The sequence below is a fragment of the Cupressus sempervirens genome, chromosome 4 (genome assembly GCF_028749045.1).
Source record: "Cupressus sempervirens isolate cs-2001-9-10 chromosome 4, ASM2874904v1, whole genome shotgun sequence".
Classification (NCBI taxonomy): Eukaryota; Viridiplantae; Streptophyta; class Pinopsida; order Cupressales; family Cupressaceae; genus Cupressus; species Cupressus sempervirens.
The window spans coordinates 135,930,478-136,002,566 of NC_143121.1; the positions used below are offsets into that span (position 1 = coordinate 135,930,478).

At 34.2% G+C, this 72,089-nt stretch overlaps 1 protein-coding gene across 2 annotated transcripts; it reads left to right on the top strand.

Moving 5' to 3' along the window:
• Positions 1–26,543: 26,543 nt before the first annotated feature.
• Positions 26,544–45,288, top strand: RD2 (Adenine nucleotide alpha hydrolases-like superfamily protein). Of its 2 annotated transcripts, none has more exons than XM_089824601.1 (5): positions 26,544–26,823; positions 44,064–44,185; positions 44,292–44,410; positions 44,542–44,615; positions 44,833–45,288. In XM_089824601.1, the coding sequence occupies exons 1-5, from the start codon at positions 26,610–26,612 to the stop codon at positions 44,856–44,858; spliced, it is 555 nt and encodes a 184-aa protein (XP_089680727.1). In that variant the 5' UTR covers positions 26,544–26,609; the 3' UTR covers positions 44,859–45,288. The 2 variants fall into 2 exon arrangements, with proteins under 2 accessions (XP_089680727.1, XP_089680728.1); XM_089824602.1 differs by having other exon boundaries at positions 44,106–44,185.
• Positions 45,289–72,089: the final 26,801 nt, after the last annotated feature.

The following is a 72,089-nucleotide window of genomic DNA, read 5'->3' on the forward strand; positions in this document are numbered from 1 at the left end:
TTAGCTACAACACATTTGTATACTGTGTTTGAGAATGGGTGAATGCAATTTTGAGAGAATTACAATAGAAGACTCATAATTCCCATCAAGAATTACCACGACTACTGGTGTAATCTACAGTCTTGAAGTAGCATCAAAAGGTATTGTTTCTTTTTCTTTTGTTTTCCAATTTTCCTTCTACATTTTCTCTGCTTTTTCATTGGGTTCACTATATTTTCATTGTAAGGGTTTCTCCTCAAAATAATTATCTATTTGTTTATCAAATTTTGATCTTTCTTAATCTTTAACTCGCTCTTTACTTTTTTTCCCTTTTATCTAATGAATTTCCCTTAGAAACTTTGATGTACTACCCAATCTATCTTATTGATTTAACCTTCTACTTGTTCCTTTGTATTAGTGTGTGGGTGGGATTTGGGGAAGGAATCCCCTCTTTCCAATTCTTCCAATTCTAACTCATTATTGTATGCCTCGAAAATATAGATATGTAGGGCACAAATACAAATAAGCCCTAGTAGCTAGTATGTGTTCCTTGTTTAGCTGGTATATGTTCCTTGTTTAGTTGTTTTGAAGTAAATTTCACTGATTTGATAGCCTTGGTTGCCTTGGTGTTAAGTATATATCCCAAGGTTTGAATAGAGTAGGCAATGATTTTATTTATTTGGATTCTATTCCTTTTAGTGTTAATTGTATTCTAATGCATATATTTATGAGATGAACAAAATTTTGGTGCAAAACATACAATTATCATGATGATCTTGGACTAGCCACAATGAATTCGAGCACTATTCAGGATACAACAACAAAATTTCTTGAATATTTTAGATTTAAAGTTTGAAATATGTAAAATTGTCTAGCCACTACCTTTTTGCAAATCCTGAAGTTATACTATATTTTTAGTTGTATGCAATATATATTAAAGATTAAGACAGTTTCATAGTTTTTCATAGTTTTTCATTATCTAAATGGGTATAGGTATTAGTATTGATTAACATATAGCCTTTGTCATAATTGAGCTTAGCTAAAGGCTTCAATATGTTCCATTTTCTAGCTTTTGGTCTACCGTACAAATGAAGGGTACATTATAGTTTCATTGGTTCTTGGTTTCTCATTTTATTGCACCAATTACTTTTCAGATCTTTTCACCATAATAGCCAAATGAATTATGTCTCTCTAAGAACATTGCTTCACCTCTCTTTGATGTTGCTTGAATTTGCTTTAATTTTCTCCTTTCTCCAAATTGTTGTTTCTATTCCATAATGTATTTCTTCTTCAAATTGTTGTTTCTATTCCATAATGTATTTCTTCTTGTCCTCAAACTAAATTTGCTTTAATTGTTCTCATGGGCGTTAGAAAACTCAAAATCAATAATTTTCTAGGTTTCTTTTTCTTTCAGTAAAGTTTCTATTCCATAATGTATTTCTTCTTGTCCTCAAACTAAATTTGCTTTAATTGTTCTCATGGGCGTTAGAAAACTCAAAATCAATAATTTTCTAGGTTTCTTTTTCTTTCAGTAAACTCACTACAATTAATATTGAAGCGGAATCAATGTCATATACATCTCATACTCTACTTTCATATAGAACATTTTATTTGAGCCCACACAAACCCAAAATCAAGGTTTTGCTTCTTCATTCACTAAAGTCTAATGCAATTACTAATAAAAAGAATTCAATCTCAAATAAATAGCTTTCCTTAATTTATCTATCTATAGTATGTAGTTGTTTTTTATTCAAAAATTAAACACCCCAGAATTAGTGCTCTGTATATAATGAAGAATGAACTTAATGGATGCTATTGTGTGCACAATATGCTTATACATTAATTATAAATTTTTCAGAGTAGATAATGAATAAAACTTTATTATATATTTATTTTCAAAAACAAAAATACTATTAGGACAATCACAGTCATGTTCGTCCTGAATGAAACATTTATTTTTTATTTATCTAGAAATATCGGTATATTATTACAATCATAGTAGATTAAAATATGTCATACTTCTACATCATAGGAGCTCGTAGAAAATAAATTTTAATCACAAAAAAATATCCTCTCTCTTTAAGATGTAAGAAGATATACCAAACTAATTTGTTCATAGAACTTAGTTGCTAGTTTCATTAGAATTGTCAGTAGACAACGCAGTCTAACAAAATACATAATTTGATTAAACCACCAATTTAATGCATGTGATTGCTGCCTCATTCTTAGCCACTCAAACTGAATGGCATCATACACTACCAGTAAAAATAGATGTCCACCAAGTCAATTTTTTTGGGTCTGCTCCATCCATGAAATTTCTCATGGAACTATCACGTTTTGTGATGAAAATGCCTCATGTTTCATTCATTTTGTACGAGGTAAGGTTAAAAAAGAAAAAAAGTTATTTATTGTTTGCAGAAACTCGAAGACAGTGGACATGCCAACCTCTCTAATGCCTCCTCTGGCCCTATCTTATGGAATCTCTTCTGGTATGTAGTTTGGTAGAACAATAAACACTTGCAAAAATCTCTACGGAGCTTCATAATCTTAGTAATGATTTCACATCTTGATTTTTCTCCCAGGTTTTTTGTTATGTTGTTGATCATTTGGTATTAAGTGGACAATGTGGAATGGGATACAAATATGTAAATATAGGTGGACATTCTTTGATAGCCCTAATTTTTTTCCCAACATAATGTCATAGAGCCCAATGGTGATAGCAATGTAAACCAGTTACTTATCACATTTCAATTTTTTTAAATCTTTTTGTGACTTAATTGATACATGCTTGTTTTTGTTTTTCTTTTTTTAATCTCTGATCATTAATCTTACCTATTTATCTTCCTATAAATAGGGAAGATTAGTTGCCAATAATTCAATATTCCCATATGAAATTAGGGTTCTAGCTGATTATGTGCATAGTAAAGCATTAAAGCTTAGAATTTATTCTGACATAAGGTTAGAATTTATTCTGTACATGATATTGTCTCTATAGTTTGATTACAAAAGAATTTAGAAAAGAAACTTTTTTGATAATGGTTTAATTTCAGCTCTTTTCTCCATGGTTGGTATTACTATTATCTATCCAAAAGATGAGATGCACGTCTTTGCATTGATCCTTCTCCTAAGAAGAAATCTCTCCTCATCATGTCATTCTTTTACTCAAGAGTAGTGTGTATAAAGGATTGGACAATTTTTTTTTAGCTAGCATTTATGATGGTTCAAGCACATGTAGCTCATCTTCTCAATCCTCGAGGCATGATTAGTCAAAGTTTTTAAATTTACAAAGCACTTCTGATGGTTTAAACCACTTGAGCTCATCTTCTCAACCCCAATGTATGATTAGTCATTGTACACCATTTGTCAAGAACATTTTTTTCAATTTTAGACTCCATCTTCTCAACCCCAATCTACAATTAGTCATTGTAGACAATTTGTCAAGAACACTTTGCAATTTTAGAAAAATTGCAAATATGATAAAATTTAAGATACAAAAGCTTTGGATTTAAGTTGTGTATGTAGAGGTCTACAATTATGACTGAGGGAAAATTCATACAATCTATAATGAGAGAAAAAAAAAAAGATAACTTGGTACATAAAACCCTAGTTTATACTTTGTATTTTTCCTTAGGAAGAGGTCCATCATCACTGAGGAAAAATATGCAGTCTCTTACATCTTAAGATTGAAGAATTTAAATTTTATATAAACTAAATATACATTGTTGTTGGACATGTATCTCTATTCAAAGAATTTTAACATTTTCTCGATTCCTATCATTTCCACATATGAATATTAATACTTGAAATACATTTTAAACAGAAAATTGAAGACTACTTAATATTGTAAAACTAGAATCTTTTATATCTTAAGATGGGAGAATTTAAATTTTATATAAAGTAATGATACATTTGAATATTAATACTTGAAATACATTTTAAACAGAAAATTGAAGACTACTTAATATTGTAAAACTAGAATCTTTTATATCTTAAGATGGGAGAATTTAAATTTTATATAAAGTAATGATACATTGTTGTTGGCACTTGTATCTTTACTCAAATAATTTTAATTTTAACTTTTTGTCAACTTTTGTCAAAATGACATGTTGAAATACATTTTAAACATAAATATTATTTTATTCAATTGTTATCACATTACTTTACCAAAAGATATAGCCTCGTATTTTGATCTTCATTACAAATGTTTATAGGAAACTCTACAAATGTTTATAGAAAACTATTGCAATTGTATAGTCTAGTCTGAGCCTTATGCAAACTATCTAGTTTATTCAAAATTGAAGCCTTCTACAATCTTGAGAGACATTGTAGCCAACATTATTATGACACATCTATCCCACCTAAGGTAAGGACTTTGAGTTGTGTGCAACCCTTCTTTCTTAAGGGTTTGAGTATGAGTCATCACGGGCTATAAAAGATGAATTTCTCAGATGAGTTTTGACAAATCTGGTTGTTTCAGGTTTGGCTCCTTCGGCTCACTTTTTTTTTTCCCCTTTAGTTCCACTATTTAAAGTTGTAATCCTCTTCTTTATCATTAATAAATATATAGGCTATTTTTTATTAATAATAATAATAATAATATTTTATTAAGATCAAGTAGACTCGAACCTAAGAGACCTCCATAGTGAGAGACTCATAATTTACGGTTGTGTTGTAGGCTCATGCCTTATATTACTTATTTTTGGGACAACCTAATCTTGCACTAAAAACAAAACAAAGTCATACATTTTTTTTCCCACATTCATGAAACCATAGTCATTTTTTTTCCAAATTTTTTGTTTCAAACTATGCAGATCATAATGATCAAATGCTGAAATATTTAGAAAAATCCATGATGTTTTTGAGTTTTTAAAAATTGGTCAATTGTACAGTTTGTAGGGAGGATAGTCACATCCACAATTTTCTGTGATATAGAATTATTTAAATTAAAGTTACAATTTGTAGATTCTTATTCTTACTTTAATCAACACCTATTTAATGTATTAGAATATATATATATATATTCTAATTTCTAATTACTAAACTATAATAACAAGTACACACCACTATGTGGAACTTGTTTTATATTACAATACTCCATTGTATAAATTTACATTTTAACCATGATCTATATAAAGAGTTATAAAATATCCTTTCCATATATACTTCTTAGTGTTTGTCAGCGATGTGGGGTCTCTCATGTCGAGTCATGGGCTTATATACGCCCATTTCACCCATTACAAAGGGTGTGATGTATGAGGTACCTCACAGTGTTGAACCCATGTTTAGTGATTATTTTAGCAAATCTATAATAATGGATTATTTTCATGAACTTTCTTGTTATTGCATCCTTTATTTATTTTTGTAGTTTATATATTCAATTTATAATCTAATATTTTTATTCAATGTATAATATTTATTTATTAATAAATATTTAATAGTAATTTAATTATTAGATAATATTGTTTTAACTATATAATTCACAACTTAATTGATACATATTAGTTTACACATACTCATTTAGTCATCTTATTATATATATATATATATATATATATATATATATATATATATATATATATATATATATATATATATATTTATAAATATACTTTTACGTTCTTAATAATATATTATTATCATAATAGTAATATATTATATTTTTAGACTAATGATAGATCATATTGGTTTATATTATATAGTCATTATCTATTATCTATCATTATCAAAGTTTGTGATAGTCACCATCATTGTACATATTCTTGCATTTGGCCATCATGTGTTCATAGTCATAACAAAATCTCAAAACTAAATTTGCATATACTAAAATTTCATAATGGTTTTTTTTTTAAATGGCTAAATCCCACATCATTTCATCAAATCGGGGGAAATTTTAAAACTAAGCAAGTTCATTAAGCATACAATGCATCAAACCAAAATAATTAACTTTTGAAACATTTGATTGATATCAATTTCCAATCCAAATTTAAACCCCAACTAGTAGGCTTTGATCCTTGAATAAAAAATTGACTTGTCTTAAATCAAGATTTAAAAATATATAAATAAAAATCATAGTGGATGAAATTCTAGTTACAATATGAATCCAAAAAATAAAAGAAATAACTTTCTATGTTTTACATAGTTTTTAGAAGTCTAACTCTTTTTAGAAAACTGATGATGTCTTTGACTAGAGGAGCATTGATAAAAGCATAAAATTTTCTTGATTTTTGCATGAATCTTTGGAGGTTGATTCTTTGACATATGTAAACTTTTCTAATAATGTAATCATCAAAAAATCATTGAGGACACTTGCATATGGAGGGATCATATCTTTCTCTTTTTACACAAAAAAACACCTTATCCATTTTAGATATTTCATATGTTTAATGCAAAAATTCACTTGCAACATTGAATTTGAGGAAAGCAGTATTCAACCATCATGGTTATGCAATCTAATTGATGAGGGTCGTATGAACTTCATTAGAACTTCATTAGAAATAATCTGGAGAGAAAATGATGAAAATATAACATAATACTCAATGATGAAAATATAACATAACAAAAAATGGCAATTACTTGCTTCTTGCATTCACATAGATTGAAGTTGCTAATTAGTCATTTTTTAGATTTTTCAAATCATGGGGAATAGTATTAATCAAGGGTTTTATCATCACATTTCTTGTTAAAGGAGTATGTTGGACTTCATAAAAAAATGTTACATGTTGTGTTACATTTAGTTAGGCTCATTAATCATTATGTTGTATTGCATGAAGCATATGTCATTAAGGTCATTTCATTAATCATTTAGCATTGAGAAAATATTTAAGGTTAACTTAAGTTGCATAATTCATTCCATTTATCATTTAGATCACATTAAGTTGCATAAATCATTTAGTTGTATTTTGTTCATAAATCATTTATATTGCATTAAGTTGCATAAATCATTTAAGGTTCATTTAAGTTTCATTTCATTAATTTTTCATTTAGTTGCATAAATCATTTAGGTTTCATTTAAGTTTTGTTATGAAGTTCATCAATTCCTTTCATTGGATGCATTTCACTAAATCATTTCAATATCAAATTGCATTTAGAATCATTAAGTCATTCATCATGTATTGCATCAAAATAATTAGGTTTATTGTATTGCATTACATCATGTAGTTCATAGACATATCATATTAGTATTATTAAAACCATTTAGCATGCATATAAAATTAAAAAACATCTACATTATACATACAAGTCATATAGTTGCATTTTCAAATCATATGAGATCGTAGCATATCATTCATCCATCATGTAGAAACATTCATGAATCATTGCATAATAAATGACAAGAAACATTTTAACAATATAAAAATCATCGTATGATCATACATATACATATATCATCATAAAAATCTGCATTTCATATGAGTAAACATACATTCATCATAAGCATATACATAAAGCATTCATCATACATATAAGAATCTAAGTCAAGTAAATCCATTCACCACATTTTGCATCAAAAAACATGAAAGAAACATTAAGTTAGGAGTCACTCATGTATAGTTGCATATCATCGAAATACAAAGTCCAACATATCATGATATCATGAGGGAAATAATCAATCGTATGAACAAATTCTATCATGAATCAAATCTACAACAAAAATGTACATCAATAACAAAGTCATCAAAGAATCTTGATCAAATATATAGATATGTCATGGTATGGTAAATCACAAGGTGCAATAAATCAATGATATTAACTTATAGAACTAAAACTTTACCATCTATCCCATCTATTCTAGTAGAACTCCCATGAGCTAGTGGAGGTTCCTGACTTATGGTAGCTACATTAGCACTAGTCAAAGTCTCTATCAAGGTTGAAGTTCTCAGGGAAATTGTATAGAAAACTGATCAAATTAGCTATCAATCTGTGTGACCTTATCCTCTAAGGCCTAAATATATGCCTTGAGATCCCCCTACAGAAGGTATCTATTATAATGCTTCCACCTAAGGAATATGAATTTCTTGTACTTGTGGTGCTTGCACCTATGGAATATGGAATTGTGGTACCCATTGTGGTTTATGTACCTAAGGAACCTATGTGAGAACTTAAGGATCTTGTGTTGGTTGCATAAGTCTCTCTCATCTAACTCCCCACATAGGTAGTGCCACTCCAACCATTAGCCTTCATGATCTTGATGCTACCACTCCACATCTGTACACCTCTACTACTACTTCCACTTGACACATCTTTGTTATATCCAACCACACTAGATATTTGTCCTCCTTTAGGTGGCATAATCAAATATCCACCTCTACCTCATGCACCTCCTAATATAGCCTCCCAACCCAACAAAGCATCTTTTCCCAAAGCTCCAAGTTTCTAAGGAGACCTACCAATAAGATTCATCTTCCCACCAACCTATATCCCACCATTCCTACTAGAAACCACTCCATCTCTCTCATGTGCTCTCCTCCTCTATATGTTAGCTTGTAGTGATTTATTAGGTAAGTACAATACACTCTCCATGTATCCTCATTAGTGGCTAACATGTTGTAATTATTCTAGCTTTAATTTTTTCAATGTCAAAATGATTGTATAAAATGACTTGGGGTTAGGAATTTTTTGTGATGATGAAAATAGTAGCTTCTTGCAGTGGTATTGAGCTATAAGGGATTGCATATTGTAATTAGGTTGTAATCAATGGATAATTGTTAGAGTAATAAAGTATTTAGTTATTGATTAAATCATATTGATTTAATTATTAAAATTAGGTTGTAATCAATGGATAATTGTTAGAGTAATAAATTATTTAGTTATTGATTAAATCATATTGATTTAATTATTAAGTCATTTATTATCTCTAGTTTACTTAAGCTAAACTTTGGGCATATAATAATTAATTATTTTATTAATTATTATCATGCAACCTAGGTTAGATTCTTGTTAGGGTTTTGATATACTTTTATAAGGATTGATCTCTTTGTAATTTATTCATTCACTTTTGATAATAACAATCTCTCTTTTTTCTCATCAAGAATGTCTCATCAGTGGTTTTGGGAATTCCAACCTCCATAGCTTTTGCTTCTCTCTTTCTCTAACAAGTGTTTGCATTCAGGTGATTCTTGGGAGTTGTGGGGTTGATCTTTCATCAACTTCAACATGGTATTAAGAGCTCTAGATCTTCATGCTCCTATTCTATTTCTGAGAGGTTTGGCTTGGCTTTCAGATATGTGTTTTTTCATTCAAAGGGTTTCATTTTTTAGAGGATTTTTGTATTGGATCTGGGGGTCACAAATTTTTGGTGCACTTTGAGCAAAAAAAAATATCACCATTGAGCTCAAAGTGCCCAAAAACCCCTATTTTCATTTAAAATTTGTCTAATTTGGACATAGTTGGAATTCAGGGGAAAAAATATTGCTTCCAAATTGGGCATATTTGTCGAGGTGGAAATTTTATGTTTTGGAAAATGAGATTTTTTGGTGCACAAATTGAGATTTTTGGTATGTATTTTGAGAATTTTGTGCCGAAATTAAGATTTTTATATGCAAATCGAGACAATTTGGTGTGTAATTAAAGTGGTTTGGCATGAATCTTGAGGTAATTTCTGGTACTATTTCCAAGCATGCTTCATGAATTATTTTGGCATGAATCCCAAGGTGGTGATTATTTTTGGTTGCCTTTCCAACTCTTTTTTGACCTACATGTGGTTTTTTGGTCGTAACTTTCTCATCCGACCTCCATTTTTCACAAACAACATAGCATCAGAAAGTTGGTTTTGAGCCCATTTTAGTGGTGTAGGCTATTTTCAATTTTGGTGCTATTTTTATGGCTATTTTGTCTATCAAATATAGGATTTCTATTTTGCACTCTAGGAGACATATCTTGAGACATTCTATTTTCTAGATTCTGCTCCAAGCACATCCCATTCCATTTTTTTTTTTTCTTTTTTACATTTGGTGGATATCCTATTGTTTCAAGTTTGGGATAGATTATGTTTCTTCAGATGATTTTTCATGGGTTTTAGTATCTCTTGTATCATCCTTATGTCTCTTTTGATCTTTGTTAACATCCTATTGTAGTATTTCTGCAAACGCACTAAGATAAAGTGCCACTTTATTGCATTTCAGGATTTTGTACATCTTTGTGTTTTGTTTTACTCACAGTATATTATAAAGTTCCTTAGGGGGTTTCATGTTGGCCATATTCACCATCTTCCTTTATCAAGTGAGTGTTCCTTCCATTAAATTAGCCTCATGATATGTCAATGACATGTGCTAATATAGGTGTTTGTACTTCTTTTGCACTATTGATGTTCCTTGTTCTTCTTTCTCTAGAAGATATTGCATTCAATTTCAGTGTTCATGTCTTACCTCTTAGCATTATAGGGGGGTTATTTTGGTTATATTGCTTTCTTGGTTTGATGGAGTGGGCTATGTATTTAGTATTTCATCTTATGTACTAGGCAATTGTAGTGTTGGATACCTATGCATTTTGGTGAGATGGATCATTTACCATACAAACATTCTTTAATTCCTATTTTTGGAGGCCATGAAGATACCTTTCATCTTTGATTGATCATCTCTTCAGACTTAGTCTTCTCTACCTGGTCATGTTCCATATAGTGGAGGTTCTTCAGATTAGCAGTTTGATAGTATTTGTAGCTTCATGCTTCAATGGTGTTCTTCAAGATCATCTTTTGTTCTTATCTTCTAGTACATTCCCTAGTTTGGAGGCTTCTTCAGTTCTTCACTAGTTCTTTTCAACATTATTTCCATCTCTTTTTGGAGTAGCATTTTTCCCATTTGGTTTTCTCTATTTCTCCTCATTACAAAGATTTGGTACCTCATCAAGCCTTGTTGGTGGGACCCAAATTTACTTTCAGTAGCAGTTTCTAGGTTTTTAGATACTCCCTAAGTTTATCTTAATGGGGGTGTTATAATAATAAAGTATTTACTTATTAATTAAATCAAATTGATTTAATTATTTAGTCACTTATTAACTCTAGTTTACTTAAGCTAAACTTTGGGCATATAATAATTAATTCTTTTATTATTATTATCATGCAACTCGGTTAGATCGTGTTAGGGTTTTTATCTCCTTTTATAAGGATTGATCTCTTTCTAATTTATTCATTCACTTTTGGATAATAGAAATCTCTCTTTTTGCTCATCAATAATGTATCATTTGTGGATCTAGGAATTCTAGCCTCTATAGCTTTTGCTTCTCTCTTTTTGTGACAGGTGTTTGCATATAGGTGATTCTTGGGAGTTGCGGGGTTGATCTTTCATCAACTTCAACAATAATAACAATATTAGACTCATTGTTGGTGGACATAGCCCAGGGGTTGAGTGAAACACATTAAATCTGTGTGCCTTGTGTTCTCTTCTGTGTGCTTTATTCTTTATTGGTATTGGTTATATTTGCATGTAATTATTATTTCTATCTCTTTGCTTCTAACGATGTCATTTTCCTTTGTCTTAACCATAGCCTTGGTCAGGTCCTCTATACCCATCATCATCATCTCTACCAAGGATAGGATTAGAAGGATGAAGGATCTATACAATGTGGAGATTGGTACTCCAAGAATCATCATTTCAACTTGACAATCATGCCAACATCTAAAACATATTCTCTTTAATCCCACTAAAGAGAATGCAATAACATCTCCAAAAATGCATCTTGAGAAATACTGGATTCTATTTGAGGACCTCATATATATATCTCTTCTTGAATGTGAGAATATTGAGAAAGTCCTTGTGGCATGTCTCAACATCTACCATATTATCATAGGAATCTCATAAAAAAAGCTACTTAATGACCTATGGAGTCTAACCTAGTAGCCATCTAGGTATAAACATACAGATCATATTGCTATCTGTGGGAAATGTAGGAGTAATTAAGAGGGGAGCCTGGGTGAATCAGTTACCACAAAAACAAATCCTAGATCCCTTAAGATGTTAGTACAAAACAAAATCAAACTCTACTAAATATACTACTATAACTCGATTAGCACTAAAACACTTAGCTAACATAGTAATTTGGTTTACACTAAGAAACACTATCACTCGATAAACACTAGGTTAATACTGAATATATGCATTGTTACTATCTAACACTGAATATGCAGATCTTATGATATTAAGTATGATTAACCTCAATTAACTTAGTTGCAAAATCATAAAGCAAATAACATGAACACAAGAGACACCGAGATTTAACATGGAAACCTAATTTGGAAAAAACCACCAATTGCAACTTATTATTTTTCACTCTTATGAAGTGAGACATGTTAGGAGCCAACCCTATTAAAGGTTACAAAACAAACTATTAGGTGTGACCCTATTAAAGGATTTAGATCACCTGGTTAGGAGTGGCCTTGTTAGAGGTCTTTAAACACTTCAATCTAGAAATGCCACCTTGCTAGAGGATTTGGAAAATTGTTGTTAAGCTAATTCTATTAGGAGTTTTGATTCTCTGCTACAATTTTTAGAGAGTAGCAATGATATGACTTGATTGTTGATGAAAACCATGTTTGTTGATTTCAAATCTCTATTCTAGCTTGAATACTTGATCCTTCTTGATTAGAATGTTCTTTGTAGCTCAGTCAACTTGCTTCCTTAATTTATCTTTCTAATCCCATGCTTGTTCCACTTATTCAATCCTCAACTTGACCTTATATGTTTTACCTTGTCAAGTTGGCTTGAATACAATTTCAAATAAATGAAATTCATCCCATGAGTTGGCTAGGACTAACCAATATAATTGATACAGGAAAATCCTTCGTTAGTTGATCCAACTCGATCAACACTAACTCTAAAACAATTTTCGTTTAGACTTCCTTTAGTAACCAAGTGAGCTCGGTTAACACTTATTCCATACCAACTTTTCTTTGGCTAACAAGTGAACTCAGTAGACATTTTCTTCCTATAAAATCCCTTTGGTAGCCAAGTGAGCTTAGTTACCACTTACTCTAAACTTGGTTAACACTGAGATGCTCATCATACACTGTAACTTCCTTTGACTCTCAAGTGAGCTTGACATACATTGATTGTTTAGTATATACTTGACATTTGTGTAACATCAAAGACAATATATAATTAAATGATTGTATCCAAAAATCTCCCTCTTTGGCATTGATGGCAACACAACATGTCATGATACATAGAAATTTCAAAGAAAAATAGAAGTAAGGATAATATCCTTAGTTTCATTCTAATTCTCATCCATGAGAACTCCCTCTATTAGTGTGAACTCCCTCTATCATCAATCTTTGATTGCACTGACTGTAATATCAAACTCTTCCTCTTTGATATCAACCAAATTTATTCTCCCTCTTTGACATCTCTGATATATATAAAAATTTCTCTAACATATAATAGAAAACTCTCCATATCAGACATAAAATTTCTCTGATGTATGACAAAAAAAATCTCCCTCTTTGACATCTTATGCCAAAGAAAAAGATCAATGTAGTCTCCATGTACCTTGATGTATAGATTCATGTGCAATCTACTATGACAATATTGCATCAACTTGTCTAATCTTCAACATGCTTGGTTGATGCATCGCTAAAATCTAATTAGTGAGCTTCAGATAGGGGAATAACCCCTAGCTTACCTCTTAGATACAAAAATGCATCCATAGGAAATGGTTTGGTGAATATGTCTACAAGTTGTTCTTTTGTATTCATATATTCCAATCTCACCTCTTATCTTGTACCAATTCTCTCAAGAAATGATATTTTATTACAATATGCTTGTTCTTGGTATGCATAACTAGATTATTGGATATGTTGATTGCACTAGTGTTATCACATAAGATAACAACTAGGTCCTTGATCTCCTCCTTCATACCTGACAATAGTTGGTTGAACTACATAATTTTGGAACAATTGACTACTATAGCAACATATTTTGCTTCTGTTGTAGATTGAGAGATATATTTCTACTTCCTACTTGTCCAAAATACTAGCCTCTTTCCAAGAAAAAGTGCTCCTCCACTAGTGCTCTTCCTATCATCAACATTTCCTCCCAATTTGCATCAGTGAATGCCTTCAAATGAAAGTTTCCTCATTTCTTATACCACAAGCCATAGTCTTTAGTACCTTTCATATACCTCAAGATTCTTTTGACTTCCATCATATGTTTTTCTTTAGGATTAGTAGAGAATCTAACCATCATACCAACTGATAATGCTATGTCTAGTCTTGTGTGTACCACATACTGAAGTTTTTCAATCATTAATCTATATGTAGTTTGATCTACGTCCTTAGAATCATCATCTTTGGAAAGCTTATGTCTAGTAGACATAGGTGTTCCAACTAGTCTAGAATCCTCCATTCCAAATTTCTTTAATATCTCCTTGATGTATTTTGATTGAGAAATATAAATACCATCCTTCATCTATTGAATTTGCAAGCCAACAAAGAATTTGATCTCTCCAAACATTGACATTTCAAATTCCTTACTCATTTCCACATAAAAATATTTACACAAATTTTATCATTTCTAGTCAATAATGTATCATCCGCAAAGATTTTTGCCAACACAATCTTCTTATAACGTCCTTCTTTGATGTATAGTTTATTGTTATCATTATTTCTTTGAAAACCAATCTTTATGAGATAATTATGTAGCCCTTCATACCATGCTTTAGGGGCTTGTTTGAGACCATATATAGCTTTGTGTAGTCTGCAAACCATGCTCCTTTTGCTAGGATCAATCAAACCTTCTGGTTGCTCTATGTAGACTTCCTCTTCTAAGATTCCATTCAAGAATGTTGATTTCATATCCATCTGATACAATTTGAAGCCTTTGTGTGTTGCATATGCAAGGAGTGTTTTAACACCTTCTAGTCCAACAATAGGAGAAAAAGTTTCTCCATAGTCAATAGCTTCCTCTTGAGCATAACCCTTGCAGACTAATCTTGCCTTGTTTCTTGAAACATCTCTATTATCATTCAACTTATTTTTTATACACATTTTGTGCCATTTACATTCTTGTCCTTGGTTCTAGGAATAAAATTCCAAGTTTTATTCCTTTCGATCTGATCAATCTCTTCATTCATTGCTTCTATCTAGCTTTCATTCTCTAATGCTTCTTTGATAGATCTAGGTTCAAATTCAATAAGCAAACATGTACCTTTTAATTTGTTCCTTGTCATTGTACCAATTGAATGATCTCCAATTATTTTCTTAGGTGCATGATGTCTTCTGACATATCTAGTAAGTTTGGTATCATTCTTTCTGAATTCACTAGGTTCACCATGATCTTATGAATCATGCTTGGGTCCTACTATTTGTGACTCAGGTTCATCAAATGACTCAGTTTGCACTTGCTGAAACTTGGGTCCTTCTAACTATGACTCAAGTCCTTTAGACTGTGACTCGAGTTACATTGGCTACAACTTAGGTTCAACTGGGGATTTCAGGGACTCAGGTGGTGAAGACTGTTGATTGCCACTTGCTTGAACTTCAGGCCCTATATTAGGCTCATAGTAAACAAAGTTTATGTAGTCTTCAAGTTCTTTCCTACTTTGTTCTTCAAACTCTTCTGCAACTCATCAATCTTCACATGTGCACTTTCTACAAATTTGTGAGTAGATAGATTCAAACATTTGCATGCTTTACTCTTATTGGAATATCCCAAGAATATGCCTTCATTACTTTTCACATCAAATTTTTATTTTCTTGACTCCTTCATAATATAACATTTATTGCCAAATAATTTGAAATAACACACATTAGGTTTATAAACATACCATAACTCAAACTGTGTTTGATTTAAATCCTTTATCAACTAAATTCGATTCAACATATGAATTGTAGTGTTGATTGCTTCTTTCTAGTATTTGATAGCAATGTTCTTCTCTATCATCAAAGTCCTTGCAAAATCCATGATTGATCTATTCCTTCTCTCATCAATGTCATTCTGCTGAGGTATACCAAGTGTGGATACCTATTTTTTAATTCCTCTTTCATTGCAAAATTCATTGAATTCATGAGAGATGACTTCACCTCCTCTATCTGATCTTAAACATTCCAGTTTCTTTCCTATTTCCTTCTCAACTCTAGCTAGATACCATTTGAACTTTTGAAAAGCTTATGATTTATCCATTAAATACATAACTATCATAATCCTAGAATAATCATCAATAAACAAAATAAAGTACTTATCTCCAGTATAGCTTTGTATGCCAATAGGTCCACAAAGGTCTATATAAACTAGCTCCAGTAGTTCTTTAGAATGGTAGTTCTTGCTTTTAAAACTTTTCTTTTCCATCTTTCCAATTTGACAGTTCTTGCACATGCTCATACCAAATTTCTTCAGGTTTGGAATGCCTTTAACCCTTTTGTTCTTGCTTATGTTGACCAAGTTATCAAAGTTCACATGACATAACCTCTTATGCCATAACCAAATTTCTTCTACTTGAGCTATGAAACATGAATTTATAGTTAGATCTAGGTAGAATATATTACCTCTTGTTTGATTACCAATCCCAACTATATTTCCATTTCCATCCAACAGCTTGGCTTTTCTATTTATGAATTCTAACTTGAATCTAATGTTATTCAATTATGCCACACTAAGAAAATTGTGCTTCATTCCTTCAACCCAATAAGCATTGTCACATCTGAGATCATGGGTTAGTGCAATTTAACCTTTTCCCTTCACATAACATGGTTCATCATTACCAAATATGACACTTCCACCATCATAGTGTTCCAAGTGCTCAAATTTAGATTTTCCACTAGTCATGTGGTGATAACAACCACTATTACTTATTCATGTATCATTCTGACTAACATTTGAGATAAGGGCCATCTTATCATTCTCATCATTCGATTCATCTTTAACAGCAATGTAAATCATTTCATCTTCTTCACTACCATCAAAATCTTTAGCAATGTAACAATATTTCTTACTTTTGTCCTTGTATCTTTTGAAATCCTTCTTGCCTTTGAACTTGTCATGTTTCTTTTCTTCTTTTCTTTCTCTGTTTGGACACCTTGCAACAATGTGACCAACTTCTTCACAAGAAAAGAAAATCAAAGGGATTTTTCCTTTGTACTTTCCTTTTCCCTTGGGAAATCTTCTTGCAAGAAATGCTTCAATGACTTCAAGATCATCATCAGAACCTTCTTCATCTTCACTACCATACTTCTTGCTTCTAGACTTTGCATCATTTTTCTTCTTGAGTGATAGCTTGGTTTGGAATGCAGACTCAAGGTTATTGGAGTTAGGAACATAATTATCAAAATTATCTAATGCAAATGTAGTCAACCTTCCCACTAACGCATCCAAGATTATATCATTCTTAGGATCACATCTCATTTCTTGAATATAAGACACTCTAATTGCATAAATTAGAAAAAGGGCTCTGAGTACCTTGCTTACCACTATTACATCATCAATTTTCCCACCTTAGAATCTGATTGCACACACATTGGACTTGATTCTTCCATTGTATTGTGCAATGTTCTCATCTTCTCTCATCTTCATTTGATCAAATTGACCTCTGAGACTTTCTTCTTTAGCTAGATCCTTAAAATTATCAACACTTCCATAGATAGCTTTTAGTTTGATACACATTTCATAAGTAGTACCACAGTCTTTGACTTCATCAAACTCAACATTGTTAAGAGTTGAAGCAATATCGATCATCATAATGTTACAATTCTTCTTTTTTGTAATCTCTTCAACAGTCATAGTTCCAGTAGGTTCCATATTCTTGGTGTCTAGGTACTTTAGGCCTGAATCTCCAATGGTTGCCAAATGTAGTCTCATGAGTTCCTTCCATGCCTTAAAGTTATCTCTATTCATCTTAGGGATATCACTTTTGTAAGAAATCTTGATCTTTAGCTTAGGTCCTTAAAACCTTCTCTACAAGCACTACAAGCTCCGATACCAATTGTTGGAAATATAAGAGGAGTAACTGAGAGGTGAGAGGTGAATCAGTTACCACAAAAACAAACCCCAGATCCCTTTAGATGTTAGTACAAAAAAAAAAATCAAACTCTACTAAATATACTATTGTAACTTAGTTAATAATGAAACACTCAGTTAACACAGTAACTCAATTTACACTAACAATCATTATCACTTGGTAAAAACTTGGTTAATACTTAATATATGCACTATTACTGTTTAACACTGAATATGCAGATCTTATGATATTAAGTGTAATTAACCTTAATTAACTTAGTTGTAGAATCATAAAGAAAATAATATGAATACAAGAGACACCGAGATTTAACGTGGAAATCCAATTTGGGAAAAACCACAAATTGTAGTTCTAGTTACTATTTCTCACTCTTTTGAAGTGAACCCTTATAAAGGTTACACAACACACTATTAGGTGTGACCCTGTTAAAGGATTTAGATCAACGATTTAGATCACCCTACTAGGAGTGGCCTTGTTAGAGATTTTTAGACACTTCAATCTAAAAATGCCACCTTGTAAGAGGATTCAAAAAATAACCGTTAAGCTAACTCTATTAGGAGATTTGATTCACTACTACAATTATTAGAGAGTAACAATGATATGACTTGATCGTTGATGCAAGCTATATTTGTTGATTTTAGATCTCTGTTCTAGCTTGAATATTTGATCCTTCTTCATCAGAATGTTTTTTATAGCTCATTAAAATTGCTTCCTTGATTTATCTTTCCAATCCCATGCTTTTTCCACTTATTCAATCCTCAACTTGACCATATACTTATATGTTTTACCTTGTCAAGTCGACTTGAATACAATTTAAAATAATGAAGTTCATCCTGTATATGCTACTTTAGTATGTTAGAAAAACTAAATTAAAAAAATCAAAAGCATTTGCATACTAATTTAACATAACTTCATGAGAGACAAAGTGAAGTCTTCAAATGAGAATATGAGCCATGGAGAGGCTCTCTCAATGAGGATGATCACTTGATGTAGAGGTGTTTCTAATAGCTAAGATGACTTGATTATGTATGTATGCTCAAATGCTCAAATGGGCTTCAATGGAGGATTTTTGATAGATTTTGGTGAATGGATTTGATGTAAAAATAGCTTCTCAAAATTGCATTATGGCTTTACTTTCTAGATTGTGTTAAAATGGCTTGGGAGAGGATTCCTTAAATAGGCAAAGGGCTTGAGGAATCAAGGGCTAGGATGCAAGGATGGGAGAAAGCTTATGGAAGGTTTAGATTGAATGAGAGGAGAGCACATGGATTGTGCTTCCTTACAGCTAATCAGAGAGTGACACATGTCACAGGGTCATTGGTTAGAGCAAGAGGGGTTGAGGGGTCAACAAAGGAGGCTCAAAGCTCATAAAGACCCTCATGATGGCTTGTAAGAGCAATGAATGGGCTTGTAAGAGTCATTTATGACTTTGTGAGCTTCATAAAGTTTTATGGTTGGGATATTTGTGAGAGAGTTGAGATATTTGACTTGGGTTGGATTAAGAAAGTCTTAAGCTTGACTTAGGAATGTGCAAATGATTAAGGCTTGGATTAGGCTTGGGTTAAGATTAGATTAGGTTTGTTAGAGATGGGCAAGTGGATGGCATTTAATGAGGGTGGGTGAAGGAGGAGATATTTGTTGGCTTTGGCTTGGGTTAGCAAGTCTTAACCCATGTTTAGGGAATGTGACAAGGTTAGGGGGGGATTAGGATTAAGGTCAAAGATAAGGATTGCCATCTTCTAGAAGAGTCTAGGCTTTGGATGAGGATGAAGACTTTCTAGAAGAGTCTAGAACTTCCTAGGATGAGGATAAAAAAGGTTTTTAGGAAATAAATAAAGTTTTATTTATTTCAAGGGTTTGGGTTGAGGAGATATTTATTAAAATATTTTTAATAAACATGAGGATTAATATTTAATCTTAATTAAATATTTTGAGTTGGGATTAGGGGTAAGAAATGATGGGATTAGCCTTTAATCGAAATTAAAGAAGGATTAGAAGATTTTGGAAGAGGTTAGTGGTCCTAAGGAAATTGGCCAAGTTTTGGGCAAAAAATAAATAAATAATTTATTTTGGGATTTTTGGTCAATTTATTAATTAAATAATTAATAAATAAGAAAATAATGTTTAAATAAGATTTAAACATTTTTGGGAGGGATTCCTTAATTAAATATTTTTAATTAAGATAAAGGGATTTAATGGCATAAAAATAAATAAATTAATTAAATAGTTGATTAATTAATAAATGATGATGTCATCAGGGACTTTTTCAGAATATAAAAATACTTTATTTTCTAAAAGATTTTTAGGTGTCTACATTTTGCCCCTCTTTGATGTGATGCCGCAAGTGGCATGGCATCAAAGATAAGAAAATAAGATGCCCAAGGCTAGAGCAGAGAATGGACTGCGAGATGCCCCCTCAAGAAGGTGGCGGGGAGAGAAAGCGAGGCTCGACGACTTCTTGAAAAGTACAAGAATCTTGGCGGGTGGGAGGATGAAGAGTGGCTTAAGAGAAGAGGTTTAGTTAGCTCAAACTCTCACTATGGGAGAATGATAAAGGGGAAAATCAGAGGCAGAAGAGTAAATAAGCTTAAGACTTTAGGGAAGGTGGAGGATGAAGGAGCGGAGCGCTATAAAAAGGAATCTAGGATAGGAAGAAGGATGAGGGGATTATAAAGCTAATGCAATAGGATTTCAAAGAGTTAGATTGGTGGAAGATGGGTTTCGGAGATCCCTAGGACTAAGATTGTGGATCTCGAAAGATGAGGCTTGGTGGATTGATTTGATGGGTGGATCCCTAAGACTAGGATTGTGGATCCGTAAAGCTAAGAGTGATGATTGATTCTGAGAGATACGGTTGCACAAGCTAGGGTAGGAGAGATGGATGCTGGATATGGATGGGGGATAATGGAGATGAAGGGAATCCATTGAAGCTTTTTGAGCAGGGGGATACTTCAAAGAGAAGTACGACCATGTAGTTGAGCACTAGATTTGCTATAGGACTATTGGTTAATTGCCAAGGTTACCAAGAACATCAAGGTCGTGTCACCAACCGTCCAGAGGACTGATGGACTAACTCAAAACAAAAACACAAGGATTGCCCCAACATCACACATGAAACCTAGAGGAAACAGCATGGAACTGACACTGGGTAACCCACAAGCAAAAAAGAAACAAACGAAAGACTTGATCAAAACCGTATGCTCAGATTGCCCCATTCGCAACATACCATGATATGGAAGATCATGGAAACCTTGAGGAGGGAACAAAAAGATTGCTTGGAAAAGATACTTCAAGACCCAAAAGAGAAGATTCCAAATCAAAAGAAAACGAAAATCCAAAAGAGAACCGTTTGCCAATGAGATGGGTAGGACGAGGTACTAACAGACCAAGATCAGACATAAGGAAAGCTATATCCTGCAAGGATCTATCGGAGAGTACCTAAGCTGGTGGATTTGGATGAGTGATGCAGTTGGCAAGATGAGTTGAGAAGGATAACACTTTCATGACAGGAGATCTAGCTAAAGGATGCATTGGAATAACTAACCAAGATTTGTGTGATGTGTGCAAGATGTTGATCAAGGATGAACTGACAAGAAAGCTAGATAGGTACAATGGTACTAAGCTAAAGAGGATGTACAAGCTGAAGGACCAATATATACAAATGTACAAGTTGTTCTGGACAAGATTGGATATACAAGCTATGATACAAGCATTGGATACAAGATTATTTACAAGCTGTACAGGAGCTCTGGATGATAAGATAGCAGGATGGCTCAAGTTGGTGCAAGATGCAGAAGCTAAGGATGAGATGATAGCGGAAGATATGGATTTGCCAGGATGCATCCAATGATGATGATAGATGTGCGACCAAGGATGGGGACAATGCTAAGGTTGGTGGTAGCTGAGCTGATAGATGGCGCCAGAGTGAATGGCTAATGAGAGGATGACATTGGATTTGCGTGAGGATAGCCTAGAGCGAGATACCAATGACAAGGGAGGATGGACAAGACAAGATCTCCAAGGAATACACTGCCCCTAGTCAGAAGATGACATGGGAAAGGAGGTCTTACGATGGATGTGATAGGATTGAAGCTAGGATGGAAAAGCTGAAGGCGCTAGGGAGATGGATGATAGCTAGGATGATGGGGTAAGGTTGCAGAAGATAATTGGATAGTGATAGATAAAAGCTGGAGGATGAAAGATAGGTGGATAAATTGGAAGATGGAGCTAGATGGCAATATGTGATCAAAAGCATGTGGATGATAGGCTAAGCTGGGGATGGCTAGATTACGCATGACGCTTGTTTGCCAAGTTTTCATCATGGTACTTGTCCAAGGCACTTGAATTGCCAAGTTTTCACCAATGGATGCTTTATTTTTCTTTTATTTTTTGAGTTTTTGACTTTGGACTTAGCGGGAATGATTTTGGTTTTCTTCAGCTGTTTTTGGCTTTTTTGGGATTTTTCACTGGCTGTTGGAATGTTCAATTTTGTTGCTAGTTGTTGGTACACCGGATGTGTGATTTATGCAATAGATCAGATTAGATGGGATTGATGGTAGGAGATGGAGGGATGAAAAGGCTAGAAAGGAGCATGAGATGGGGATGCTTGCAGGATCAACATTGGCACATGTTGGGACGGGAGTGAAAAGAGTATATCGGGGATAGATGGTAGATGCGGGCTTGATGGAGGATTTGTGGAAGCGCGCTTGGGGATATAGGCACCCAAGATGGAGTTAGGAGATGGGTGACACGAGTCACTGGATGGGGGATTAGCAATGGTGGATGCCATTATGCATTGGGTTTCAATTTTTTTCTTTGGGATCCACATGGTTTTGGATTTTCTTTTCATAGGCTTTTGCATTATTTTGTATTCTTTGATATGATTTTGCCTGTTTGGAGTATGTCTTTTAGAATAGACATATGATTGCCTAGGATGTGGATTTTTAGCTTTATGCATTTTGAAGTTGGCATTCACATTGTTGTGGTAAGCTTTGGGAAGATGGTTAGGAGAAGCTTTGTGAGATGGAGAGGATATGGAAGAGCATGTAAGGGGATGATGATGGATGATGTGCCCTGATATGTGCCTTTTTTGATCTTGCGTAGGAATGGAGGGAATAGGATTTTTATGATGGCTGATAGGAGGATGGAGGATGGTAGATTTTGGTACATAGGGACCCAAAATGGATTTAGCGGATGAAGGGGGGATATGGTAGGTTGTTTTGGGTTGCAAAGATGGTGGAGGGGGGATGACATAAGATTTCTTGAACGAGTGATGGGAGGCTGGGATGGTGGGTCTGGAGATAGGCTTGGTTTGGGGGTGGCGTGTACCAACACTTTTAGATGGTGAGCCTTTGGATACATATCCAAGACCATGAAATCCTAGATTCTTTTGTGCAATAATAGGCTTTCTGATTCCTTGCTCTTGTGGTCCTAAACCTTGACCTTGATAATGCCATCGATTGAGCATTTGAATGAGCTGAGGAAACTTTTTGCTTGTAGAAAATAGTAGAAGTGCTTTATTAGATGTACTGCAACGAGGAGATATTGTTCTTAATTCTTCTGCTGAGAGGGGGCCACCATGGATGAATGTAAGTGAACCAAGAGGGTAGATTATAGATGGTGGATTAGCTTGGATAGGTGGTAAGATGGAAGCATGGAGCAGAGGAGATGGTAGGATAGGATCTTGATTTAGCTGATGGGATGAAAAGATATCCTGCAGTAGAGGAGGTATGGCTTGAGGTTTTGGAGATGGAGGGGATGGTGACTGCACTATGGATGGAAGACATGATACGATGATATCTTCGTTTATGCTTTGGGGGATGTCAACATGCTTTTGGACAGGATCTTGATAGGATTGGATTGGAGTGGATGGTGCGATAGGAGGTGAAGGGATGGATTCTTCAAAGGCAGCGGATGGATAGATGGGAGATTCGGTAGTGGAGATGGGTGAGTAGAAGATGGATGCATAAGGGTCATTATGGGAGATTTGGGAAATGCTTGGAGGTGATGTCGATAGGATTTGGAGGGATTTGACAGGTGGTGGGATTTTGATGCTTGCGGGAAGTGGAAGGATTTTAAGCAATTTGATGGATGGTATGGGGATGATAGCTATGGGAGATGGAGGTGATATTATAGATGGGGAAGCTTCATTACTGACTACTTCACATGGTTGGATTAGATGACATGTCTTATAAATTGTTGGAGGCGTCTTTTCTTGTATTTCCTCTAGGAGATTCCTAAGAGACTCGTGTGTTGAAGGTGGAGGTGGTGGATTGATGGGAATAGCTGGTGTGATGGGGGTGGAAGATTGGAAGCTTGGTTGATTGGGTGATGGAGGAGAAGTTGGGATATGAGATGGCATGACTAGATAGTTTGGATGAATGCTTGGATTTTGGGGGATGGTTGGCGGAAGGCATCTAAGGCTCTCAAGATACCCGTCATAGTCAACAAGATTTTCATCATCATTGGAATAGGATGTAGCGGGAGAAAGGACAATGCGACCAAACTCATCATGATAGGGTTGGGATTTCATGTTTTGATGATGAGTTGGATGGAGATGGGGTCTTGCATATGGATGAACACGAAAGCTCATGGTTGGATTTGGATTAAGCGTAGATTTTGGATTGGCTGATGAAAGATTTCCTAGGGAGAGTCAAAGCTGCATGACAGACCTAAGGAGGATTGGTTGGAGATTTTTGTCTTTCCTATGTGCAGGATTGGTGGCTTTTGGTGTCAACTTGAGGATAGACAAATGATCCTATGGGCATGACATGAGATTGACCACTTGTGGATCCTAACCTTTAGCTTAAGGTGATGAGGGATGACAAATGACAAGGCTAGATTACCCTAGAAAAAGCTCTGTCAAAGGGATAACCTTGGGGAGATTGAGGGATTTGGATAGATTGATTGGATAGCAAACTTTGGCAAAGTAACAACAATTCCTTAAAGGCTTGGGTGATTTTGGATTGGGTTGCTAACTGGCTGGGGGGATGATTTGGATGGACTTTGGATTTGGGATTGTTCTAAAGCAAAGAACTAGATAGATTTGGTTGTGGTAGGGGAGCTTGGATGATTTTCTGATGAGGCAGTGACTATGCTAAGTATGTCTTGAGCTGGGAGATTTCTGCTTTTCTAAGATTTTGACCAAAGTTGGCAAACATTCATTCAAAAGCTATGAACAAACAAGCAGACAAAAGTTTGGAGCAAGCACGTCAAACACACCAACATCCTAGGAAGCTTTCTACAAGGATGAAATTTGGTTTAGCTAGGGAGTCCTCAATATACGCAAGGTACGTGAGGCCCAAATCCGTAGATGAAACCAAAACAATGTCACACAGCCGAGAGGAGTGGTAACCCACTTCTCCTCTTTCACTTCTCAAGGGTATAAAGTTCCTTGAGGCTTAGCCCGAGTGACAGAATTTTGATCCCAAGAGAGGTGTCTTTGGATTCACCTCTCGATCTTTATACTCCGCTAGAATGCTAGAGTTGAGGTCATCCCAAGGGGTGATGAAATCCCCAAGCAGGCCTCCTAAAAGCTAAGACAAGATTTTGGATCCTAATCTTATGCACCCAAGATGGCCTCGAAAGACGAGAAGGGGAGAGAAGACTTGGATGATCTTGGGCTAAAAGACAGAGTTCTTTTCCAACTGACGCTTTAAGTTTTCTGATCTAGACCTTTTGCAAACACACATGATTTAAGATGCAAAGGTTCAATTTCAATTTGAAATGCGCCAACGAAAGAGAAGTGATTGAAGAATGAATACACCAAGAAGATTTAGGGTCAACAAAAAGTAAACTCGCGCGCCCGGAGGCCCTCCACATCAAGTATCGATTGATTTTCTTATATTAAATTTGTTTTTTTGATAAACTAATTCTATAAAGATATTATACATGCACACCTAAAATTAATTACAATAAATAATAATAAAATAGAATTAAATAAGATTATTATTAATTTTGTAGGATAATTTTTTTGAAGGAATAGAAGAAAATTTGAATTCAACATCTAAGATACCAAGTTTCCTCTTCAATAAAATAAATTAATAATAATAATAGCAATATCCTACAAAATTCAAAATTCGTCATGCCCTTATTTATTTTATTATTTATTTTATTAGGAATTATTTTACATAGAAAAACATCATCATCATCATTTGCACTTTGAATAATCTCTACTGGCCGCCGTCAAAAATATCTGTTTTACACTTTTTTAAGTTTCAAAACAGGTGGGCGCAAGACGTCATTTTATGCGGACGCCATATTTGACCAACGCTACAATCATGAAAGCGTGGTTATCATTCTGTATTCAAAGGTCGACAGGCACAGAGGTTTCAGGAAACAAGTAACTAGATATAGGCTCTCACCATTTCTAAAGTGGACAAAATCACACGTTGTAGAAAACAAGAAATCAGGTGGGTCCTCGTGACAAGGAATCAGTCACTCATAAAAATTATCGGTGGGAACACCGTGAAGCTCTTTTGAAGAGTCAAAAGCAGGGAACAGCTGGCAGGAGAAAATATCAGCAATGATCTGGATTCTGATCGCAGGTTCATAGAGTTCGAGAAAATTTGCTGTTGTCAAATAGAACAAAGATCCTCTTTAAGTAAAGCAGAATACCATTTTGGTTTGTGCATATGTTTATTGAAGTCTTGACTGTGTAAAGAGTTGCAATTGAATTACGGAGTACTGGAATTATGGAGGCTCATACGTGGAAGGACATAACTCTGCCAACACAATTAGGGAAGAAGCATGAACCAGAGCTTGAGAGGGAAACAGGGGAAAGAAGAAGAGGAAGGGACATTCTGGTGGCCGTCGATCATGGACCCAAAAGCAAGCATGCATTTGATTGGGCCATTGTGCAGTTCTGTAGGATGGCTGATACTCTACATCTCGTGCATGTTGTTTCCAGTTAAGCAGTCCCATTCTACCCATTTCTCTTGTTTCACATACTTATGTTCTGATCCATGCAGGTTAAAGCAATTCTCATGTTGTTTTTTGTTTCAATTTTACTTTTGTTAGATGTTCTGTATGTTTCATTAATAAAAGTAATTGCACACAGAGACTTCTTCTTCTCTCTTTTTCAGATATTACATCTGAGTAGCTGCAATATGCAGTGCGAATCTATTCCCCAAAGTTGCCATGTCTTCACTGCTTCCACATTCCCTATCGATCTAGAAGAATCTCACACGGTATTGAGATGCATCAGTAACTTCAATTCAATGATTCTGGGATGCCCTACCGCGATTTGCTGGCCTCTTTTGTTGTTTAGGGTATAGTTTGAACAATTTCAATGCATCGCTGAATATAATTGTTTAGGGCAGATGCTATGAGTTCTCACCACCCTTAGATTTAGTCATCAAGATATGTTCTGCATGCAATACTTCATTCAAAGCTCAATTTGATTGGGCGAGTCAGCTCTTGATCTTTCAAAGGATCTTTACTCCTTTCCAAGAAGAGCGGAGCGCTTGATTGCCACCAATTAAGTGACTTGTGATCTGTTCCACGCTATGGCATTGTAAACATAGGTGAGACCATCTGGATTTTAGAAGAAGAACATGATAATCTACGCGTTATCAAAATTTTCTGCCTATTCGACCAGTGCAATCCAACAACTTTTAGTAATATGCGTTCATGCTTCAAACAGCTTCTCGATGTTTGGGCCTTTAGGCACTCTCCCTTCTTACAAAGAAATAAGAAAAAAAAGCTTTTGAGCTGGTTTTTGCATGCAGTCATTCTGCTTCTGCCAATATATGGGTTTTATCTTCCATATAGGCATATGACAATATGCGCCGAGCATTAGATCGAGCTGTTGATTCTCATAATGGTCCCAAACAGTAGTAGAGATTAAGAAAATAGGTGATTCTTCCTACAATTCAGGCAAAGTTTGTCTTTGCTTTCTTAGATGCTTGTAGAAGCAAGGGAGTGCCTACAGGTCCCAGTTTCAAGAAGCTGCCCTGTTGAAAAATTGGTTATGATTGAAAATAACATACTACTGATTTTTATCCCAAACCTTTGTTTTGGCTGCAGGGGTTGTTAATTTTGTCGCTCAGCTTCACCAAATTTACAAATTTAGGATGCAGTCTCTTTAAATTCGGCTATGATTGAGAATATCATACTACTGGTTTTCATCCCAAACCTTTGTTTTGGCTGCAGGGGGTATTAATTTTGTTGCTCAGCTTCACCAAATTTACAAATTTACGATGCAGTCTCTTTAGCTTAATATCATGAATCTAGTTTGGTTTTGACTAGGAAGGACAATAGGGTTTATCAATATCTATAAATGACCAAAGCAGACCAAGCCAGTTCAGAAGAGTATATTGAATGACAAGGTAAAGTTAGCAAATTGGGATGTGATAAGGGGACTTCAACAGTATGAAGAAGCATCTAGAACTACTCTTAGGTTTTAACCTTAGACAAATTGGTATATTAAGACATTCAATTAAAACAAATATTTAAGATAAATTGCCTGGACTAATAGGCTCAGTTAGAATTGGGGAGCTCCAAACATAGCTTCTTGTATTAGGCCAGTAATTCTCAAAGCATAACAGTAGTTCAGGAATTGAATATGCCAATTTTGTCTAGACTCTAGAAGTAGAAAGGGAGTAGAGGCAGGTCAATGGAATTGTAAAGCTTGATACATTCCTGGATAGAGGTTTTAATCAAAGGCATTCTATATGAAGCCAAAATACAGAAATTGAAAATGTGATGCAAGAGTACACAGCAGAAGATTAATTCTAAGAGAAGAATGAACGACAAGATTGTGCAAAATAGCAGATTATATATATATACATCATTGTCAGAATTAAGAACAAATCCATGCACGATTTGATTTGATCAAAACAAGTACATGCCAAGATTCAGTGTTTTCTGATGTTTGATATTCAATTTTCAGTGTCTCCCTGTTTTCACTTCTTTCTTCAAACGACTGCTTCCTTTTCATAGGGATACTTGACATAGTAGGGTGGCACTGACCAAAGCATATTAATAGGAACCTCCATAGGACCTGTAGTTTTCAGTAACCTTATAATTAGGTGAAGTTCAAATACATTGGTGCAAGTTTAAATGAATCTTATCTTGTTTTTAATACAAAAGGAAGATCTCACAGCTTAATACGTACCACTCAGAATGATGACTAGTTGTAGCTTCGAGTAAACAGCCAGAGGTCCATGGCTAGAAAATTAGATGTGTTATGATGTTGAAGGCCATCTTAAGCTATCCTGATTAGATTTTCGATGTTTTAACAGTAATATGCAATACTTCTCACCATGTTGATTGACTATAGCTATACATGAATAACCAAAGGACTGCAAGTAGAAAATTTAATTTGGAGTGAAACAAAACATTTGTGACAAGAAGGAAAAACCTACAAATAACAAACACATTAATGGAGCTAGTTTGGTTGATGCAAGAATACATGACCTCTAAGATGCTCTCGCTTTAGAAACCTCAGGTAACAGAATTTTGAGTTGAGTGCATAAATTTAAGGTTGCAAGGAAGAACACTCTGGCCACCCAAGTTGGCTTAATTTTTCTTCAAATATCCATATCATATTCTGGTCCCTTACCTTTCCATTTAATGAGATATTCTTTGTACTACGTTCTCCTTGTTCTCTTGGTTACATGTGTATCTAAAATATGCCAAATAGGTTAGCTACCATTAACAAGCATTGAATACTATCCAATGGGAAAGTTACATTGCTTTTGAAAGCATACCCTTTTGAAGATTAACCATTGAGAAAATTACATTGCTTTTGTGTAACAAACATTTTACTTATAACAAGAGAAATGGCAAATTTTAAGATTTACTGAAGTTTTGAAATTAAATAAACAGGAAAAGAACAGTTCTAACATGCTATTTAATTGTTTTTAAAATTTAATGAACTAAGCTGCATTAATACAGAGGATACTTACAATTGGAAATTAAATCTGAAACTAATGTAATTCTCCTATACATCTTAATCAAAGTACACAAATGGAATGAACTTACTTAGCATCTAGAAAGTCACTGTCTCTGGAGCATCTTTATTCTCTTCTGCATTAGGGGGAAAGATATCATCAGGGCATTTATCCACCCAACCATGGATAGTAACTCAATCCTCCCTTGCTCACTTCACACTGAAGTGGTCCCACCCTCTGCAAGGGAAAGGGACATGGTTAGGTCAAGTCATCTGGAACTAGTGTATGACCCTACACCCTTAGTCGATTATACCTTATAGCTATTGCTAACTTGGTATATTTCTTGACTTAAACTGTATCCGGGAGCTTAGGAGCAGACAAGCACTACACTAGAATAGTGCACATTGGCCAAGGTTTCATTGTACATGAGTGAAATGTTGTCATGTTCACACCCTATCCAACTTGTACCTACAAGACACAATAAGCTAAAAAAAGTTAAATCAGCACCAACTGCACCTGGGTTAGAAGTCTAACACTCTTGGTAAGGTGTTCAGCAGATTAGATTAATTTAGTCATTCACTTTAACCTTGTCATACTAGGCATTTAATCCACAACAACACAACTAATTAAATTCTCAGTGATATGGCTAAGTTGTTTACTGGCTGACTCTTCCAAGGTAGTTAACATTTGATGTTTATAATGTTGTATATCTTCCTTCTAATGCCCGTAAGCTCATAAGGAAGTTAATCTATTAATTAAAAACGTAGAAACCTAAAATTGATACTCAAGCAACTAATCGAGTGGTAACTTAATCCACACAACAAAGCAAATTAAGTTCTCAGTGATATGGCTAAGTTGTTTACTGGCTGACTCTTCCAAGGTAGTTAACACTTGATGTTTATAATGTTGTATATCTTCCTTCTAATGCCCATAAGCTCATAAGGAAGTTAATCTATTAATTACAAACATAGAAGCCTAAAATTGACACTCTGAAGCAACCAACCGAATGCTAACTTAATTCAGAAGCACAACCCCCTGACCATCTCTGTTAGTCTTCACTTATTGTTGTGACGCGACCACAATCTTTGGAACAAGGTTTTCAATGTGTTATCTGTGATTCAGTCATGCTTGTATATTTTGGACTACTTAAACAGATTTGGCCCATTCTTGTCGCATCAAGAAAAGGGTGAATTAAATTTATCATATTAACTGATAAAACAGATCCTCTGCCTCATATTAACTGTGATGAAAGTTTAGTAACAATGGCATCTTTCTTATCAACCAGAACTTGTTGAAGTTATTACCTTTGGTGATAAAGGGAATAATTTCTTAAGTACGTATAAACTCAGACTTGCCTATTCTGCAGATAGTTTATATAATTTGTGAAGAAGGGATGCATTACCAGTATGCAGACTTATTTCTTTCTACAAACAAGTATTTCTTTTAATTTCTCAACTCAGAGATAATTAAAGAATGCTTGTGAGGAAGAGGTTCTTTATTAATTCTATACAGAGTTCTTACTAAGATCACATCCTTTCCTTTAACAGGTCTGGTAACTATTACTTCTCTCTGCTAATAAAAATAACCAAACAAGAATGAAGTAAAACATACTTCTATCTCCTATAATCTTCTGCTAAAATTTCCCATCTGAGAAAGAAGCTTAACCAATGGCGTTTCACAATCCTTACGAACAAATGTATCCCTTAACTTTCAGCACAAATATGGTTATTTCAAACAATGACATGTGCTATCTAAATATTGTAAAGCAATCAACTTTTCGATAAAAAACGTGGATGTCATAACTTCAATGTGAAAAAGCACATGATTAGGTCTCAGATTTTAGACTGAAATTTCAAGAAAAATCATCCTAATTTGATCAAGAGGGAGTTTTGAAGTGTTTGCAAGAAAATAAATGCTTGAATGCGCTTGTACTTGGAGAGGCCAGAATCCGACTTTGCCATGTACAGCCTTGTACTTGGAGAGGTCAAAATCTGACCTCCCCAAGTACCACATGGTACTTGGTCTTCTGAATCTCTGCCAGCCTATAAACAAGCAAGGAGTGGCTAGAGTCTCACCTCACCATCAATAGACTCTTAGATGGTTAGAGTTAGATTAGATTCCTAAACCCTTTATCATATTTGCAATTTTTTCAATTAGGAATTTAGGAGTAAATGAAGAGCCATCATTGCCAAAACATTTGCATTTGCAAAGTTGATTTCATTGAATGAATAGCATTAAGTCCCCGAGTGATTACCAACAGATCACATCATATAACTGAGTTAAGTGCACAACAAGACAAAACCTTGGGGTTGTCTTAGTTGATCACACAATCACATGCATTGTTTAGCATCTAAGCTTCCTTATTCACATCATATGATCTTCCTTAGAGTCCTGTGCATTATCACTAAATTGTACAGTCTCTTCCTACCTATACACTTTTTCTTTGTTTTCCCTTTGCCTTCTAGGCTTTGTTTCTTTTAGGACAATTTGTCCTTTGCCCATAGTATGAGTTGATAGGCATTTTCCATGGAATGAAACATATCTCATCCTGATTTGCAACCCACAAACCATTCAAATTCATAGATAACTTTATGCATCATCTTGAACATGATCTTTATATATTCTATGGTGATAAAACTACCCAATATACTTCTTCATAAACACTCTCAAGTCTCTACCACAAGATATGAAGCTTCTTAGACAATTTTGAATTATAATTGATAGAAAAGAATTTATCCTTCAAGTTTGTTGCTATCTGGTCCCATTTAGGGACCTACAAATTCTTCTTCTTAAACCAAGCTTTTTTGATGTACTTTCACCATAAGGCAACATATACTTCTTCTCAAACACTTTCCACCACAAGATATGGAGCCTCTTAGACAATTCCAAATTGTAAGTGGTAAAAAATAACTTATGCTTTAAGTTTGTTCCTATCTGATCCCATTTAGAGACATACAAATTATTTGTCTTAAACCAACCCTTTTGCACATACTTGCACCATAAATGCTCCTCCAACTTAGTCATTGACTCTCTTAGTGTCTTCCATAGAGTTGTATTCAGAATGTTTCTCTAGATCATCTGTCCAGTGTAGTAGATCGTTAAGATTCAAATTTCACAAGTAACAAGTTAGATCAACTCTTGGCTCACATCTTTCTCTTACCATGCTACAAAATTTAGAACACTCATCTTTGACTTAATTCATTATGAAAACTTTATGCATCTTTAGAGCATGCTTCATGATTTGGTCTTACATTTTCATTGATATCTTCAACTATGGCTATTCCTATCCTTTGTGTGGTATTAAGTGTTAGAAATAGGAAATACTGAGAGAAGGGGGTGAATCAGTATTTCACAAACTTTTGGCCAAAACTGGATATCTTTAATAACTTTATAACTTGTATAAGAAAGTAAACTAATTATGTTAAACAATAAACACAACCATAAAATAAAGTAACTCATAACACCATATTTTGTTTTACTAGGGAAATCCTGGCCAAGTGAAAACCTCGGTGGGGATAGTACCCACAAAATGATCTACTAATCAAAAGTATTTGGTTAAAGATATTGACCCTATTAGGAGTTTGTTACATTTGTATGGTGTCTCAGTTCTTGTTAGAGGACTTGGGCCTTGTTAGAAGCCTCAACCCTGTTGGGAGTTGTTATTACAATTTACAAATGTATGCAAGATGAGCCCCCTGCCGAAACATGCAATATACAATGAAACTCCTCTATGCAAAAGATAGATACAAAAACCTCTGCTGATATCTTCAATATCTAATATGTGCTTTTGATGCTCTTCACAAAACTTGATATTTGCACTGCTTTAATCTCCAATCAGAATTCACATCACAAAATATAGCATTACTTGCTTACAATTTTGCATACCAGTTCGTACTACTTAATATCCAAAATGTTTTCCTTTATACCATATTTCTTTAACTGCAGGCCTTCATCTCTTTGCACGCTTGCCAAAATACAAAATTAGATCTTTTTCCCACTTAGGGTTAACATCTAGGATGTCGTCCCTAATTAATTAAGTAATTATTTTGATAAACAAAATAATTCCTTAATACAAAATACTTCATTACATATCCTTTTCCCTGTTCTATCTGCTCAACACTACCACTGTAAAACCAAAATATATATGTTCATACTGTCCGTACAGAGCTGTGCTCTTGCACATGTCATCCTCATAGTCTCTTCTAGCTGTACCTCACTACGCACGTGTCAATATTGCTTCTGTGAACTGTGCTGACCAAAAATGTTCTTGTATTGATAGATGTATTTTGTTACACTTAGACAATTTTCTAAGTTTATATCCCAAAACATCATCTCCAAGATCTACTGACTTGATCTGAGCTATATGTTGCCATAATTGACAACATCATATCTTGTTATTCTAGCCAAATTGCCAACATTAAGGGCCTTGGGCTTTTTTGTGGGACACTTCCCATGTCATCTAGTTCATTATCACACTACCTCTTTTGATTCTTGCCACTTCTTCGATGATCCATTTGTATTATGGATCATGTGCAATGCAAAGCACACAATTTTTTTTTTCTCCAAGGTCATCTCTCATCCTTCAATAGCTTCGAAACTAGGCATTGATCTCATTTAATGCACTCATGGAAATGGAATCTAATTAAGATAATCTATACATGTAGTTGAGATATAGAAATTGAAACTCCAATATGAGAGGACATAACAGAAGCTTGATTTTTGGTGAAGAAAGATGAAAGAGATGGCACAAATTAACATATGATGTATATATTTTTATGATAGAATGATCCATTCACAATCTGGTTGGATTTAAACATGGCAAAATTCGCAGCCTTTTGTGATGTTTGATCTTCAATTTACATCTCCCCACTTTTGTGTGTTTTTTTCAAATGATTTCCATGAGCCATATTCTTATAGAGTTACTTGATTTAGTAGGGTGGTGCCAACCAGAGCATGGCAATATGAAGCTGTTCAAGACCAATATTCCATCAGGTGACCTCATAACTGTGCATAAACATTGAGAGGACTGCAGCTAGAAAATTGTAAATGTGTACTTGTTCAGGTCTCTTGTGATTATTTTAATTACATTTTGAGGCTTCAACGATAATGTGGTACTTCCTATTAGAGTAAATAATTATTATTTACGCTTTACTTAAGTTTACTTAGGTTAATTGCATTTGTCACCTAGGAGTTAGCATACCTTTACGTGTTGACTTGTTGACAACATAGAAGTTTGTGTACGTGTTGTCAACACCTTGTCATACTTATCCTCTCACCTACTTGGAGGGTAATCCACTTTTCGTGGACATATGCTTAGTTGTCATACTTATCTCCTAGCGCTTTCTAGCTCATTCTAGAAGCTTCCTAGAGGCCTCTATAAATAGGCTCTCCCATTGTATTTTTGTACAACAATTTACATTTTATTTAAGAATACAATTTTCTTATTTTCAGACCAAACCCTTGCCTCTTCTTGTCTTTTTCTTCTTTGTGACAGGTTTTCTACGTGCAGGTGATTCGAGGGCTTGTGGATTTGATTTGCGTATTTGCTCAAATCCTACATAGCATTAGAGCCAAATCTGTTGTAGCTTGTTTAGTATTTGGAGAAAAATGGAAAAAGGGTTTGACATAACAAATCTGACATTTTTTGGGCTTTTTTCTTTATTTTTTGGATGTGTGACGGTGGCGATTTAGAAAAAATAACTACAAAGGTGATTTTCAAATAGCGATATCTCCCTCATACGGAATCCTTTTTCCGAGCAATTTTTTTTTATTTTGGGGTAGGATTTTGGGATCTACACATTGGTGTAGGTGGTTTGAGATCTCTATTCTTGAATTTTTTTGCAACTCACAAATCTCGATTTTTGCCACTTTAAATGCTTAGTATGGGCTCATTTGGACACATAATCAAGTTCCGTTTTTTTGAAAGTGCATATTATTTTGTCTACTTTCCAGATCTACAATCAGATTATAGGTTCTGTGGATAGAAATATTGTTTTCAAAAATAGGCCCTAAATTGAATATTGTAATCATACTAAGTATAGAGTGCCCAAATCATACGTTGTGGGGGGAGCATTTTCTTTTCTGTAATTTACTTCAGCATCGACCCTTCTTCCGTCTTCTCTCATTGTCGGATCCTTCTGTGACCTGGCTCACACCACACAACTATCACCCCTGGAAAGCACAAATGACAAGGCTTCTCATGTCACAAGGCTTATGGTCATGTCTGGATGAGAACCAACCTATTTTGCAATGCCCTTTTGAGGTTCTTCAGCACAGAAACAAAATGGATGAAGCCATGGGATTTATTGCACTAAACATCTCTAATAGTCTACTGTTTCACTTGGATGGTTTGACCACTCCTCGGGCTATTTGGACCGAGTTCTACAACTTGTTTGGCACAGTGAATGAATTCTGGGCATTACAGCTTGATGCAGAGTTGACTTCTTTGTCACCAGCCAGCTTCCCCACCATTGAAAACTTCTTGATGAAGTTCAAATCTCCGCGTACAGTTTTGCAGGGATGTGGCAAAAGAAAAACAAATGATGAGTGTATCTTTTTGATACTCTCAAAGTTGCGAGTACAATATCAAATCTTTTCTTCCACTTTCTACTCCACTATGGATGCCTTGGGTAACTGACATTAGATGCCCTCTTTTGAGATATTCTGTGATAGGTTAACTTGTGAACAGTCCAAGATCACTTAGGTGGATTCACTTTCAGGTTCACAATCACAAGCATTGCTTGCCAAGGATACACAGGAGCAAAAGTCGAAGCAGATATCTGATTCCTCCTCTCAGCACTCTACTGGTCCATCCTCTTCTTCTAAGAAGAAGAAGAAAAAGAAGACTGAGACTCCTACCTATTCCTATTGTCAGAAGGGACCTCATGATGAGTCACATTGTTTTCAGAAGAGATTTGATAGCTATGAGAAACAAATTTCAGATTTGCAAGCTCTTCTTCAGAAGAGCACTGTTTCCTCTCCATCCTCTTCTACCTCACAGGGGTCTGCCTTTCAGTCTTCTTCCATAGCTTCGACATCTACACCAGATCTTGGAAAGAGAGATGCATTACGAGCATCCATTACATCCCCTTCACAGATCCCTTGGATATCGAATTTAGGTGCTTCTCACCATATGACATCTTCTCAAGGTGTCTTGTCTACTCTTGAGGCTTCTCCCATTCCTCATATTCTCATGGGGAATAACATTGCCCTACCAGTCTGTGGGAAAGGTTTAGTTGGCATTCAGGATGGCACATTCAATGATGTCCTGTATGTTCCATCTCTGTCTGCTAACCTTCTCTTGATTTCTCAAATTACATGCAGTGGATTAGGGAAGACAATTGAGTTCACTGCAGATTCAATCTTCATTGGGGATCGTGCCATAGGAGGCCTTATTGCAACAAGGACACTTGATTCTTCCACCCATCTCTACACCTTCTCGCACTTTTTCCCACCATCTCCCTTATTAGAGCACGACTCTTCTCTTTCATAGGAGCATCATGTGGTACAGTCAAGATACTTGAACCTATGTATTGTTTCTGAGATCCCTGTTTTGACTTCCACACCACATCCAGTTGAGGTTTTTTCTCTTCAGTAGGATTCCTCTTCCGCTCTGCCTGATCCTCTAGCTCCATTCATCGAGCCTCTAGGTACACCTGTTGCGGATTCTACAATGGACATTCATGATATTGTCATCACACTTGCCTTGGGGATTCCCTTTCAAGATCCTCATATTTTCTCCTTTGAGCATCAGCTAGGCCTTCCAGTTTCCCCTCTCATTCAAGGGTTCCCTTGTTCTATTCCCTTGTTTCTTCCGCATTGGAGTTTCATTGGTTCGATCCTTTCTTTAGGGGCTCCATTATTCTGGGGCGGCTTTGGTGTCTTTCCTATCTCTCATGGGGGCACTGGTTGTACTTTTGGTTTTGAGAAAGTCTCTTGAGCCATTTCAAGTGGAAGCTGTCCTTGGGGAGTCTTGTTGAGGTCTTCCTTCCTTCTTGTTTTATTTGCATGTTTGTTCTTACCTCTTTTTGGGGGAAGGTTTTTCCCATGTGGTTTTCCTCCTTTTCCCATTTTCAGAGGTTACATTTGTACATGGGTACCTAACATGGCCTCATTGCCACAACCCATTATGCATTTCATCATAGCTATTGTGAGCTTAAGTGCATTCCTCTAAGTTGCACTTAAGGGGGGGTATTAGAGTAAATAATTATTATTTACACTTTACTTAAGTTTACTTAGGTTAATTGCATTTGTCACCTAGGAGTTAGCATACCTTTATGTGTTGACTTGTTGACAACACAGAAGTTTGTGTACGTGTGGTCAACACCTTGTCATACTTATCCTCTCACCTACTTTGAGGGTAATCCATTTTTTGTGGACGTATGCTAAGTTGTCATACTTATCTCCTAGTGCTTTCTAGCTCACTCTAGAAGCTTCCTAGAGGCCTTTATAAATAGGCTCTCCCATTGTATTTTTGTACAACAATTTACATTTTATCTGAGAATACAATTTTCTTATTTTAAGACCAAACCCTTGCCTCTTGTCTTTTTCTTCTCTGTGACAGGTTTTCTACATGTAGGTGATTTGAGGGCTTGTGGATTTGATTTGCGTATTTGCTCAAATCCTACACTTCCCAGAATGTTAATTAGCTGTAGGAACAGCCAGAGGACTGTGGGTAGAAAGATGAATTTTTAGGAACATAGGCACACAATCTACATGAGTTTCACAAAAAGCACATGCCATAGCTCACAATGAGAAACAAAATATGAATTTGCATGTGTCAACATGTTCAAGACCCACTTTAATATTTTGATTTCATTTTTGGAGCCTTCAACAATAATATGCTGTACTGCTCAAAATTTTGATTGATTATTACTTTGCATAAACATCTAGATGACTGCAGCTAGAAACAAAATATGAATTTGGATGTGTCAACATGTTCAAGACACACTTATATATTTTGATCATATTTTGTAGCCTTCAACAATAATATGCTGTACTGCTCAAAATGTTGATTGATTATTACTTTGCATAAACATCTAGAGAACTGCAGCTAGAATTTTGATCCCGAGTACATGTTTCAGGGTCCCTTGAGATATTTTTTATTACAATTTGGAGGCTTCAACAATAATGTGGTACGTCTCAGAATGTTGATTGGCTATAGGAACAGCCACAGGACTGTGGGTAGAAAAATGAATCTGCAGTAAAATAATATAGCCGCAGAGGGAAAGAAAAGCTTGGAAAAGACAAGTGTCAAAGAAAATATTCTTGGTGATTTGAAGGTTTCACTACCCCTAAGATGCTCTCACATAAAAGCTATACTAGCCTAGAGTAAACAAAGAGGACATGTCTTTGATGAACATACTGCCATATTTAGATTTCTTTACATAAACCATTGCATTCAAAATTGAATCATTATACATCTGCAAATTTGTGATCATGACATCATCCTTCCAGAATCCAAACCATCTTCAAAGTAATTGATCTTATGAACAGAGTTCACATGGGCCAAATGTGGATCAGCTCCCCTCAATTGAGGATTGAGACAGATCACCACATTCCAAGAGAGCTAGAAATGTGCTTTGCCTTAAGGAGATAGCGTAATGGAACTTTTGCTCTGTATTCTTTGCTATGTAGACACACTAATTTGAGCCATCTGCCCAATCAGCAGGCTCTAGATGAGCAGGTGTCGACTTGTCATGTTGGAGAGTGGCCTGAGTTATTTGATAAGGCAGTTTTGGAGAAATGTCATAGGTTCCGTATTGGGCTTTTGTTGGAGTGCTTCTGGGAACATCAGTGACAAGACACAAACAAAAAGGCCGGCAAAAAATCTTGCAACCGTAAATCTGTGATGCTCGTCTGGCTGCTTAATTATGACCATAAGCCTTGTTCTCCTTTATCTCTCGGAAGCCCTTCTCCTTATCATCATCAGTCTCCTAGCAGATCCATTTCGCGCCTGGATAAACAAATAAAAATGGGAAGAAAGCTCTCGAGAGAATTTCTGTATAAGAATTTCATCCCGACCAGACTTCTGTGATTAAATCTACTTGCACGAAAATTACGAAAGTTTAGCCTGGTTTGTGCATTTGCAATGACATCCAATGAGATTACAGAAAATTAATATTCTCTATTTTGTTAAAGAAATTGTATCTTCATTCATGTAAGATTAATATTTTTCATATATGAAAAAAATAGTGGCATATATTACTATTGAAGGAAAGCTCCATGAATGTTGATAACCGCAAAATGGCTTTTCTTGTGAATAATATGTATTAATGAGAACAAGTTTAATTATTATTATTAAATAGTTGTTGTTTTTTGTTTTCTTTAAATACGGGAGTCTTTTTTTCTATGATATTTTGGGCCGCTATAGTATTAATTCAGTTATTATCCATTCTGTTTTGCTCTGGGAAATAATGTAGGCTATACATTTTATGTTGTATGAAGTTTTACATATTAAAATTTATTCATTGAAAATTTAATGTTCCTTATTCTTAAAATAGTTATCAATTAGAAAAAAGAAAAATAGGAGAAGAAAGTGGTGGAGGAGGAGACCAAGATGGAGGAGGAGAAGGGGAAGATGGAGTAGAAGGTGGAGGAGGAGGGGGAAAAGGAGAAGATGAAAGAATAAGACAAAAAAAGAAGCGAAGCAAGGAGGAGGAGAAGTTGAAGAAGAAAAAGATGAAGGGAAAGAGAAGGTGGAAGAAGAAGAAAATGAACAAGGAGAAGAAGGTGGAAAAAATAGATAAAAAAGGAGGAGAATAAAAAGAAGAGAAAATATAATAAACGACACAAAACAAGAAGAAAAAATAGTAGCAATGGAATGCGAGTTCTATATATTTCTATCGGCGTAACTATTGCACTTCCTTCAGGTGCAAATGCTAGTATCTTTTTTTGGGATTGCCCTAGCTTTTGCCCTAGAATCACAAAATTCATTAGAAGTAAGAATCGTAAGACGGATATAACTTCAAGAATTGTAAGACTGTTGAAAATATAACTTTACCATCTAAGATGCCTTTTTGCAAATTCCTGATTTAGGTCCAAAATAAAATAAGAGCACAATTATATATTCAGAGATTAAATCTATTGCTAGGATACAATAATCTATCTTATACATTTGTAAAGTGGGTTCCAAACCATAGCATGTAATGCGTGGTATTTTGCTTTCTAAAAGGTGGACGGAAATATTACAAAAGGGTATCCTAGCCCAATATTAGGTCCAAGGGTTGAGCCCTGTACCCCTTGGTCCCATTTGTCTTGAGATGCAGCAAGGATACATATAATACTCTACCTGTGTCATTTCATATGATTAATCATTACGGATTGTAACATATACTTCAATAGAGTTTACAGAACCCAATTCTTCTTATATGGCATATAAAATCATTTGCAGAAAGTTGAGATGATAGCATGTAATGCAGAGTATATATATTTCAACTATATATATATATATATATAAAATGAGATAATTATCTGGTATTAATGTTAATAATCTGCAGATATATATGTGTGTATGAGAGAATCTCTCTCTCTATAGATATATAGTAACTTACCTCTGATATATGTTAATGAAATTTGTCCTTATAAACACTGCTGTGCTGATTCCTATAATTAGATCATGCTTACAATTCCAATATATAAAATCATTTAGTTATATGTTATAGATCCTCCAGATATATGTACGAGATCATTCAGATGTACAAATTAATTATATACTTTAAACATATAGCTCATATATATATAGACTGTATAATGATTCTTAATCTCTAATCAGATTCAGATATAATATTCTATGATCTGCATTGACTCAAAATTGAAGTCAGCAATGTACATTTTATTCTCTTCTCTTTTTAACTCTTCCTGTAATGAGTATCACATATATTTTGTATTCGCTTCCATCTGAAGTGTATCCAATATATTTCATATGTCCGTATTATTCCTGTGATCAGTACTATCAATACCATCTCCTATTTGACAGTCTTGAGGATGGATTCGATGTTCCTCATCATATATCTTACAATAATGAAATGAAGAGATGCATCCTTTTGACATTGGAGAAATATATATGTTCTTGAATGCATCTCTTCATCGCCTAGACAATATCGTAACCGTCCTGGAATACTGTTTTTTGTTTACCTATATGCACCCAATTATGAGATCATTTCCCTTATTCATTCATTGTCTCTCCATGTTGATTATTGGAGATGCTATTATTACCGATATTAATCTCAATAGTTTCTGCCTTATAAAACAAGATGGATCAGATCCGGATTGGTTGAATATATCAAAGCTTGATCGTTGCCTTAGATAATTCTATATTAGGAGCCTTCTATATATTATTTTAGAAGCCCACAAAGATCATATTAATAAGCACATCTGTAATGTTTATTTAATATTTATTTAGTTTTTTAATAATATTATTTATAACATATTATTATTATAGATGGTTAACAATATATTATTATATATTGCTAATTATATTATATATTATTGATAAATAATAAATTATATAATCTATTAATTATATATTTTTTATTATGTATCATTTATTTTATATTTCGTATTTTGATTAATATCTATTGTCAAATCTTCTCACATTAAAGCCTTAATTGAACCTTCTTATTTGCTATTTGCTAGCCATTAGTATTGTTTTGTCTTTTAGAGATTCCACAAAATTGGTCTGAGAGAATATGGATATCGTGAAAACAGTTTCAAGTGAGGGGACATGACAGATAGAGACAGGACTATCCTATTTTCATATCTACTATTTTTTGTAAGATACCCGAAAGGATTGTGCTGTCACAGTAGGGGGCAGGGCAGTCTTTGAAATTTGGAATTTTTCTCAGAATCAAGAGCAATGGAGTTTGCATGTTTCCATGCCGTCACTTGAGGGGAAACAAAGTGATTCTTTTGCTAACTTTCAAACTATAATCTTCTTAATTTCAACCCTTAGGTGGCTTGAATCATGGATTCAATGGTAAGATACTAGACCCAGTTAGAACAATGCTTCAAGGCAATGGTGACAGGAAACATAAGGTGTCAAAACCAGGGGAGCTTCAAATGTTTCCACTTTGCCTTCTAGAGAAAGGGTCAATCAGTTCATTTACAGATCCACTATTTTTTATAAGATACCCAAAAGATTTGGTGTCACATTAGGGGTTCAGGGAAGTCTTTGAAAATTTTCTTTCAGTATCAAGACCATTTGCGCTTGTTATACATGAAAGAAGATTGGTTTTATACATCTTCATTTTCACCCCTCTTAGGCTGAGGTCCCTTCAAAATACAGCTGGTGGCCGCTGAGATTTCTTAGGACTATTTAATGGTTAGCCTGTTCCATGACTTTTTTTTTAGTTTGTTTCACCTTGAAAATTTTAGCTCCTAAATTTAAGGAAGCTGCTGGTTCCATGAATTTTAGATTGAAGATCAGCCTAAGATTTTAAATTTATTAACTGGTTTTGATGGAAAAATAACGTGCTAAAAGAATGCATTTAATAATAACATGCTAGACCCAGTGAAAACCAGGCGTTTGGGACATGGTGATAGGAAACATAAGGTGTCAAACCGAGAAGACACAAGGTGCAACTCGTATGCCTTGATAGAATCACTTGTAGTACAGGTTTTTTTTTTCACCTCATAGTCTTGAGTTTATTGTTGGCTTTGGTTGCTTAGTCATTGTACATATTTTTATTGACTTATTTTGTAACTTGTTTAGAGGCGATTTTAGGGCACTCTCTTGTGACTAATTGTGCTTGACTTTATCTTCTGTTTCCTTGTTCTTTGTAGATATTTGAGGACATAAAATTCAATTTCAATTTCAATAAAACCATAAAAGGAAAAGTAGAAAACATAAAAATCCTCTATGCAGAAAAAAAAAGGTAGCACTATGTCTGCTTTATCCTGATTCAAGTTTCATGCATTAATCCTTTTCTTTGCAGTGCTCTTCTGGGTATTTTTCTGAATGACGTTAGTAGGCTGATGAAATTAAAAAATATGGAAAATATTAATATGTAATATGATCTAATCTAATCACTGAACAATGCATTCCCTGAACCTGACCTGATATGCTGTATAATTCACTTGAATGTTATTTAAGAGCAAGCATGGGAGCTTTTCTACATAGAATTTGTTTAGTGCTCGTGGTCTGTATTGGATACTCCTTAGTCATTAAAAGAATTACACTCAGTATGCTGGTTTTATTTGGATTGACATAGAAACTATGCTATTTTCTAACAGTAAGTAAACTTAAACTGATAGAGTCCAATTTCGATGTGTTATGCGGTTTTCTTCAAAACCCAGATTCAAATGATGAGGTCTTGTTCGATGCTACACAAAGTCTAATGGAAAAGTTGGCAATAGAAGCTTATGATGTGGCTATGGTAAGGCTTGTACTCACCTTTTGTAAAATTTGTGTTATCAAGAGTCATCAAGGCCCCTTGGCCCTCAGTTCTAATCCCATTCTTTCATCCATTTGGTAACAAAAAGGTGCAAACAGAGGCCAGGATTTTGGAAGGCGATGTAGGTAAAGCTATTTGCAATGAAGCTGCAAGGATCAAGCCTGCTGCAGTTATATTGGGAACAAGAGGTCGCGGGATAATCAAGAGGTAGCAACCTTTTATTTTTTAAATTTTATTCTTTGAGAAAGGAAGATGAAATAATGTCTCTCCGGATATCTGCATTTCAGTTGTTTAGTTCAGAATTTTTTTCTAAGTGCTCATTGTTCTTTATTTGGAAGTGTTCTGCAAGGAAGCGTAAGTGAGTACTGCTTCCACCACTGTAGTTGCCCTGTAGTGATTGTTCCTCCAAAAGGTGAAGTGTTTCTGTACATTTTCTTATTGTCCTTTTACTAGCTAATAGTGGTGTTTACATAGAAGGCCTCTTCCTTAATTAGGAATCTGTTGTCCTCTTTAGAGAGCTTGTACCTCATTGTGTCTAGTTAGAATAATCTATTCTATGCATTTTAATGCAAATATGTCAAATTGGTATAGTGCATCAATTCTTATTTACCTAATTTTGTTTTTAACAGAGTCTGGAGGCCAAGCAGTCCTGTAGTATTTGGAATTTTACTCCTTTCAGGACACAATGGGTGTTGGTATGCTTTATACCAGATTTGAGCTAATGGTTACTGTTCTATCTGCATGCTTTAAATTGACTGTGTGTATATTGATGTATATTAAGGGGATAATGGCTTTTTTCCATTCTGGCCTAGGCAGCAGACCAATTTTCCATTTGGAACCCCTTGTGGGTACAAGCATTTCAAGCATACAGAAATTTAATTTTGTTTCTCCATATGAGTGGATCTGTGTTTGAATTCTTCATGATCCTTAGTACTTGTACAGTGCATTGAGATACATGCACGGATGAACATAGTTTGTTATTTTATTTTAAAAACTCTAGCATTTGGACAGAAGTTTGTAGCTCATCTTCTGTGATTTAGTTAATTACTTTTTTACATAAATAGATTGATATTAAGCTTGCAATACTTCTGTGGTCTATGATATTAGAAAGTATGTGCTTGTATTATATAGCTTTTATGTGGACAGCAAAATTCTGGATAGTGGGGTACTCCTAGTTTTTCTTTGAAGATTTATGTTGTTCTAAATCATAAAAAGTGTCATCAATTGTTTGATTTATATAGGTTCTGAAGAAATACTTTAATCTGTTTGGAGTAATCTCTATGAAGAAATACTTATTAAAGCTCTTGAAAGAAAACATGTTCATATTTTCAATCATCATCTGTAACTTTTCTGCCTCTGTTTCGGCCATACATTGATAATTGCTATAGGAAGAAAGTGGAATTCTTCCATTTGTGAAGATGAGCTAATTTTTTAAGTATTGCAAATATCTCAATAGGAATTGGCTATGCAAAGATGCCTTCACTGGTGGATTAATGAGCTCATGGTATTTTTATTCAGAATTCTTCGATCGCAGAGGACAAATTTTTACATTTAAGATTCCAGGTTGAATCTGATGCATGGACATGTTTGATTTTATAATGGGGACTTTAATTTCTAATACACTTCTTTCTATTGTATCAAAAAAAGACTAGCTATAACGAAAGGTTGGTTTTTATTGTGGACATTGTTTTATTCTGATGGTAAGGGGAAATTGAAAAAATGAAAAATGTGTCTGACATATGGTACAGTTTTGGTCAAGCAGTAGCTGCATAATTCCAGCACCTTTAATCCACATTGAATGTCTGATTTCTCAATTGTAGCTGCTTCATTTTAAGTTAAAAAAAACTTTCACATTGTACATTTAGCTTTAAGAACTCCACATTATCACCTGTTCCTCTATATGAAATAAGCAGTGAGCAGCTGCATGACACCACGAGTCTAGCCAATTTTTACCCAACTAAACTCTAATTTCTTCATCATTTCAAAATTTCAAGTTGTTAGATGATTTTCAGTTTCAGCTACTCAAATGATCCAATCAAATTGATACCAAAATACATGATTCTAAAAACCAAGCATTCTCGCTCAACATTTCATGAATTTGAAAGCTTAAACTGTGTATGTTTTTCTTTTGACGTGTTGAATCAGTTATTGATTCATCCTCAGAAAGAAATATCAAACTTAAAGACATGTTCATTCTGATTCGTAATTCTTATTATGAAACTTAACAAGCACAACTGGGCAATCACTGGTCTTTATTCCATTGGAGTATCTCTCCGTGAGTCCTTGCCGCTTCGTGATCATACTTTGCAGCTTTCATTTCTCAGGAGTCAGGGCCAGACACAATTTATTACGACCGCCTTTTCGCCCTTAACTCCGGTTCAGGGTGTGAAGCTTCCATACTGTCTCCCTAATACGAGCCATGTGAGACCCCGTAGGGGACCTCTTCACCAGCGACACTCCTCTCGTAGCACTCAGCTTCATCATAGGGCCTCTGGTAGCTGCATTGATAAGACGTTGTTGGACTTTTTCTCTGCGAGGATGAATACCTAATATTTCTTGTGATGTCTCTTGCTTTCTTCTTCTTCTTCGTTTATTGTTCTTGTTCTTTTGTGGTCATCGTTTGGTGCTTCGTTTGTCTGCAATTTTCTTGATGTAAGCTTCCAGTCTCATAGACCCTCGTTGTGGTCTTTTGTTGGACATTAATAATATTATCTTATCTTATCTACAAACAAATTGAGCAAATAAATATAGGTATAGCTTGATTCATCAATAATTATCACTCTACTACCGGTTACCAAATTATTTGTCAAGTGCATGCTTGACCCTCATTGGGCTTAAACTAATAAGTACACTTCAAACTCAATCAGTGATGGCAGTAAAGAGTTGCAGGCATCTTAATTTGAACCTGGAGAAAATGACAAATTGTTTCCCTGCGAACCCTAAACCTAGCATTATGCAATTTGAAGATTGGAATCTAATTTGGTTGCCTTGGAACCCTTCCAAGATAATGCTTTTGCCCATTCGGTGAATTTTGTTTCCTTGGCAAGAAAAAGACGAGAGAAAGACGATGGAACAAATTTCTCACACCCACTTCGGTACTTGGTATAGAAAATGTGAATGCTTTGCCTTTTCCTTTTGGGTTCTGCAATCTACTATATACTTCCCTTTGCTCTCTTGCATCATATTGATAAAACCATTTTTGCGTCTACAATTTACTATATTCTTCCCTTTACTCTCTTGCATCTTAATGATGGACCATGTGATATGAAATGTGACCACAATTGTTACACAACCAATTCCATAAAAAAGAAAAACACATTGATATGGACTGTGAAAATTTGATGAATAGACCTTTTCCATTATATAAAAACTTTAAAGATACATATTCACAAAAAACGGGCCAAGGGATACAGGATCACCTCATGAGTTCAAACGGCCCTAGGTCAGAAATCAACTAATCATCAAAAAAACATATATAAACTGAAATTAAAAACTTTAGGCTGCAAGAGCAGTGCTAGCCGAAGGAGGGTCTTTGTCATCAGAACCCTAGAAGTCCTTGGGGTCAGTGGTTGACTCAGGGGGAGCCCAACCATCAACAACAACATCATCTTTATCTTTATCTTTATCTTCCTTGGCCTTGGGAGGAGAAATGGCTAAATCCAATCGGGGGAATGCCCACTTAGGGTCATGGTGAGTAGCTGACCAACCCACAGTAGCAGCACTAGGGGGAGCCACCGGGGACCAACTTGAGCCTACCCTCTGAGGAGGCAAGGTCGAGTAGCGATGACCACCAGAGCCACCATTGGGAGAGCGGCGACGTGGCTGCAACCTGGGGTTCTACGAGTGGTGAGCAGAATTGCTCTAGCGGTCGCGAGGAGGAGTGCGGTCACCGGAAAAAGCTTTTGGAGGTACTCGAGCAATTGTACAAGGGGCCTTACCCCAATGAGAAAATAGCTCCTGTAGGTGAGCCACTTCCAGTGCAACTTTGTCAGTTTGTACTTGAATCTGCATCATGACATTATTACATATACATGCTTTAGAGTACATAACAACATAAATATTTAGAAAGTTGTGAGAGAAAATAACAACATTGCGATCCTTTCAAAGTGTGAATAATATCTCCATTCTAAAGGCATGCCAAATATAGGCATATCTAAAAGAGAGTCTCTGAGCATCACCCAGAAACATCATATGCCAAGTGAAGGCCTCTAAATGAAAAGGCCTGAATAAATAAAAAATCCAGAGCCAATAATTCTGAGCTCTTCTACAAAACCAAAAAATATGTAGAAAGCCCTCAGTTTGGCCACAAAAAGGGCATCGAGGGTCAAGATTCCCCAAATGTTGGAGTCGAGGACCCAAAGGCAAGCCTTGGAAAAGAAGACACCAAGTGAAGTGAGCAATCTTTGGCTTAGTGATGGATTGTGAAAATTTGAAAATGATAGCGTATGATATTGCTATCTCAATCGTTCTAGCATCAAACCTAAGAATTGCAAAATCCTAGGAAGGTAAAGTGGTTTCTTTAATCTTGGTGATGTAATAGCGATCAAGTTTCTTTAATCTTGATAATGCAATAGAGATCATTTCTGATTGCAAAGAAAAAAGCATTATTCTATTTTTTCTTTGAGGCGCTCCTTCAAAACAAGACTTTTTCAAATGGGCACAAAAAAATAGGGAGTTGAAAAGTTGTGTTATCAAATCATTTAGGGGTCTAGGTAGAGGGTATGTGGCTTGCGCTTTCACTAACCTTGACTAGCATATGTTGTGCTCCAATTTGGATCTTTGATTTGTTGGGAATGCATGTTTGGTTGACACTTCAATATGCTAGTTATGTGTTATATCAATGATAGGTTTTGTCATTGATGATGATAGATGTTTTAGAATTCATGACAAACAAAGATTTTGTATATTACAGAGGATTATTCGAACATTCAAGTTGGCACATAATAGGTTAAGCTATGTGAGCTTAGGAATATGTTCACAGATGAGTGTAGATACTAAACCTATGTTCGCTAATGTTTATGATGAATATTTGCTGAGATACAGTTCAATTGGTGAAGGCTGGTAGCAAACTAGTGTGCAAGAAATATTGCTAGATATAGATGTTGGGAAATTGGTTGTATCTTATGAATGAAGTAGAATTAAGGTTAACAAGCTTGGATAATGGTTGAAGACATATTCATGAAGCTATGTTCATGTTAGCAAGTCTTAGAGATCATTTTGGAAAGATCGTTGAAGTGAAAAGTTTGATATTTTTTGTTGGCAATTGGTTGTGATGGTGTAACATGTTTGTCTTCATTGTATAAAGTGTTATTGTGTTGTAACGTGTGGGAATATTGATCTAATAATTATAACAAAGGCATATATGCCTTAGTGAGGTCCTATGTAATTGATTGTACATCAAGAAAGCTTCAACATGTCGACCTAATTGGATATGTTATCCTAAAAAACAAATCTTCACAGTGGATGGAGCAATTTGGATAGTGAGCTAGTTGTTTCCCTATGAACTTTTAATAGGGTTAGAACCTTCGAGCAAGGGTTCAAGGTCTCCTAGCAATGGTTTGTCCTTTAACAAATTGTTTTACTAATTGCATTATAATTTTCTCCTAATAGGGTTGCATCCTTTCTTAAGCAACTTATATATGGGTAAGCGCACAAAGACGTACCAAAAGTGGTGCATAAGATGCCATTGTTTTTTTTCTTTATGAAATCAACAATTTCTGAACTTTGATGAGAATTTGAAGATAGACTCAAAATTTCAAGATATGACAAAAACAAAAGTCGTAGTCCTCTAAATCTAGTTTCTAATTTTTAAATTTTTTTTTTAAAATGGTGGAATTTAAGGCCCTAAAAAATGGGGGCCACACGAAGTGGTACATTTTTTTTTCAGTAAAAACATAACATAATGTTAGGTGTGTCTCCCCAAAAATGCTAACTTTTTTTAAAAATTCTTTAATCGCTTTGGTAAGAAGTTACCCAACACAATGTAATTTATCCCATATTTTCAGGTAACTTATATATATATATATATATATATATATATATATATATACAAATTTTGTAAGTGGACACATCTCGAAAACATGAAATATCTGTATGCACACCTTATAAATCATTGAAAACTAATAAAAAAACTTTTTTTTTTGAAAGTGTGTAGAATGGAGTCTAGTTTCTAAAAAAATGACATATTGCAAAATTCAATGAACAAACCAAAATCCAATCCCAAGACACTACATGTTAGTTTTTGACAAAAAGTGGACATACATTCAAAAGAAATTATAGCTAAAAGACTTAAAATAATCTGAATTCAAAATAAAATATATGGTTAGATAACTAATACAAAGATCTACAATATCATGTAACCTAATTTTATCGACATTCAACTATAGGAAAACCTCATGGAGAGCACACACAAAAAGTGATGCATTTTTTATATGCTTGTTGGTAAATGTGTTTCGTACCTATTTGAGTCCACCAAGCCTTTTGGTTGAATCTCCAAGGTAGATTTAATTCTTAGACGTGATGAATTCTAAAGCATTAAAATGTGTGCTTGTCTTAAAGCATGAGAGCACTATAGCCTGAGCACACTGTCAAAATGTAGTGGATAAAATAATGCGTCCATGCTATAGTGTGCATGCCCTATGGGGCAATAAAAAAAAGACCAGAAAACCATTTTAAATAGGGCACACTCATGCCATTTTCAACATTGGGCCATATACATAAAATATAACATTTAAGCATAAGTTCCATACTCTTGCAACTTATACTTAAGTTACATTTTATGTATATACTTTTAGGATGTTTGAGAGTGGTCTCAACTTCGTAGGAGTTAAGATAAAGATTCTAGATTTTGAGGGTTTTTAAAACATAAAAACTTAGCCAAATTTTAGGAATCAACACATTATCTTCAACATGATTTCTAGTGGACTATTTGTTACAACCTTGAGCCCTTGACTTATGTATGATCATTTTACAATTATTTATCATCTCTCTCTCTCTCTCTCTCTCTCTCTCTCTCTCTCTCTCTCTCTCTCTCTCTCTCTCACACACACACACACACACACACACACACACACACACACACACAGTCTCTTTGTCTCATCCCCCTCTCTCAGTAACTACCTACCTTAGGACACCTTACTATATATCTTATGGTTCCTAAAGGGTCCATAAGGGTCAGAAGGGATCTTAGGATCCCATAGACTAATATATAGTAAGGGATCATAAGTGTTCCTAGAACACATTAACGCGTCCTACAACCCCTTAAGACCTCTTAGGACCTCTTAAGGTCAATGTAAGGTAAATGGTCTTCAAGCTTACTAGGACATATTGATGTGTCATAGGACCTCTTATGACCCCTTATCATTCATTAGTGTATCACAATGGATTATAAGGGATCTTAAGGTGTCTTATAACACAATAATGTGTCTTAAAATCCCTTAAGACTCTTATGACACCTTAGGACCCATTTCCATACATTAGTGTATAGTAAGGGGTCCTAAGGGTTATAAGGGGTCCTCTAACTCCTTAACAACTCATAACAACTCTATGATTTAGAACAAATGGTGCTAATAGGTCATAAGGGGTCATAGGAGACATTAATTTTTCTTAGATCCCCTTATGTCACAATAGGACCCCTTACCATAAATTAGTAAATGGTAAGGGGTCTAAGGAGTCCTATGATACATTAATGTATCCTAAGTACACTTAGGACCTGTTAACATGCATGGTAACGGATTTTAAGGTGTCCTAGAACACATTAATAATATCTACAACCTCTTAAAAACCCTTACAACTCTTTAAGACCCTTTATGTAGTGCCTACCCTAGTTTGCAGTTTGCTATAATATATTTCCGTATTTTACTTTGTGAGTCCTTGGTGTATTTTCTATTAATTAAGTCTAACTAAAAGATTTAATTAATGACTTAATTAAATGGAAAATTAAGATGATATTTTAATATTTTATTTTATTTAATTAATTGAGAAATTAATTAAATAAAAAGAATTAAATAAAAGATGAAAATTATAAGTTCAAAGTTGGAACGTGATAATATTTAAACTTAATAATAATATGTTTAGTGTTCATTTTAAAATAAATGTTAAATAATATTATTATTTAAGTTAATAAATATTTTATTAATTAAAGTTTCAAAAAATAAATTTTAAAGTGGAAAATAAATTAATTTATTAAAACTATCATGAATTGCATTATAAGTGCATAAGATTTAAAAAATAAAAATTAATAAAATTAATTTTTTTTTAAAAAAGGGTCAAGTAAATATTAAATAAAGTAATGTGAATTATTTTAATAATTATTCACCTAGGAGTATGCACACCTCTTTTATGCATGAGTTGTCTATGACACTAGAGTTAGTGCACTAAATTAAGCACATGGTGTCTACAACCTTGTTATTCTTATTCCGTTACCTAGACGGTGGGATAAGGCTTGCGCTTAGTTGTCAATGCTTATCTCTTAGTTCTTTCTAGACACATTCTAGATGCATCTTAGAGGCCTTTATATAGAGGCTCTCTTAGTGTATATGGACATAATCATATGCTTCTACAAGCACTACTAGTCACTCGAGAGGGTGGTTGGAGGGACTACGAATTAGCACCTGTGTTTAGCAATTTAGTGATAACCTTCGATGCATCGAATCGGGTGGCTGAGCTAATTAGAACTTTCATTTCTTCATGACTGTAGCCATGTTTTCCCATGGATGGAGTCGACGGGATTCTTTCATAGCACTAATTTGAAGAGCAGTATTTAGGAGTCTAATTATGGTTGGGGAATAAGTTGATTGGAACACAACACTCCCTCTTTTACTTGGACTTCTTGTCGAGGAATATGGAATATTAAGTTGCAGGAGAAGAGAATAGGGTAGCGGATGGATATTTGGAATTGAGTATCTTCTATTGAGGCTCAGAATAACCATCTGCATACATATATCAGGTATGCTTTTTCCTGCTTAGCAATGTATTATGTAATTTTCTCATAGATGAATGAGACTAAGTAGAGTTTTGGGGGTTGGTATTCTTCCATTTGCCTTGAGTTATGCTACCATTAGTTCAACCCAGCATTGAGCTTTAGGAAATATTAAATTCTGCTCATGATATTTGAAAAGGAAATTGCTCTTTCAATCTCGTTCAGCTTTGAAAAATTCTTTATAGATTTAAAAGATCTTTCCATTGTGATGTGCTTTCTTTATCTTGCCAAAACATAATATCATCAGAGGCTGAAAAGTGTAGTTAATCAAAGTCATCACTTGTTTCTCTCTCCTAAGTAGAGATTTTATTAATAGATTTCTGTTTTAATTGACAAAGCATGTAAAACAATTTATTATTAATTAATGAAATTCGTAATAATTTTATTAGTTATTGATAATGATGACTACTGTGAGTTTAATTTAGACATTATATAATTGTTAATTAATTTAATTAATTATATAAAAAAAAAAAAAAATTTAATTAACTTATACGAGTTTGATTTGATTTTTATGAAATTGTAAATTATTGATTTGAGAATTGAAAAGTGGTATTCTATTATTTTGAATAAACAATTACCTTTGAATACTACTCAAATTGGTTTCGGATAATAGCGCCCATTATTTAAAATAAGAATGAGATTGACTTGTAGCATGAACGGGGGATCTCTTTTACCTGGAATGTTCTTTAAATTGGAAATGAGAGTTATGAATGATTAATAGGTAACCTGAAATTTATTTCCTAGTTGGAATTACATGAAAACGTAAACTTGAAACTCTTAGAAAAGTTCAAGTAAGATTAATTAATGTACGAGAGTTCTTAATGGAATTTAGAATTCACCTTAATAATGATGATATTGACTTTGATAAAATCAAAGTCATTTTTATTGGAAGAATAATCATTATTGTTGTAATAACTATCCAATTGAATTATTACACTGGAGTGATTCGTACCTTTGACTTGAATAACTGGGTTGACTGGGAGATTAAACGAAGAATCTTTTACACTTGAAATATACTTAATACAAAAACTAAAACCTCATACTTGGCTTAACCATGTGATTTAAAAAGCAAACTAAAACATGTGTTTGTACCTTGCTTTGCTATGCTATCTGTGTTTTGGAGTCTTTGATCGGTATTATTTTGAGATGCTTACCAATTATCATTTAATGCCTTTTAGTTGCTCGTAAAGAACTGTTGCGGATATTATGATGGCCTTCTTGGTGCTTTCCAGTGACTTGTGGCAAATTGATGTGAATATAGTGGACTATCTTTTGATGCTTTCCAGTCATTTGTTTAAGACTGAGGTGATTTATATGATTCTTGATTTGTGATTTCATAAGCATACACTAGAGGTTTTGTGGGATTTCTTTTATAGTGTTTATGTGGATGGATGACATGATATGTCCTATGATTCAAATTGAAAATTAGATTTATGAGGTTTACTTTGTGGAGCATTTATGCGCATTTGGGTGGAAGTACTATCTTATTGCCAGGTTACCTGTTAAGGGTCTGAGTTTGATTATTATGAGTGTTGTGGTATGGGACACAACTATGTATTATGTTCTTAAGAGAGGTTTTCAAGGTACATGTCTTGGGGAGTGGCTTGCAGTAGGGGTCCGGGGCCCAAAGTGGTTAGTACCAGGGTAACCTATTGCAAGTTATGTAATAAGTGATAATCTAGTAATTAATAATTTTGGGGAAAACACACTAAAAAGATAAGTTAGAGATATTTGACCCACCCATGTCTTGAGTGCTTGTATAGACTAAGGATGGGAATGGGATGATTTCCTCATCTTCAAGAGAGGGCTTTCTGGTTCCACATGTGCCATGTTGAGGGTCCGGGGTTTAGAGTAACCAGTCTAGGGTAACTCAACGCTTGAGGGTCCGGGGCCTATGAGAGACCAGTCTAGGGTAACTCAAGCAGCCATGTGATGATACTCCCTAGAATGTAGCCTAAGTCTCCTCTGTAGAGTTTTTGTGTACCTCTGGTGGTGTACTTATTGTTGGATGTGTTTATTGTATTTGTTCACTTTCATCAATGATGATTGGTGATTCTTGGATGATATACTTTTGACATGTGGATTTTGACTTGAGCCTATCTCCTCCAGTGCATTCTTTGTTGGCTTTTACCTTCATTTTGTTCTTGGATCATTATGATGCATGTTATATCTTATGCTTTATTTTGCATGATTAGATTTTTTATGTTGTAGCATGTTAGATTTCCTTCTGCATATGTTGTAGTATGTTTTAGGAGTGACATCCCTACTATGATAATGCTGATGATCTCTTCGGTGACTTGGGATGTTACATGCAGAGGGATGGCTAGGGCCCATGATGGTCTAATGATACTATTTATGGATGGGAGGAACCATGCATTTAGATAATTATGTGTAGTGTTTAGGATTTATGGATATCTTTTATGATGGATGTTTATATCTTCTATGATGATGTATCATGTATGGAATATGGTTTCATTTACTTTATCGTATTTGCATCATGGGTTAGAATAGGAAGATATACCTTATTTTCACACATGTATATTCTTTCATGTCTTTCATACCCTGTGGCATGTACAGTGGATGATAGAGCATTCTGAATTTAATTGCCAAGAGACATTCAGAAAAATGTATATTAAGGACATTGGACTTTTAAATTATTCTTTCATGTGGATGTGGTAGTTGTTAGACTTAGTATTAATTAGATTTAAATGTGACACAACATCTTGGGATTCTTAAGGAATGTAACCTTATCCTTTTAGTTGTATGTATGTTATTGCTTCTGCTACTATGTGTTTGATGTGAATGGATTATCTTTTATGATTAAAAAAAATTGTTTGGCAAACTTAGTAAAAATTTAGGTTAATTCTTTTGGATCCTTTGGCGGGGCATTACACTTTACAACCTATTAAGACAACTTACCATGCATTAGTGTATGATATTTTGTTCTAAAGGGTCATAAGGAGTCTCTGGACACATTAATGTGTTGTAGGACCACTTAAGACCCCTTACCATCCACTAATGTATGGTAAAGGTTCATAAGGGGTTGTAGGGTGTCATATGACACAAAAATGTGTGTAGAGACCCCTTATGATCCTTTAGGACTATATATCACACACTAATACATGGTAAGTTGTCTTAATAGGTTGTAAAGGGTCTTAAAGAGTTTTAAGGGGTCTTAAGAGGTTGTAAGAATTATTAATGTGTTCTAGGACCCCTTAAAATCACTTACCATGCATGTTAAGGGGTCCTAAGTGCATGTAGTACACATTAATGTATCCTAGGACTCCTTAGACCACTTACCATGTACTAATCTAAGGTAAGTGGTCCTAGCATGTTATAAGGGGATCTAGGACAAATTAATGTCTCCTAAGACCCCTTATGATCTATTAGCACAATTTTCTCTAAATCGTAGAATTCATATGAGTTTTTAAGGAGTCATAAGACCCCTTGCAACCCTTAGGACCCTTTACAATACACTAATGTATGGAAATGGGTCTTAAGGTGTCGTAAGGGTCTTAAGGGGTTCTAAGACACATGATTGTATTGTTGGACCCCTTAAGATCCCTTACAATCCATTACATCACATAAAAAGTACATACAACTCAATAAAATGACATATAGGGAGGATGTTCATATTTCATTGATAGATAAAAAATAAAATAAAATAATGCATTAATTAATTTAGTTAGTTAAAAACTCTTAAATATTTTTAGGTACAGTTATGGATGAGAAAAACACAGTAATTCCCTTATTTCTTAGGCTAGAATATACTCTAATTACTCTTGATTTCTTCATCCTTACTTTTACAATATACTACTCTAAGTTTAATAAGTTATTTTTATAATAGAGTATAATTATTAATTTGGTTGAGAATAGATAGTTTGGATTGCTAGTTTACTTTATTTTAATTTTAATTTAGAAAAAATCTTTAGTATATCAAATTTATAGAATGAAATTATTTAGCTAACAATTCTAAAAGATTTACATTACGCAAAATTATTTTAATATTTGCATATGCACAAGACTCTTAATCAAGGGCATAGATATCTACATTTGAAATTTGAAAAATATAAATTAGTTACTAACACAGTAAGTTACAAATTAATAATGAAACTTGAATCAACTAAAAAAACAATGTTTTGATTCTTGAAGTTACCTCCAAAATCTTAGTAGCCTATGAGATGCTTTATTGTTCTTTATTTACAATTTGATGGCTAATTGTCAAAAGGTTATGGCATGATCATAATAAAGGTTATATTTGTAATATTTATATTTACTAATTATTATTTTTAAAATTGTGAAATGTATCAAGTAAATCTAAGATGACGATTTCAATTAATATATCGAGTATTTTTCTTCTTCTTAAAATCTATTAATTTATAAGTTAAAGTTTAATTAAATGCTAAATTATTAGAATATGAAACATTAATTTGTTCTAGGTCTCCTTTATCAACCTTCAATGGATACATTAGTATGTGATAACAGTTCCTATGATCCCTTACGACCCATGTATACCCTTTGGGAACTATAAGATATACGAAAAGGGGTCCTAAGTGGTTATTAGGGGTACTAGGACATATTAATGTATTCTAGGACCCCTTACGATGCCTTCGGACCTGTTACGATATACTAGAACACATAAACATATCCTAGTGTCTCATGACCTCTTTAATGTGTTTTAAGTGGATTAATGGGTTCTAATGTGTCCTAATTGGTCCTAATATGTCCTAAGTGGTTATAAGGGGACATAATAGGTCCTATGGCTTCTTAGGATCCATTATGACACCTTATAATATATTAGAATAACTTACATCCTATTCATCTGTCCTCCAGTGGTAAATTTTCTATAAGGGATCCTAGGACCATTTAGGACCCATTATGACTCCTTATGATACATTAAGACCATTAAAACCAAATAGGACACATTAAGACTAATTATGATCACTTAGGACCCATTATGATCCCTTAGTAAAAATGACTGTGTAGCCTTATAAGGGGTTGTAATTAGTTCTTATTTGTCCTAATGGCCCCTAATGGATTTTAAGGGGTCCAAATGGGTCATAAGGGTTCATAGGATCACTTAGATAACATTAGAACCCGTTAGAATACATTATAAACCATTAGTGTGTCCTCAGCCCCTTAAGGTAGTCTAAGGGATATAAATGGGTTATGATGTGTTCCAATCGGTCGCAATGCATCTTTAGAAGTCTTAATAGGCACTAATGGGTCATCAAACCACTTAGGATCAGTTATGACCACTTATGAGACATGAGGACCCCCTAAGACACAATAGTGTGTTCTACAATGATTAATGTGTTGGAAGTGGTCGTAATGAGTTCTATTGTGTTCTAATGGGATGTAATATTTCCTAATGGGTCCCTAATGTTCCCTAATGGGCCCTTAGAGCACATTAGGACTCATTAAAACATATGAGACCCTAACCCTGTGTCTCCTACAATGACTAATATGCTTCGAGGGGTCCTCATGTGTCATAATGGGTTGTAATGGGTCTTAAGGGATTGTAATGAGTCCTAAGGGTGCCTAGAACCACTTCAAACCCACTAAATCCTTTTATAAAAAATTAGGGCTGATCAGGACACATTAGAACCCTAAAATGTATCATACAATGATTAAGATCTTATAAGAGGTCCTAATGTGTATGAATGGGTTCAAAGACCTAATTATGGTTTTAGGGTGTAGTTAAGGACTATTGAATGGTTTTCATAACAAAAAAACACTTGGGGGTTTGAAAACTATTGATTCATCTTAGATAGGATGAGATTAAGTGTTTTGAAGCCTTAAGATTAAGATGCTAGTATAGAGTTTCATTTTGAGCCTTTGAAGACATATTAGTTCATTGTTTAAAATACTTAATGAACTAGAGCATTTTGATCCTTTTGTGAAGTTAAATTGTAAAACTTGTTGTGTTACTCCAAACCTCGCCATAACTCCTCCCCCCCCCCACCCCCCACCCCCCCTCTCTCTCAACATCATTAAACATAACTGTCAATTACCAAACTAACAATAGAATACAATCAATACAATGAGTAATGATTGTTAAATGATATTGCACAAGCTAAGGTCTCAAGATTACAATCAATAGTCCACTAGGAACCATTTTCACAATAATGTGTTGATTCCTAAAGTTTAGCTAAGTTTGAAATTTCTTTAAAAACCTTAAAATCTAGAATCTTTATCTTATTTCCTATGAATATAAAACCACTCTCAAACATCCTGAAAGTATATACATAAAATATAACTTAAGTATAAATGTTACATTTTATATATGATCTTGTGCTAAAATTGTCCTAACATGGCCTATTGGATTTTACTTGCAAATTTAGGACATTTTACATGTAAATGTATTTATTTAGGAAATTTTCATAGCATGCACACACTATCAGGTGATCATACTATGATTTGAATAGCCCGAGTCTATGGCTTGTGCTATCCAACCCATAGTGTGATTGCTCTATACTGCGATCACACTATTGAGCGGTCATGCTATGCCTTGGATTGAGAAGAAAAATATAGTGACATTTTTTTGGTATCACAACTTTATGCACTTACCCATATTAATAAACTATCTTGTGGGTGTCACCCTCACTAAGGTTTTCCCTCTAATCAAGGGTTTCCTTAGTCAAAAAATCATTGTGTCACTATGCATGGTTTATCACTTGTTATGCTTCATTGTTTTGATTCAAGTTAGATATGATAAGTTGTATTTAGATTTAATTGTTCATAACTAATTCACCTCCTCTTCCCTCTCTCCTCCCCTTGCCATGCCCCCCTCCTTCTAATTATGTGTGTGGACTTTACCTCTTAACAATATTATTTGAATACAAAGATGTTAAGTGCTAGCTTGGGACTCACTTCCATCCAGAAGGGATACAAAATCAAAATTGCCCAAATGTGTTAAGAGTTTCCTTTTCTCAACCCCGCTTTACTCCCCTTTCTTCAAGATACTGCAACACAACTTGCAAGAGTTCCATGCTATAAGAAATATTCTAACAAATGGGCAATCCTACACTCTCACAACATGGCTTGTATTGAAATGGATTTAACATGTTCTTTTCCAAATACAATTAAGTTAATTGGACTACATTTGAGTTTGAGCAATGTATACTCTATCTAAATAAGACAAATGTGTATTATTATTGTCGTCAAGAAGGGCACCTTATCTATAACTACCCCATTTGTAAACCCAAATCATCTAAGCCATCTAAATCATGTTGTTTCCTCATCATCCCTTGGAAGACCCTAAGATGTTCTAACACCTTCCCAACCGTCTCAATTTCCCTCTTCTCTACCCCATCACATTGCTCCTCCCATCACCAACTTGCCTTCTTGATGTAGAGCACCCAAGAAATTCTAACAATTTTATAGGATCCAATTGATCCACCTTCATTTTTCCATGTAACAACTAAATTATAGGCAATACAATGACATCTTCATCCTCCACATAAATGCACCACTCCATTGATAGTTTCCAACTATTTAGTGTAGACTTATAGATTTTTCCATTTCGTTAGGGTGCATTTAGGCACCCTATGAAATAAAAAATCTGCATATTCCATTTACAACCTCGACCATTCTACAAGGGTGAATGTAGACATGTTGCAAAATGGTGAAGCCATCGCTATTTCACAAGGTGGAAAATAAGAGATCTGCAAAATAAAGAAACTATATGTTTCAATAATGAGTTTTCTCCATTCACTAAAGTGATCACTAACATGTTGCAAAATGGTGAAGCCATTTCTATTTCACAAAGTGGCAAAACAAGTAACTTGCAAAGTGTTGAAAATGCATATTCCAAGGTCTTCAATGCAGTTTTGCTAAAGTTTATTTTTTCTTCAAGGATAACTCACAAATAGACATAAAATATGACTCATAATAAATGTATTCCATTGTTCCTTAACTCTTTATATATATATATTGATGGAGGTCATCCATAAACAAGATTTAGGTACCCGATACAGGCCCATGGGTGCCTAAAACCTCTTTGGCTAAGAGCCAAGGACTAAGGAGCATCCACGCTGCCAAATTCACATGGGGCATGATCTTGACCTCATCCCTTATGATGTCTTCGAGCCTTGCACTCAACAAGACTTGATCCCTAGTGGGCTCTTTGTGAGCCATCCAACTTCACCAGGGCTCATTGACCTCTTAATATATTTTTGTCAGAAAACAATTCATTTTCATGTAATGAAATGTTAAAAAATAGAGGGACGCATGACTACAACATAAACATATTAAAATATTTGTAGTTAAACTGTAATAAAAATTTTCATTCCTATCAAAATACAATATCAATCTGATTGTGGTGATGCTTGTCACTTTATTGATTAACCCTAACTTCAATGGAGTTTCACATTTCCATTAATCTTGACTGGACCCTATTGCAGTAGGGAAGCCAAAGGTTTTAAAGTGAAACTTTTACATTTTAACCCTTCGATATTCTTCTTCCTTCTTCCTTCAACCATAACAATGAGTTATAATATTCCTAGACCATTGTAGACCTTTCAACTTCCCTAAATGATCAAAACCATGCAAGATCCATTAAACTTTAATTTCCCATGTACCAATAATGAAAATGACTTTGTGCAACTATTGCAAAAGTACATTATTCAAACATTGTGCTTTTACAAGTTGATCATAATTTTCTTTACATATGGACTAAATGTGACTTAAATAATTTGAATAAATCATTAATATTCTTTTAGACTCAAAATATATAGTATCTCGTGTTGAACTCCTATTTCCTAGGCACTTCTACACAACTTCTTCATCTTCCTCTTCCACCTCTCCCAATCTTTCACCTAATGGTTATGAAAGTTTTTCCTACAAAGACTTTGAGGTGGTATTTCAAGATAGAGCCTCCAAAAGAAAAAAGAAACTCTATCTTGGAAAAAGTAATCTTTCGAGGGTAAATATCCATTTCCTAATTATAAAACCTCATCTCAACCAAACAACCCAATGAGAAATCAATCTCAATCTTCTATTTTTAGACCCATGAATCATGATAAATCTCTATTCTCAACTAAATAACCTATTGAAAATATATCTCAATGTGCTATTTTTAGGTTCATGGATCATGATTCTACAGTTGACCCCCTTAGGCTAGATCTCATGATTGTCATTCATGATGGTCCCTTATTTAGCTAGCTCAATGTGCTATATTCAGATGAGGAAACTTATTACAGTGGTCAGGGTTGTCATTGCACCAAGAGATCAATGTGTTAATGCCTGATACAACCAATAGTCTTATAGAGCCACATGAAATGATTAATCCATGTCACAAATCCCACAAGGGATGTTGGTCCATTGTGGACAATCCCCCTCCTAGTGTTACTTACCACAACTTCTGTGGATTTGAACCCGTGACCAAGCTCTAACTAATTGTTAAGAAGTAAAGTCCACAACTCACAGCTAAGGGGGGTGAGTGAATTAGATGCAAGAAAATATAATTAATTCAAAACTTGTAAAACTAATTACCAATTTTTTAAAAAAATGTACAACAATAAGATACCATACACCATAACATACTAATTTTTGTTTTGAAGCAAAACCCTTGATCAAAGGGAAAAAATCCAATGGGGATGACACCCATAAAACAATTTACTAATATATATGCTCCTTGTGAAAGAGTTAGACCCTATTAGAAGCCAAATATAGTGCATTTAGTACAATAGTCCCTATAAAGGATAGATCCCTGTTAGAAACCCTTGAACCCTTGCTAGAAGGTTCTAACTTTGATAGGAGTTAATGATAACAAAAAGCACATTGCCTGAGCTCATTGCTAAAAGGAGGAAAGGTTAAACCACCCTTACAAAAAGATAACAAATCTAACAATGTGAATTGACTGATCTACAACTTACTTTGCCAAAATAGTTTCTTTGAAATCCATTTGGAATGATAGATTTCAATCATACATCTTGTTGAAGCATCAAACAACTTATCAAATCAAGTATGATAATCTAGCATGAAGGCTCACATCTATACTTATCATTCCACACCTTACAATGAGGAAAACAACTTCCCTTTATACCCTTTACTAATTATTAATTAGATCATCCTATTAGGGCTTCCCTAGTGAATAATTAATTACATTGGACCAAACCAAGGCATACACGGCTTCTCAAAAAATTATACAAAAACTACATGAAGTTTCCCACATGTTACTATATGAAATTAAAAAATTTCAATAATGATTGACACAATATAATGACACAATCGACTGCAATTAAAATGCATTACACGTTGCACACCAACGACCTTTCTAGAGTAAGCCAAAGAAATCACAATATGAGCATACAAACTCAAACACATCTTCTACCATATTCCATACTTTCTAACATGAATTCCTGCTTGCTACCAAGATATAGAAAAAATACTTCAACTATCTCTAGCATATATTCTTGCTTACTAGTTTTCTACCTGTCTTCACAAAATAAACTGAAACTCATCCAAAATATCAAATAAAGTATAGTGAATATAGACATCATATCTATACTCATTCTTCTACACATATATAAGCTTTCATATATAGATTCATCAACAACTACCTTTTATAAATTGATCAATACCATACGATATATAGATTTTGTGTCTGTCTTCAACCAAAGAATATATGTTGACATCAACAACAAATCTATCATTAATATAAAATATTTGCAATACTCTAAGTGCCAACAATCTCCCCCTTTTTTATTTATTAAAATATATGATGAAAAATCATCAATCCCGAAGTAATTATTATAGTACAATTTTATGAATATCCTCAACATATATAGTCTTCAAGCTTCACATACACATGCCTTCTCTGATGAAAGGATTTCCATAGATTCTCTCCCCTTTTGATATAAATGCAAAATGCTGCCAAAATAATGCCAAAAAAAACCTTATTAATAATATCTCCCCCTAAGAAAGATCTCTCTGTATCATACTAATTTCTTTACTAAAGAAAGACATGTAATTTTGATCAAAATACATGTATTGGGTTAAGCCAATCTGCAACCAAAATTCAATGTCAAGTGCCAAAAAATATTGTTATAAAAATATTATTAAACAAAATCTCTAGGACTAGTTTTTTACCTTGTCACCATTGCCCCTAAGGAGAAATACCAAGCATCATGTCTAGGTGAATGAATGTGCTCTGTATATACTGAACTGATGCATTTCTACATCAAATCTTCATAAGAAGAGGCCATCACCCCAAGAAATCCTTTGAGATATTCAAAGTTGTCCATAGGAAAAGGCTTAGTAAAGATATATTCTACTTGCACTTTTGTACACACACATTCCAATCTAATTTATTCTCTATAACTTTCTCTCTTAGAAAATGATATTTGAGAGCAATATATTTAGTCTTTGAATGTAACACTAGATGTTTTGACATGTTAATTGTAATTGTATTAACACAATAGATGATGACATGTTTACAAAAAGTTATAGCAATTTATCGTTTAGCATCTATTTCATCCATATCAAGTGATTACAATTATTTGTTTGTACCACATATTCTACTTCTTTGGTAGATTGTGATGTACAATCTTTATTCTTACATAGCCATGAAATCGATCTTCCTCCAAGGAAAAACAAACCTCCACTTACACTCTTCATTTCATTAATATTTCCTACCCGATTTTCATCAATATACACATATAATGTGAAATTTTTTGATCTATCATACCATAAACCAAGTTCCAAAGTTCCTTTCAAATATATGAAAAATCTTTTTAACGCTACCAAGTGTGGTTCTTTAGGTTTTATAGAATATCTTTCCACAATACCAATTATGTTTTCTATGTTAGGTCTAATGTGGATTAAGTAGTGTAAACCACCAATCATAGATCTATACATTTTCTAAAGAGTGCTAGAGGAATCATCAATAGTAATAAATTTACAACTTGTAATGTCCCAACTGGCTTGTAATTTTCTATACAAATCTTTACTAGAAACTCCTTAAGATACTTCGTTTGAGATATAAAGATATCATCTTTAGTCTGAGTTATTTGCAATCCAAGAAAATATTCAATTTCCTATCATATAAATCTCAAATTCATCTTTCATTTCATCATAATTTTTTTTACTTCATCATTTCCTCTAAAAATAATGTCATCCACAAAAACTTATGAAATCAACAATCTATTTGAATTGATCCTCATGTAAAAATTATTGTCTGTACTTCATTTCTTAAATCCAAAATGGAACAAGTGTTTATCTAACTTAACATACCAAGTTCTTGGAGCTTTCTTTAATACATAAAGAGATTTCTTAAGTTTATATACCATGTCTTCTTGTTCTAGCAATCAAAATCCAACTGGCTACTCAATGTATACTTATTCTTCCAATTCCCCATTCAAGAAAGCTAATTTAACATCCATTTGATACACTTAATATACTTGTTAGTTACATGTGCAAAAAATAGTCTAATTTCTTCTAATCGAGCTATAGGAGAAAAAGTTTCTTCAAAATCAATACTCTCTTAGGACATACTATTCTTTCTTTGTTTCTTACCACTTCTCTTGGCTAATTCATCTTGTTCCTAAATACCCATTTACTTTCTATAACATTCTTATCTTTAGGTCTAGGAACCAATTCTCATGTATTATTATTTTTAATCAACTCTAGCTCTTCCTTCATAACATTAATCCATGATTCATCTTTACATACTTCATCAGTATTCCTAGGTTCAAATTATGAAATTAGACATTTCATTTCTCATTACTCCACTACTTGCATTCATAATATTATGTTCATCAAGATGATTCAAAGCTACATGTCTTGGTGTTCTATATTCTTCTCTTAGATCTTCAATATGAATATGAATCCCATTATCAATGCCAAAGAATTGTTCTTGTTCTATATTTGGATTCTGAACTATTCTCTAACTCGTGTTCACTTGGTTGACATCTTTATCTAAATCATACTCAAAATCTCTTTCTTGCATTTGAAATCTTTCATCAATTCTTACATTTTCATTTTCAAAAATCTTCTTTAATCTTAGATTATAACATTTATGAGTTTTACTCTTAGTAGAATAACCAAGAAATATACTTTCATAATTTTTAGGATTAAGCTTCAATATTTTATCATCTCTTTTGATATAACACTTTCTTTCAAATATTCTAAAGTGCTTTAGTGTAGGTACATGACCAAGTCAAAGTTCATAATATGTTTTACTCATTCCTTGCTTTATCTTAACTCTATTTAAAGTATATACTATAGTACTTATTGTAGACACCTAAATTTGATCACATAAATTTGCAATCAAATTTTGTCATATTCCAAAGAATATTTTAATTAATTATTAATTATTTAATTATTTTAGTGCTATCTCCTCATTAATTGATTTAATTAATTATAGCCCAATTAATAAATTAAAGCAAACAACCAATAGTCTAATTTAGTAATAAAATCTCCCTTCCTCTATTAAATTAAAAAATAAAAAACCTAATTAATTTAATCTCCAAAACCTCTCTCTATTTAATTAATTAAATTAATTATATCCCTCCACCCACAAACTAACCCTTCAACTTGGCAGTAATCCAAACTCAACTCATGCACCAATAATTCCTCTTTTAATTAAACAATTCATTTATTTAATTAAACCTCATGTACCCAATGTTCCTCTTTTAATTAAATAATTTATTTACTTAATTAAATTCCATGTGCCAAAAATTCCCCTTCCAACCTTTTTTCTAACAAGTCTATCCACCTACCATATCATCCAGTCAACTAGGCCACCTCACTCACCTTAATTGAAACACATTACCTCCTCTTCCATGTCTAAAACCCCTTTCCATATCACTTGCATAAATTTAGGCATGATTTATTCCCTCTAACTCGAGCCCAAGTCCACTCTCATGCCACATCTACTCATCCACCTCTAAACACAAAAGACTATCTCCTCCACCTATAACAGTTAACTGAAGCCTATCTCACACCTCACTTAGTTAAATACCCATTAATAATTCTAATTTCCTCCTCACCCAATTTCCTATTAATTGAACCCTTTGCTCCTCACAAATCATCGAAAAGGGTTGGAGATGTTGTTAGAAGTCTACAATAAAAAAATTTGGATCTAAAGAAAGCTTCGAGAGTTATATTTTTAAATCTTAAAATTTAACTTGCATTTCATTTTGGGCACTAAAGAGAACAATGCGTAGTCTCACATACAAACAATCTTGAATGATTAAGAGAATGAACCAAACAATATTTTTTTTGATTTGGGTCTAAAATGAAGTCACACAATCTCGAATGCATAAAGTCTCAAAGAACATTGCAAATTGCACGCTTCAATTTGGGATTTAAAATGAATGCACAATTTTTGAATGACTAAGGTTAACATGCTATTATTCCATTCTCTTTCTAGCTTTCATGATTTGATTTTTTAAGTTGACCCCTTTGAATGATTTATTAAGTTGATCACACACATTTTCAAGTCAAAAAATTGAATATTGCATCTTAATCACGCATGTCTTTTGTCATAGATAGCTAACTTAAAATCTTAAAATTGGAAAGATTTTTTTTGGGTGTGTTTCTAGGAGTGTCTCTACTAAAACACTTCTATGGGTTCATTTGATTTCATTCATTTTAGAATCTAGTTAATTAAGTGACATGTGTACTAGAAAGGTTGTTAGCAAGATCATCTACAACAAACGTAGGAACACTTTTAGAAAGGTTTTTCCATTGGGAAGCGTCACCCCATCAGAGAATGACCTCACATTGGTGAATTCCTCATTCAACATCGAAACAAGCCACTAGAAAAAATCCACACAAGTTTAAGTGATGTATTTATGATGGTAGTCTAAGGTAGGAAAACTTTCCTACAATTTTAGCATGGTTAGAATAGACTCTTAAGTGGGTCACATGCATAACAACCATTTGGGAGGACTCCATGAATCTAATTAGAAACCAAATTAGTAGCTACCTTTTTAACCATATTCCAAAAAACCAATTTGGCCTCAGGGATAATGTGTTTTTGAACAGCTTGCATTTTTATTTGACCTTGTGGAAATATTTGTTGAACATGCACAATTCTTAGTTCCATTTTACACAAATCCTTTTCCAAAAAGGACCACATACTTATCTCTCTCAAAGTTGCTATGTCCTTTAAGAGATTGTTTGTTCACATATCTTATTTATTGTTAGGAAATCTATCTTTGAGTCTTCAGAGGTTGTTAGCAAGCTCATTAACAACAACCCTAGGATTGTTTTGGTTGAAATTATAAAATCATATAATTGATTTATTTGTTTGAAAGATTACTTGTCCTATTTATTATTATAATTATTTATTTGTACACAAAAAATTCAAGTCCTCATGTTTGACCAACCAAGGTTTAAGTGTACGTGAGAAAACTTAAATTGTTGAGAGTACACGTAAACAAGAAAACATTAGTTGTACATGAGCATATCAAAGATCCAAAACAAATAAAAATACAACTAATGTTAGATTTGAGTTTTAAAACTATGCAACCAAAAAATTAAAATCCTCATGTAACCTCAAAGAAACTCAGCAAGGGTGCCCATAAGAGGTCTTGTTGATGTGCTCAAGAATGAGGGATGTGGATGTGTTGTCCCCAAAAACAACTATGATGAATCCCAGATTGATTGAATTGAAAATACAATATGAAATATGAATCTAAATTAAGATGAGTGTAGAATACCTTCAAGAAATGGCTATGAGTAAGCCAACCTCAAAGGATTCTAAAGATGTGAATATGGAAATGAAGTAAACTAACAATAACAAGCTATCATGAAATATGCAAGCATAAATGCAAGAAATCTAACATCTACCAAAAGGATAGTAATAAGCATGCAAATATCTTAGAAATCTCTAACACTATACTAGCATGATAAGAATGAAAATGAGGGAGATGTGAAATGCTTGAGACAAGGGCTCTATTTATAGGCTTGAGAGAGGCCTTGGGGAGGTGACATCTATGTGGCATCCACATAGGTGCCACAAGGGAGACACATGGGCTAAGGAGACAAGCCATGCAAAGGTCAACATAAGCCTTTTTGGTGAAAGAGATGGCTTAATGTTTTCTCACAAATGTGTGAGAAACCTTGGAGAAAGGAAATGGGGACAAGTGTGTAAGAGTGTAAGATACTTTTGTTGGAAATATTCAAGATATAATAGGTTACTGAGAGGGGAGGGGTAAATCAGTAACAATAAAACTTTGAAGTTAATTTAGAATAACCATATGTAACATTCATTCATCTATCCTACTGCATAAAAGAACTATTAAACATTTAAACCATATATGCACAGAGATTTGGTGACCCAGAAACCTTCCAAAATAGAAAGTAAAATTGGGGTGGGGATGATACCCACAAAGCTTCTTTACTGCAGTAGGAAGTTTGCTGGTTAAGGCTTACAATGACCACTTCTGGTGATCTGCCCTATTAGGAGCATAGAGGATTGCTAGATCCACCTTGTTAGAGGATTTAAAACACACTTTACAAGTATGTACTCTATTAGGAGATTTATACAAAGACGGTTAAGTCTACCTTGTTAGAGGATTTTCAAGATGATTCACCTGTTAGGATGAACCAATAGATCTATATATAAATTTGATTAGATCCTTTACAATTGATCACCTCTTGTGATTGATGAAATCTTTTAGTGCTCCTTGTGGACCTTGTCGAATGTACTGCACTGCTACTGAATTCGCTTCTGTTCTTTATTTACATATGAACACACACCTTTTCTTGCTTTCGCTCATTCATATATATCTTCCCCTTTTTTTTATTCATATTGAAAGATGTAATGCATTATAAATATATATCATTCCAACAATTATAGATGCAAGGTCGGCTAAACATAAGTAAACAAAATATAACTGAGTCGGACAAATAGTAAAATAAACTCGGGTTCCTCAGGCAGACTTGATGACCTTCTGATACTTGACAACCACTATGTTACTCGACATCGTCATGCACTCAGTAGAGGTAGGGGCTCGGTTCATACTAGTCATACAACGTTGCGTGGAACTCGGTAACCATTGGTGACTCGGTAGATATAGTGTTACTAACTTCTTTGTTAATCTTCTGAGCTCGGTTATCACTGAGTCCTTTTTCACTCAGTCATCACTGAGTGCTTCTCCACTCAGTTAACACTAAGTGTATCTTCACTCGGTTAACATTAAGTGCATCTTCACTCGGTTAACACTAAGTGTATCTTCACTCAGTTTGAACTTTATCTTTGATGCTTGGTTTGAACTCTGTCTTCAGTGCTCGGTTTGGACTGAATCACCATCACTCGGTCTGAACCGTATTACTCGGTCTGAACTGTATTACTCGGTCTCAGTTAGAACTGTGAGATGAGTGTTGTCACTAATGGAAAATAACTTTATGCCAACAATCTCCCCCTTTGGCATTAGTGACAAAAACAATTATGAATCAAAGTTTATGTGCAAAAATATACAGTTTTGAATTTTCAAAAATTGATCTTTTGCAAATGTTTTTACACATATCTTTCTTACATGTATCTCCCCCATACAATATGCATAGTATTTACAAGTCATTACACATATCTCTTGCTCTTCTCTGGAACTCTATCTCCCCCTTTTTGACAATAATGCCAAAACAATGTATATTTACACAGAGATTGCAAAATGAGAGATAAACTCAGAAAGTACCTTGAGAATAAGAGCCAATGTCTTACCCCAATTTTCTTGCAAAAGTTTGCTGGTGGAGAGTGCTATTTGAACTTCTACAGAGAGTTCAATCATATGATCTGCAATTGAGAAGTTTTTGTCATGGATCAATGTTTTGGAATGGGCAATATGCTTCTGCATTGTGTCCATGACAGGAAGGATCATATTTTGGATGTCAATCAGAGTACATCTGATCCTTGCTTCCTCTCTCAACAATTTTGCCTATTTCTCTGACAAAAATCTTATTCTGAGATGATGGGATGAACTTGAACTGTGGTCAAGCTACAACATTTGGGCATTGACCTTCATATCCTCATCAATTTTATTCAACTTTTCTTTAATTTCCTTGGTATACTCGGTAACATCACAACGTTTGCCAAAAAGTGAAGTTACATTATAAAAAGAATGTTCAAAATTACTCAAAATTGTAGACAGTTCTACCTGTTTTATTGCAATATGGTGAGCAATGTGCTCAAGCACCTTATTGTCAAATTTCTTTTCTACCTTTTCAATCAACTTTTCTTGCCCGGAGGTATCCTCATTGAATTTATGTACAGCCTCTTCTAACTGAATCAAAATATGTTGAGTAGAATCTACTTCAACACCTATAGCCTCTGTTAGAATGTTCTTAGCACTTTTGATAATACTATATTCCAGGTCTCTCTCATTCCTCAGTTGTTTTTGCCTTGCCTTTTGCTCTAATAGTTGACTAACCATTCTAATTTCATCAACTGATGTAGTATCTGGATCTATTTTAGGAATGACAATGTCCTTATCAAAGTCTATTTCTTCATCCACTGCCTTGCTGGAAAACATGTATCTCTTTGCTTTTCCTGCAGTGACTTCACCTTTTTCTTTTGAAACTGAAACAATAGTTGATGAGGCTGGACTGGTTGACAAAACTGGAATAGGACTAACTAGAGGAAGACTGAGAGAAGTGCTAATAGTATCAAAAATTGATGTTCCTCCCAAGATTGATGTACAGGTTGGAATGGGAGAACTAATAGATGCAAAAATTGGAGTATCAGTGGGTACACTTACTGTACACTCTACAGTAGAAGTTGATATGCTTGATGAGCTTACTGTTGTAGCTGATGATGACTCAGTCAATGAAGATGGCTGCAGCTCGGTTGATGAAGTGGTAGACACTTGCATAGATGGTACCTGGAGCTGAGAGGAGACAGGTGAAGATTGAGCAATTGATGATGCTATTGTGCACACAATCTCACTAGTAGAAGCT

Excerpts from the sequence above, each read along its gene's own strand:
- RD2 (XM_089824601.1), top strand. The coding sequence starts at position 26,610 with ATGGAGGCTCATACGTGGAAGGACATAACTCTGCCAACACAATTAGGG. Across the intron at positions 26,824-44,063 it reads TCTCGTGCATGTTGTTTCCA|AGTCCAATTTCGATGTGTTA; the intron begins GTTAAGCAGTCC and ends TTAAACTGATAG. Across the intron at positions 44,616-44,832 it reads AGTGATTGTTCCTCCAAAAG|AGTCTGGAGGCCAAGCAGTC; the intron begins GTGAAGTGTTTC and ends TGTTTTTAACAG.